We start from the raw sequence: 71,634 nt of genomic DNA on the forward strand, positions 1-71,634 counted from the left end.
CCTTGGGAGGCAGTGGTGGTAGCTGAAGCAATTGGGTTCCTGCCACTCATGTGGGAGACCTGGAATGAGTTACTGACTCCTAGCTTTGCCTCACACTCTTGGGCATTTGAGGAGTGAACCAGGAGATAGGAGTGCGCTCGCTCTCTCTTTCCCTCTCTCTCAGATAAATGAATTAGTATTTTTTTTTTAAAAGCCACCGTGGTTCAACAATGGGGACTTCATCCCAACATCCCCATTCAATCCAATTGCTTCTAAAGGCCTCCTTTAGTCACCATAACTGGACTGAGTATTGATGTTATTATTCCATGTACATAAACAAGTTATCAACAAAAATATTTTTGGTTCTCACTATATATGTCGTAAGAGTACAAAAATAGGCCGGCACCGCGGCTCACTAGGCTAATCCTCCACCTGCGGCACTGGTGCACCGGGTTCTAGTCCCGGTTGGGGCACCGGATTCTATCCCGCTTGCCCCTCTTCCAGGCCAGCTCTCTGCTGTGGCCCGGGAGTGCAGTGGAGGATGGCCCAAGTCCTTGGGCCCTGCACTCACATGGGAGACCAGGAGAAGCACCTGGCTCCTGCCATCGGATCAGCGCGGTGTGCTGGCCGCAGCGCGCTGGCCGCGGCGGCCATTGGAGGGTGAACCAACGGCACAAGGAAGACCTTTCTCTCTGTCTCTCTCTCACTATCCACTCTGCCTGTCCAAAAAAAAAAAAAAAGTACAAAAATAACTAAAAGTGCCACAAAACAATAGAAGAATAGTGTTTATTTCTGGGGGAAGAAAGAAGCAAGTGGGGATGACCTTGATTGTATCTGTAATGTTTGTTTTCTCTTCAGGGAAAAATGTAAAAAAAAAAATCTGAAGCAAATATTTCAAAAGAGTGACATTTGGATATCTGAGAGGTAGGTACAGGGTGTTTATTGCATTGTTGTTCTCTGTACTATTCTGAATGCTTGAAATATTTTGTACTTTCTAAAAATGTCCTTAAGTGATGTCCTAAAGGTCCTTCTTTCCGAGTCTCATCTTTTTCCATGACTTCAGAACCCCTGGACTCAACTTTCTCTGCTATAAAAATTATTCCCAAATCTGATTTTCTATGCTTTCTCTCTGCAGAATTATTCCTTTTTTTTTTTTTAATTTTTTGACAGGCAGAGTGGACAGTGAGAGAGAGAGAGACGGCAGAGTGGACAGTGAGAGAGAGAGAGACAGAGAGAAAGGTCTTCCTTTGCCGTTGGTTCACCCTCCAATGACCGCCGCGGCTGGCGCGCTGCGGCCGGTGCAGTGCACCGATCCAATGGCAGGAGCCAGGTGCTTCTCCTGGTCTCCCATGGGGTGCAGGGCCCAAGCACTTGGGCCATCCTCCACTGCACTCCCGGGCCACAGCAGAGAGCTGGCCTGGAAGAGGGGCAACCGGGACAGAATCCAGCGCCCCGACCGGGACTAGAACCCGGTGTGCCAGCGCCGTGAGGCGGAGGATTAGCCTAGTGAGCCGCGGCGCCGGCCTAGAATTATTCCTTTTAAATGTATTTATTTATTCATTTATTTGTGTTCATCTACTTGAAAGGTAGAAAGAGTGACACTCTCTCTTTGGGTTCACTCCCCAAGTACCTGCAATAGCTGGGACTGGGCCAGGTGGAAGCCAGGAGTCTGGAACTCAATCTGGGTCTCCCCTGTGGGTGGCAGGGTCTCAAGAAATGGAGCTCTCTTCTGCTGCCTCCTGGACGCATCAGCAGGAAGCTGCCACAGAAGCAGGGTAGCTAGAACTTGAGACGGCACTCCAGTATGGATGTGGGCATCCTAGACTGTGACTTAAACTGCTGTGCCACACTGCATGCCCCACACAGAAGCTTTTCTGTGTCTCTGCCTACATAATGACGATTTCTTCTAATGTGTCAAATTTACCACCTAAGTCGGTCATCTCTACCACCACTGTCTCAAAACAGCTTTCTTTTCATTGCTATTTCTGTCAATAACATGTTCAATAAATACTACTTTGTATTTCCATTAGTCCTGTCAACTTTCATCTCTTCCATTGAGGTCATCATATATGAAACTTCTAATTTATCTTCCAGAAATTCTGAGTCTTGTTTTTTCCTGAAATGTTGGCATATTTTCTCCCCTGGAACTCAGGGTTTTATTTTTAAAGATTTATTTAATTTTTTGTAAGAGTTACACAGAGAGAGGAATAGACACAGAGAAAGAGAGAGATCTTCTATCTGCTGGTTCACTCCCCAGATGGCCTTATGGCCAGGGGTGGGCCAGGCTGAAGCCAGGAGCCAGGAGCTTCTTACAAGTCTCCCACATGGGTGCAGGGCCCCAAGTACTTGGGCCATCTTTCACTGCTTTGCTAGGCCATTAGCAGGGAGTTGGGTCGGAAGTGGAGCATCTTGGACTCAAACTGGTGTCTATATGGGATGCTTTTGTTGCGGGCAGCAGCTTAACCTGTGATGCCATGACGCCACCCCTGAAATTCAATTTTACAATTATTCTCAAGCTAAAAGACATGATGGTGGCTCACTGCCAGCATAAAAAATGGTCCAGAATCCTTAACCATTTGCTTACTGCCTGCAAGCCTGGCAATGACCTCTTCTCCAGCCGTACTGCCTGCCATCTACTGCCACTGAAGAGGCAGTCAGCTGCATGTCCTGAGATGTTTTTGCAAGATCACCCTTCAAGTTCAGGTACAAAGCCTTCTGAATGAAGCCTTTGCCCAGACTACTGTGGAAATCATTTCTGCAGCACAGCCCATATGCTGCCTCAGGTATGGGTACTGCTCTTTTTGTAAAAACGACAACAACAAAACTAGAAGACACATCCCCCTTCGCATCTCCAGCTGTTAATGATGAGCTCAATCCTTTGGCAGACCCAGGAAGCGGAGGTGGGGTGAGCAGATGTGGTTATTCATAAAGTATCTCTCTCACACACACTGCCTCCAGCTTGCCCTCTTGCTTTTCATTCCCCTGATTTCTCTGCAGGGACATCCATTGTAACAGAGGCTGGCCTCCAAAACCTGAGGGGTGTAGGGTGCTATTCTTTGACTTAAAGTGAGGACCTAAGGAAAACTAGATTCCTTTAAGCATCGTATATTATCAATGCTGACATGCATATTTTTTCTACACTTTTATATCTTTGAAATAAAGATGTAATCAATGAAGGTTTTATTTTTTTCTTGGTGGTATGCAAAAGTAAATATACATCTTATATTGGTGGTATATATATGTGTGTGTATATATATATATATGTTATGATTTATTTTAATTTATTTGAAAGGCAGAGTTACACAGAAAGACAGAGATCTTCCATCCACTGGTTTACTCCCCAAATGGCCTCAGTGGCCAGGGCTGGGCCAGGCCAAAGCCAGGAGCCTGGAACTCCATCCTGATCTCCCACATGGGTAGTAGGGGCCCCAGTACTTGGGCCATCTTCTGCTGCCTTTCCAGGTGCATTATCAAGAAGCTGGATCAGAAGTGGAACAGCCAGGATTCAAACCAGCACTCTGATACGGGCTGCCAGTGTCACATGTGGTAGCTGAACCTGCTGTCCACGACACTGGCATCCTCTCATCCTATCTGCCTTTTAGGGTGTGTTTGTTTATTTATTTGAAAGGTAGAATGATACAGAGAGAGAGAGAGAGAGAGAGAGAGAGAGAGAGATCTTCCATCTACTGGCTTACCCCTCAACAACCAGGGCTGGACTGGGCTGAATCCAGGAACCACAAACTCCATCTAGGCCTCTCACATGGGTAGCAGGAACCCAAGTACTTGAGCCACCATCTGCTGCCTCCCAGTAGCATTAGCAAGAAGCTGGATCAGAAGCAGAAGCGGGACTCCATCCAATATGTGATGCAGGTGCCCCAAGCAGGGGTTCCACCCACTTGCAGCACAACACCCACCCCATCACTGTTACTTTATACTTTCTTTCTACGAGTGGACTTCAAAAAGTTCGTGGAAAATGCATATTAGGAATAAGCTATGCATGGATTGCAATTAGTTTTTTTTTTTTTTTTTTTTGCACCAGAAGAAATGTATCTTCTAGTTCTATATTCCATGATCTTTTGGAGAAAACTCATATGCTTCCCACCTGCTTCCCTTTCACTAGCACCGGGGACCTAGGCAGACCAGACACTTCAATTGTTCTCTGTCGTCTCCTATACCACTTGTCCCAACCCATGGGGAAGCCAGGAGCCCCAACATAGCTCACTTTCCCTTAGAGACCACGCTCTGCCTCTCTCGCCCACCCTGTCCAGATGACTTAGGCAAGAAATCCCCTGGGGCTGTAACAGTCTGTGGGATCCCCTGAGGCTCTGAGTGCAGTATGGTTCTCCATAAATAATTCACGGTTATAGCTGTAAAAGCCAGGAGCTCTGCGTAACTGGAGAGGGAGGGCAGAGAGGGGATCAAAACACACGTGTGTGCACGCACCAGGACGCGCTTTCTCTGCGGCATTGTGACGCGGTTTTTAGTGGTGCTTTGTTCTGCACTTGACCGCTTTTGCAGCCGTAAAACAGAGCTGTCACCAAGTTGAGCCCTAGGTGTTGGGGAACGGCTGCAGAGACCTTTGTTCTGCTACGGAGGTGGCAGGGAAGTTGTGGGTTCTGTCCAAGGCCCAGCTGAGGAGCTGGTGGCGACTGCAGGACGGGGCTGGGGGCTGTGGGGGCAGGATGTGTGGCTGCTGACGCGTCCGTGCGAAAGGCTCTCTGGCATCACAAACGCCTCTGCCTTCCCTCTGCAGCCGAAGGGAGGTCGGGGAACCCTATTTGGAGGTGCTGAGCGAGGGACAAGCGGCTGCTTGTGGGAGGATGAAGGAAAAAAGGCGTCACCGAGGCCAACGTGTGACCCAAGTGCTGTTGGGTGACCTTCACTCCAGTGGCCGCCTCGCTCCTGGGTGTTTCATCTTTGCCAAAACCACACAGGGAGGAAGCTGCTGAGACAGAGGGGTGACCATGGAGCCAATTTCTATTCCTAGTCTGTGGTTGACCCTGGCAAGCGACCTTGATCAGGTCATTAACCCCTCGTTAGGATGATTGTATTGGACTCCAACCTTATGTCCAGGAACTCCTGCGGAAACTGTTGGGGGACATAAACGATACTGTGGTGTTTTGGGCCAGTGTTACGTCCTGACCTGGAAATCTGGTACTCTGTGTGCTGGCTGTGCTCTGTCCTTTTCCTTGGCGACCAGGTGTAGAATGCGTTTGGGGCTAGTGATAAAAATGGCACATATCTATGAATGTTGAAGATGTGCTGGGCAGGGTAGTGCTCACTGGAACATTCTGCACTGCAGTGTGGGAAACAGGTGCAGAGAGGTTAAGTCACTTTCCCGAAGTCTACCAGCCAGAGCCACTATTTGAACCTAGCCTCCTGGGTCCTGAGTTTGCCCTTAGCCGCCACAATGAAGCCTCTTGAACAACCAGGTGCTTTGTCACTCAGGCACAATTCCATGTTTTTCACAGACATGGAACTGCAGGAACAGACAGGAGACAGGCGAGGGTTGGGTGCTAATGTGTTGGCACCAAAAGGCTATTGAAAATCTGGAGAAAGAGAGGTCGGCGTGGGGCTGGACTTGGGCAGAAATTTCGTGGAGCGAGTGAGGCTTGAGCACTCTTGGTTTTTGCTTTCTAAGCAGCATTGGACTTCGTGGGATCATTCATAGGATCTAGAAAGATGCTGATTTCGATTGGTTGTGGAAAAGGGCTTAGAGGAGGGACTATTCGCTCATGGTAAAATCTGGAACTTGCTATGTGCGCTGGTTTGTGCTGATTCACAGAGTGCTTGAGCTTTTGAAGCTCTGTGAAATTCTGCAGTGAAGAGACCCGCCGGGAGGCTGCCTGGCCCAGCAGCAGGACTCCTGCAGCCCGTGTTGGAGTCTCTGAGTTCCATACCTCGCTCTAGTTTCTTGCTAATGCAGACTCTGAGAGGCAGTGGTGATGGTGCTCATGGTTGGGTTCCTGCCCCTCATGTGGGAGGCCTGGGCTGGTTCCAGGCCATTGCAGACATCTGGGAAGTGGACCAGAGGATGAGAACTCTGTCTCTCAGATAAATCAATGAATATTTTAAAATGATCAAAACATAGAAACTTGCATGTTTCTTGAACATTTTTGGCCATGGAACACATTTTTAATAGAACTTGTATCAGTATTTCCTAGATTTCCAGGGTTGGGAACCACTGATGCGGTGGACTAAAAGTCATTTATAAGCAATTTAAAATCAAACTCCATGCACACCCACTTTAACTATCAGCTTTATGGAGTCAGCATTCATTGCCAGTTGTTCTTTTGACAATTGCTCATTTTTTCCTGTGTGTGCCACATTAGTGCTACCCCAAGCAGACCACGACTATCTCAAATGCAAGCATGCCGGTGGCTGGTGTATCTTTTTATCCCCCAGGACCATTGGGCCACACCTGTCTAAAAGAATGTCAACTAATATTTGTTGATTTAATAATAGAGAACAGAGGGAAGACAAAGAAGGAAAGCTCCCTCCTCTGCTTGAATTAATAACCATTATTGGTAATTTTCAACTGGTTACTTAGTTGTTTATTGCTACTCATCAGACAGTCCTCTTTGAAAGACATTGTCTAAAATGCAAGAGTGTTAATTTTTGTCTTGACACTGGACAGGGCTAGATCTATGGAGGGAGGTAGCTGGCTTGGGGCACGGCCTCTGGAGTACACCTGTCTTTATCACCTTAGGCTGCTTCTTGCTGAACTGGGCGTGCTTAGGGTGGGTCTGGTTGTCCTGGACCCAGGACTGCAGATGTCAATGCAATGACTGCTCAGGATCCCACTGCTTGGTGGAAATAATAAGCCAAGGCTCACAGAGAGCTTGTAATCAAAAGCGAAATTGACACTGCAGCTTTGGTGTCAGAGGGTGGTCTCAGGTGCTGTTCTGCTTCCAAACAAGCCCTCCTCCCCTGCACATCATACCCAGTGGCCAGGCTTGGGGAGGGCACTGTGCGAAAGATTTGAGACTTTGAGGCATGTCTGTCTTAAAGCTTCTTCCCTTGAGTAGTTTTGGAACTAACCACTACCCACTCCTGCCCCAGGAGAAGCACTCCCTAAACCGTTGTGGCTGACAATGCAGGGGGTTTCCAGTGAGAACGGGGAAGGACTTCACACCTGCCTTTTTGATGGAGGAGAGGAAAGGACATGGTTTCTGGGGAGGTGGGGGGTAGAGTCGTCCTTGCCTAGGATAAAGAAGTCTCTGAACCTTCTTGTCTTTAGCTTAGGAAAATTCTGGCTCCCCCAGGAGTGCGGGGGAATTGATCTTGTTTGTTCTTTTATTTCTTCTTGGTTGAGTTCCCAGTGCAGATCTTGCAGGCATTTTGTCCTTGATGTCAGAATCACTCAGGCTTGGTCCTCCCTGGGCCTGGAGACTCCTAACAGATGCCACTGCTTCCTGCCACAGAGGAAACCCACCCATGGGAGCCCCTCCCAGGCAGTAGATCCCCCCGCTGGGTGTCTGTCCGGGTGAAGTCCCGGTGGGGGGACTTCAGCTATTAAGAAAATACTGGGAGGAGGGTGTGGTGGGATTCAAAGCCTTGAAATCAGATCTGCACTTGTTTTTCTCTAAATCCAAATGGAGCCTCACCCACTAGCTGGCTGCTGGTGCCCTGGCGCTCCAGGCTCCAGCCTCTGTCTTAGAAGCAGTGCTCAAGGCCTGGTGCTTTGGATCAACTTGACCCCTCCGTGGTTGTGTTGAGTCCGGTCTTCAAGTTCTGTAACTACCTCCCTTCGTTCACACAGGCTGTGTCCTCAGTCAGCCCTGACTGAATGGCAGATGTGGAAGAGTTGGGGTGATGAGTCTCCACAGCAGCTCTGGTGTTGTGGGGTGTGTGGCATAATCCTCATTTCTATACTTAATTTCTCTTGTGCCTGCCAGGGTGGGCCCAGCTGCCAATCTCGGTTCCCATGGTGCCGACTGGCACACCCTCTGCGGCAAAGGAGAGCCTTCCTCAGCAGGAGTGTGTGGACAGCAGGTGCCTCAAGTCTTTGGGGCCACCTCAGGCTCTCTTCCTGTGGCTCCCTGTCACCTGCCCCTTGTGACCACCTCGTCACTTTATGTTTTCTTGCCTGAGGAGAAATGCTGCCTGGGGATGGCAGCTCTCCCCGCCATCACAAGCTCCAGGCCGAGGGCAGAGGAAGCAGTGGGCCAGATCAGCAGTGTTCCCACTGTGGAGCTAAGAGCAGTTAGCTCAGGGGGTCTGGCTGCTGACCTGGGGGCCTCTGGGTGAGGGACTCGTGCAGCACCTGCAATAGCTTTTGCAGCCTACATGCTCCAAGAGGCTTTTCAGGCCGAGCAAACATACTTGAACTTCATCTCTGGCAGTCCCAACAGCTTCACCTTTGAATTCCTTGAGTTCCTGACACATACAGTGGCTAAGCTTTACTGGGATCCTCACTGCCCAACACTCTGCTGAGCACTTTCCATGTACCATCTCGTTTAATCCTCACAAGAACTGTAAGAAAGCTGCCGTTACCGCCCAGGTTTACTGACCGACTAACTGACGGCTAGAGCGATCAAGTATGACTAAGAGCGTGCAGCTGGTACCTGGCAGAGCTAGAAGTCTCACTGAGGCACCAGACTGCTGTCTCATGTACCTGGTGACTGTGCTGTGTCCTGGATTCACGTGCTTCTGATTTACCACACCTGGGTCTTCTGTGTATTCATTTAGCACAGGGTTTGGCATACTATGTCCCTGGGTCAAATCTACAGAGAGAGAAAGAGAGAGAGCACTCCCATCTACTGGTTCACTCCCCAAGTGCCTACAGTGGCTGAGAGCCTAGGCCAGGAGCTGGGAACTCAATCCAGGTCTTCCATGTGAGTGCCAGGGGCCCAACTACTTGAGCCATCACTGCTACCTCCCAGGGTCTGCATTAGTAGGAAGCAGAAGGAGCTAGGGATCAAACCCTGGTACTCTGAGTGTTCCAACCAACAGTGAACTGCTCCAAAGAGTTATTTAAAAATAACACACTGGGGGCCAGCGCCGTGGCTTAACAGGCTAATCCTCCGCCTTGTGGCACTGGCACACCGGGTTCTAGTCCCGGTTGGGGCGCCAGATTCTATCCCGGTTGCCCCTCTTCCAGGCCAGCTCTTTGCTATGGCCCGGGAAGGCAGTGGAGGATGGCCCAAGTGCTTGGGCTCTGCACCCCATGGGAGACCAGGAGAAGCACCTGGCTCCTGGCTTTGGATCAGCGAGATGCGCCGACCGCAGCAGCCATTGGAGGGTGAACCAATGGCAAAGGAAGACCTTTCTCTCTGTCTCTCTCTCTCACTATCCACTCTGCCTGTCAAAAAACAAAACAAAACAAAACAAAAACACACTGGGGGGCCTAGCAGGCTAAGCTGCTGCCTGGGATGCCACTGTCATCCTATACGGGGGCTGGTTCAAACCCTAACTGCTCCTCTTCTCATCCAGCTCCCTGCTAACATGCTTGGGAAAGCAGCTGAGGATGGCCCAAGAGGGCCATTCAAATCATGAGGATGGCCCCTGCACCCACATGGGAGACCTGAAGAAACTCCTGGTTTCAATCTGGCCTGGGCCATCTGAAGAGTGAACCGGCAGATGGAAGGTCTCTCCCTGTCTCTCCCCTACTCTCTCTTTCAAATTTTTTTTTTCCTGACAGGCAGAGTTAGACAGTGAGAAAGAGAGACAGAGGGAAAGGTCTTCCTTCTGTTGGTTCATCCCCCAAATGGCCGCTACGGCCGGAGCTATGCCGACCCGAAGCCAGGAGCCAGGTGCTTCTTCCTGCTCTCCCATGCGGGTGCAGGGGCCTGGGTGCAGGGGCCCAAGCACTTGGGCCATCCTCCACTGCCCTCCCAGGCCACAGCAGAGAGCTGGACCGGAAGAGGAGCAACCAGGACCAGAACCCGGCATCCATATGGGATGCTGGCGCCACAGGCGGAGGATCAACCAAGTGAGCCACGGCACCGGCCCCTCTTTGAACTCTTTAAATAAAGGTAACACACTAGGATTGTGTTTGGCCTAGAGGTAAGGCACAGGTTAAGACACCTGTGTGCCATTTCAGATTACCTGGGTTTCAGTCCCAGTTCTGCTGTCAGTTCCAGCTTCCTGCTAATACAGACCCTGAGAGGTGACAGGTGACCAGCCGGGGCCATTGTACACACTGGGGAGTGGGCCAGCAGATGGGAACTTGCTCATTCTCTGTCCATATCTCTGTCTCTCTGCCTTTCAAATAATAAAAATAATACCCTAAACTGTACACTTAATGATTTGAATGGCCACTTTTGTTTTATGTATGTCTTACTGCAGTTTTTAGAAAATTAACAACAGATAAAACAAAAAATAGCAACAAATAAGAATATTTGAAAGTTACAGTATTTGGTCCTTAAAGCCTAATTGACTATTTTCTCTCTCCCTTTACAGGACAAGTTTGCCCTCTGCTGAGTCAGCATGTCACAGTGTGCCCCTGCACCAGCGACATCTGTCTTAGAGAATCCTCGCACCGAGTCTGCCACTCCCTGATTATCTTCGGTCTCTGCAGTCATTCTGTGCATGAGGCGGAGGTCCCAGGGGGGTTTCACATCCTGGGCTGCCGCTCTGAGTCTGTGCACACCCCGTGCTGTTATCTAGCAGGCTCGCCTGTGACCTGTGTCATGACCTTGCTGCATGCGAAATGAGGATGAGAAGTTTTGACTTTGGAACAGAGAGCAATGAAAGAGGAGGAATTCAACCGCAGCTCCAGAGCCATAGCCAGGGGGCCCTGCAGGCTTCTTAGAAGAGAGACCCGCTATGAAGAAATCCCAGGTACGCTGTGGTCGCTTTGCATGCCTGATTTAAACAAGCCAGGTGATTGGCCTGGGCTCAAGGGACCAGCTCTCATGCCAGGTGTCCCAACGCGTCCGTCAGATTACCCAGGTGGCATGGGGCCCCTCTTCTAGTTGCGTCTTCTTTGAGTCCTGGACACCACACTGCTTCACCGTCTGCCTTACACGCCTCTCCAGGAGGTGTGTCTACAAAAGTCAGCATCCCCCTCATCCCCCCCAGAACCGTCTTGTGGTCCAGAGAGCAGGTGTGAGCGAGCCGAGGTGGCGCAGGCCTGGCTGCCCGCATCGTCCGTCCCCGTCAGCAGCAGGGCCTGCTTCCGCACTCTCTGTGTCTTCAGCACTCAGCCCTTTGGGCCTCCAGGAAACATTATGAGAGTTAATTATTTCTCAGGGCTGACTCAGACAGTGTTGTTGTTGTTTTTTTTTCTTCCAGAGAATTCTGTCAGCCAAGCACTGCCCTGCTGTTATCCCTGGTGAGGGAGCCTTTGTCAGCCGCTCTGCACTGGGAGGCCCAAGCCCTGTAGCTGGGGATGGGGTCCAGGCCTGGGCCCTCCGGGGATGGGGTCGATTGCTGGGAGGGAGCCCTCCCCCAGCGTGAGAAGCCAGCTCTCAAGACTCTCCCCACCAGGCTGCCTTTCAGCCAGTCCCCGTGGGGCCAATGCTCCTCTTTCATTTTGTTGATTGGAGATTGTGTTCCTGAATAGAGCTTAATGTCTTTTGAAATTATCTGTGCTTTTAAAAATGCCTCCTCCTCTCTCCATGTGGTTTAGGTTGTCACTGTGTCCCTCACTGCTGAGGGTGGACAGTTGTCACATGGATGTGGGGGAGAGGGATGATCCTCAGACACAAGCCACTGTCCTCTGAGGCCAACCTGGGAGGGAGTGCCTGGGGGCAGGAGGCCTAGAGACAGACCTTGACCTGTCAGTATGGGGGATGGGAGGGGTGGAGTGGAGTCCTGTAATTGCCACTTCTCACACAGGAGCCCTGCTTTCACTGGCCTCCTTGCATGGATAAAGTGCCCTCTTTGTAGGAGTACAAATCTTCCGCACCATGGGCAGGAATCTGTGCACACAGCGTGGGTCATTTTGGGAGGACAATTGCATGAGCCCTGAACCACGATCTCTTCCTATTCATGTGGGGCGCCCGGGATGCGGGTATCACCATGGTCTCATGGCGGGCAGAAGCTAATGCTTACCTCGGCGGGAGTTTGCAAGGTTACCTTGGCCTCATTAACTCTACCTCCGTCCTCCCCAGCTTCTGCCTCCTTCTCAAGCACAGCTCAGTCTCTCATGAGTTGTTGCCCAGAGCCACCCGACCCTTCAGATGTGTTTGGGGGTCACCCTTCCCAGGTCCCTTGCCTGCATACCTTACCACTTCTGCTGTGGCAGAGACAGCCCACTCCTGGGCACCCTACGTGGAAGTGATTGAGGTGCAGGGCACACACAGTTGTCCCCCGGAGATGACCCAGGTTGTATCTATGCCTTCCTGGTGACAGCCCAGAAGCTTTGCACTGCTACAGAAGGAAGATTACATCATACAAAAGGGGCCAGGTGAAGGCAGGGTGCTGGTGTGAGGAATAATTACAGGAATGCATTCCATCTCCTCCATGAACGCAAGGTTATAATTACATAGTGATAATCCCCTCCTCAAACACAATGACAGAAAACCCAACAACCATGTTTTGTAAGCGTCAACAAATATTTAGAGGACAGTTACTACATACGAGGAGGTGTTCTGTGTATTACCTGGCTGAGTCTACTCAGTAACCCCACAATCTGCTCCACTAGTGCCGAACAGAGACTCAGAGTGGCTACAGGCGAGCCAAGGATCAGAGAATCAGAAGGAGTGAAAACTGGCTTGTTGATGCCTGGAAGGCAGTAGGCCGTGGCGCTAGCAGGTGCTCCACAGATCCTTGTTCACTGAATGGGTCTGCTGGGCTCCAAGGTCAAGGCTTGCCTACTCCCCCCATAAGCCATAATTCGAGGGCTGAGGATCAGGTTAGTCAAGGCCAACAAATGTCCCTCAGGAGAGCTAAAGATCCTATTTTCATTATCTCTCCTGTGCACTCCCCTTCTGTTCCAAGAAGGCATAGAAAAGAAGAGAGGAGTTAATTTGATTATTTGATGTACCAAGTGTTGGGAGTGCCTGCTTTGGAGCCAAGCATTGTTGTAGATGCTGGGCTTACAGGAGGAACGAAGCAGGTTACAATCACTGCACAGAGCTCACATTCTAGCCAGAGTAGACATCTGTCTGACAGGTCAGTAATGGCTGAAGCTAGGCAGCTCATATGTGGATCAGGGTGTGTTTAGGGGAGAAAGGTGAACATTCTGGGCCTCCTTGGCTGTGGGCTGCCCTGTGCAGACTGGAGCAGGTATCCTGTGGTACCCTGTCTGCCAACCCTCTGTCACCAGTATTGCCCACTCCCATTCCCATGGTTGAAGATGTGGCTTAGTAGCTCTCTGTCTGCTGTGGCCTCTTATGTGGCCTTGGTGTTCATTCCAGGAGGGGTTCCTGGAAGTATCTTTGCCAAAAGACCTGGAATTGAGACTGAGAGATTCAGCCTGGGTTGCCTCTCAGACATATAAAAAACCAGGTGCATGGCCTTATAAATTTATTTGTCTATTTATCTTTTACCATGTGTTTTGGGGACTCCTGATACTTTCTGATTTTCGATGTTTCTCAGACATGGCTGCCTTCCTTCCCATCCATCCGTGCACTCAGGCTTAAGCTGGCTTGAGCTGGTTTCTGTCACTTATCACCAAAAACAGCTTCCTCTTGAATGGAAGCAAGACCTTCAGTGAAGGGAGAAGCAGCAGATGGGATCAGTTCTGGGAGTGACAAAGTCAAACTGGCTCCCAGGAGACCATGGACCACAGTGTGCTTCCCACCCTGCTGCACCTCTCCACTGAGGCCACGGCCTAGGCCCACATTCTGAATGTGCAAATCCATGTGGGTACAACCAGAGTCTGACCTTTCTCCAAATCAACTCTTGGTGTGGGATCCGTACACATGTCCCGTCTCATTCTAGAACCTGGAAGGGAGTAAAGATTGGAGGGGCAAGCCACAGCCCACACTGGGGTGCCTGGCTTCTACTCCCAGCTCCAGCTCCTGACTCCAGGAGCTGCTAAAGCAGGCGCTGGGAGGCGGCAGTGATGGCTCAGATAGTTGAGTCCCTGCCACTCATGTGGGAGACCTGGATTGTAGTCCCGATTCCTGTTTAGGCCTCAGCCCAGGCCTGGTCATTGCAGGCATTTGAGGAGTAAACTAGCAATTGGGAGGTCTGTATGTTGGTCTGTTCTCTCCACCTCTCCCATAAATAAATCAATAGAACAGAAGACAGACATCACTTTTGTCCAAGGAGATGCCTCTTTGTTAAAAGTAACTTTTTTTTTTTAATTAAAAAAAGAAAAGAAAAAGATGAGCTGCTCAGCTGTGGTGGGGACAGTGATGGAGTGGCTGTCAGCATTGATCATGGCAAGATCATTGCAAGTTTAGTAAGAATCAGCTGCTGGGTTGCAGCCTGATTGGAAAGACTACTGTATCCTATTAAAAGAGATTGCATCTACAGAAAATCCTCATCTGGCTTTCTACACAGCTGACTCCTTCTTGCCCTACAGGTCTCGGTCCGGTTCCCCCTGTCCCACTGGCAGCCTTCCCCAAAGCCAGGTTAGGGGACTGCTTTCTGTTAGAGCACTTATGCACACATCTCTGTCTATTTGAATTGCTGGTAGGTGTCCTGAGAGAAGAGACCACATGTCTAGCACAGTACCTGGCACATGGTAAGTACTCAATATACACTGCTCACTGAAAGCCCGCATGCCAGCATTCATTTAGTATTAGCTTAAAGGCCCTTACACCTAGACTTCTACAGATCCTGCACAACCTGAATTCCCAACAAATTCAGTTCTGGGCAGGAGTGATGACTCCATGAACTTAGCAGGAATCCCAAAGTGCTTCTGGCTTCCCCCAGCATCACCATAGCCCTGAATTCTATCCCCAAGGCCACCTCATAGTCCAAGGGGGCTGTAGCAGGTCAGCCATCACATCTGCATTCCAGGCAGCAGGCTGGTGGGAGAAGGGCAAGGAGACAACCAAAGGGTGGCCTTCCCATCTGAGTCAGTTCTTTGTAGGTAGAGGTCTTAAAAATTCCTCATATAGGCCGGCACCGTGGCTCACTTGGTTAATCCTCTGCCTGCGGCACTGGCATCCCATATGGGCGCCGGTTCTAGTCCCAGCTGTTCCTCTTCCAGTCCAGCTCTCTGCTGTGGCCTGGGAGTGCAGTGGAGGATGGCCCAAGTGCTTGGGCCCTGCACCCGCATGGGAGACCAGGAGGAAGCACCTGGCTCCTGGCTTCGGATCGGCACAGCGCCAGCCATAACGACCATTTAGGGAGTGAACCAATGGAAGGAAGACCTTTCTCTCTGTCTCTCTCACTGTCTATAACTCTACCTGTCAAATAAAAAAAGAAAAGAAAAGAAAATTCCACATATAATAAGCCTTTAGATCTCAGGGTCCGGAAAATCTTGAAACTGTTGACTAGCTAGGCTCATTGTGCCAGATAAACTTGGAATTTTATCATTAGGAGGGAAGAGGGGAACCGATCTTATGTAGAAACCCACAGTCTCTATCTTGCTCTCCAAGCAAAATGGTCAGAGACCTCCCCCCTTATCTCCCAGTTTTTTTAAGTTAAAAAATCAATGGATCTGTAGGCAGCTCCACTTAGTTGCTGATTTGTGGGCTAGTAATCAATACTTTCATTTCTCTATGGAGAACTCCAAGGAGCGTGGAAGGATCTCCTCCCTCGTTCTCTTTCTCCCTTGGCTTGCTCGCATCTCTTGTGCTTGTTACAGTCTGGGACCACGTGAAGCATTGAACGTAAATGAGCTGTAAGCATGAAGAAGCCTCTTTAGCAGGTGGGCATCCCTCACAGCCTGGATGATTTGGCAGACGTGGGTATGTTGAGCAATGCACTTGGGGCCCAGGGTGGAACTGACAGCTTTGATCCTCTGTATTTCAGATCAGCCATTGCAGCTTGCAGGCAATGCTGTGACAACACACAGGCCTGGTAGAGGGCTCTCAGACTAGGTGAAGGCGGAGGGACCTCATTTCTCATACCCTCTCCCCCCAGGCAGACAGTCCGCAGTGGCCATGCCTATAGAATCTTAGCCAGAAGACCCCACTGGCTTGGATGCTCTAGGTACTGCTTTCTCAAATGGCAGCCTGGTTTTCTGTCCCACTGGAAGCATCTGAATGTAGGGCAGCTGTGATAAGGAAACGTGGGAGAGGAATGAGCGCTGGATTGGAATCCTCGCCCTGCCCCTCATTCTCAGTGTTACCTTGCTAACTCTTTTAGCTCCCCTAGGTGTCTATTTCCTCAGGTAAAATAGCTGTGGTAATGACACTTCCCTCGCAGAGCTGCTCTGAGGATTAAACAAGATAATGTAGGTGAATGCATTTAGCACAGTGCCTGGAGTACAATAGGTACTCCATGAAAGATAGTTAAGTTCACGTCTGAGAAAACAGAATGGTGAGAGTGGCAGAGGGCATTGTGAAGACTCAACCCCTAAACAAAGCTTCCTCTGAAGGGAGACAAATGCACAGCCCTGGCATCTTGGCTGGGATCCCAGGAAGGGATGGGCAGTTACTGAGGCAAAGCCAACCCTAGCCTAAGACACCAGCCCCAGGGGGCAGGGGCCACTTCTCCTCCAAGGGCAGGCCTGGCTCAGCAACTGCTTCACATTCTGTCCTGGGGACACTGCACTTAGAAAAACATTATTGATTCTCTGGTTCAGGTTGCAAAGGGAGGAAGAAAGACTGAATCTCATTACATAAAGCATTGGTGCCTACTGTACCTTCTATTTAGAGAGGCACTTGGCAATCATTTTCATTAGTGTAGCTTCTTAAAATGGTCTCGGAGATAGCTTAATCTCGGTTTTATAAAGACAGAATATAGAAGAAGTGATTGGATGAAGAACATGTGGCCAAATAGGAAGCTTTAGAGTTGGTGACCCTCAAATTTCTACCTTCTTGCTTACCTAAGCAAGCTTCAGCAGTCTGCTCCGTGAACGCCGTGCAGGGGCCTCTCCGGTGCTCACTGCTCAGTCACCCACGGTCACCAGAGAAAGGCAGACACGTAAAGCTGGGCTGAGTTGACTGTTTTCCTTAGCAGCTTAGGGCGGGAGGTGAAAAGTCGCTTTTTCAACCAAATCACAAGTGAGTCTGCTGCCAGCAAGTCCTGGAGTAAGGAGGCTGGAACTCTTCCAGCACGTGCGTCACACTGGAGAGCTCTGGATGCCTAGAAGAATGGAAGGGGGAGGGCAGTGGAAGAGCCGGATGCATCCCCTGCTTCCAGCACCGGGAAGAAATCTTGGCAGAGTGGGGCTGCGTGGGGCAGAGGGGGAGGTTGAGGCCCAGACCAGAGGCAAATCCAGGGTCAAGATGCAAGCAGCGCCCGCTTACACTGCACACTCTGTGCCAGCGCTTGTTGCTCTAAGACTTTACACATCTGAGTATTAGCCCTGGGAGCTGGGGATGGTCACTGTCTCCTGTTACAGAGGCAAGGACTTGAACTTAGGCTGGCTCCCACATTTGCCGTCTTCACCACTGTCTCCTGTGCTGCTTCTCAGGAGAGCATGGAGCACTTCGAGTCCCTTGAGATCCATGTAGGGCCCAAGCCCCTGGGACCTGAGCCCTGGCCAGATCCCAGACTGATCACAGCCTTCTGTGCTGGGACCATGGCCAGGCTGCTCTCTCACTGGGGAACTCAAGCCTGTGATCATGAAGCATCCCCATCTGTCCCTGACACCCGGAGGAGAAATGCTCTTGGCAGGTGCCCTCCCCGAGGGGTCAGCCTTCAGAGAACAGGACATTTAGTGAGTTTGTCTCCAACTGCCCGGGAACATGGTGAGCCTCCTGGGCCTGATGGCTGAGGACAATGCTGAAGACCGGGCTGAGGGCCGTTCCTTCATTGCAGAAGCCAGCAGGCACCTGGAATGAGCCACACCGCTCGGGGCTGACTCCATGCCTTCCTTGCTCTAGGAAGAGAGATTATCAGATTCCAAAGAGCACGTGGGATTACTCAGTTGACCCAGCATGGAAACTGCTTGTGCGACCCAGCTCCATAGGGGCGTCAGGCAGGCAGACCCGGGTAGGAGCCTTGGGATGATTTCGAGGGATTGCCCGTGTGTGTCTGCTGCTTGTTCATTACCTGCTGGGGGGGAACTCTGAGTAATCAGCTTTCCAGACAGGCCCCAGCAAGCAGCTAGGTGGGCGGCACACTTAGTCAGCTCGGAAAGTCAAACTGACATGCCCTGGACGAACGGAAGCTTGTGCTTTCTGTTCTCAGGGATTCTCTGGTTTTTCCTAAGACCTTTTCCAGCCAGGAGCTTGTGTGACGTGAGCAGCATCAGCCCCTCAGGGCAGAGTTGGGGGTGGCCCCTTAAACTCACTTCTACCATACCTACTAGCTTCCAAGCCCATTGGAACTCCACCAAATCTTCCATAGCAGTTTAAGACATCCGTTGAAATGCTAGAGGAGAAAATTTCCTTTGGAGATTGAGGAATTAGGATTTTGTTGGTGGTAGATTTCTGGAATTTGTGACAGATTGGCTTCCCAGGGTGTCAGGAGAGGGAGGTCAAGGCTGAGAGCCCCTATCCTGGTAGAACTACAAGATTTCTACTCCTTTTGGTGTACATTCTGAGGTTGGGGGGATTAAGCCTTAGCCTGCAATGGCAGCATCCCATATGAGCACCAGTTCAAATCCCAGCTGCTCCTCTTCTGATCCAGCTCACTGGTAATGTGCATAGGAAAACAACAGAAGATGACCCAAGTGCCTGGGTCACTGCCACCCGTGAGGAAGACCTGGATGGGTTCCAGGCACCTGGCCACAGCCTGGCCCAGTCCCAGCTATTGCAGCTATTTGGGGAGTGAAGCAGTGGGTAGAAGACCTCTCTCTCTCTCTCTTCTTCTCTCCTTCTCTCTGTAATTCTACCTTTTGCATTAATTAACTAATTAATTTAAAATGAAGAAAACAATGTTAAAGATTTTATTTATTTGAGAGGTCGAGCTACAGACAGAGAGAGAGAGAGAGAGAGACAGAGAGAGAGGTTTTCTATCTGCTGGTTCACTCTCCACATGGCCACGATGGCCAGAGCTGGGCCAATCTGAAGCCAGGAGCCAGAAGCTTCCTCCAGGGCTCCCACATGGGTGCAGGGGCCCAAGCGCTTGGGCCATCCTCCACTGCTTTCCCAGGCCATAGTTGAGAGCTGGATTGGAAGTGGAGCAGCCAGGACTCGAACTGGCGACCATATGGGATGCTGGCGCTACAGGCAGAGGCTTAGCCTACTATGCCACAGCACTGGCCCTAAAGCAAAAATATCTTAAGAGCCCTGCCCTGCATCACCTTGATTCCTTCCACTAGTAGCTGTACTGAGTTTTAAAGAGGAAAAAATCAGAGAAGTGAATGCAATTATTATTCTCTGGCTATAAGGAAAAGCTGCAAAAGTCCTTTGTGCCACATAGGACATCTGTGAAGGTGTCTGCACATCAGCAACACCATCTGCTTTGTTGTCTCTGAAAGGAAGAAGAATCCTGGCCCAATGGATTCCAAGAGCTCTCTTCTTTGGAAAATAGGAAGGTCACAAGATAGACATCCAAAGGAATAACTGCATATAGGGATCCACGTGCTCCATAGCTAAAACATATGGAATAGGGGCAGACATGTGGCACAGCGATTAGGACACTGCTTGGGACACCTGCATCCCATGGGCTCTGCTTCTGATTCCAGCTTCCTATTAAGATAACCTGGAAAACAGCAGGTGATGACTCAGGGGCTGGGTCGCTGCCGCTCACTTGGGAGACCTAGATGGAGTTCCAGTCTCCTAGGCGTGGCCTGGCCTAGTTCTGGTTGTTGTGGGCATTGGGGCAGTGAACCAGCAGAGGAGGATTTATCCCTATCTGTCCTTGTATCTCCGCTTTTCAAATAAATACATGAAAAAATTAAATATGAAATATAGTTATGAACCGTAGAAGTATTCTTGCTTCTTCCAACCAAGAAGGGTACGACCAAATGCTACCTCAGGGTCAAGCCCCTGCGGTAAACTACTGCTAAAAGCAAGCTCGGCCCTTTCCTCTCTTCTGCTGGCAGTGTGAACCTTTGACTACCGAGAGCCAGAAAGGAGCATCTCAACCCATTTAGGTGGTGGCCTCTTTTAAAGTGAAATGTGAACCCAAGGCTCCAAACTGTCACTGTCCTGAGAGTTCCCAGGGAGGCTTTTGTGTGGTAACCTGGATGCCCGTGCAAATGGCCTTGGCTGGTCCCACCACCCAGCTCTACCTCCCTGAGAAACCTGCTGCTATCAGTAGGCTGTGAGCACTTCCTTTCACTGCCCTTTTCAAACTGCTGGGTGGGTGCCAAGTAGCAGCTTCCCAGGGTTCATTCACCCCAGGGCTGGGAGATTTTCAGCAGTGTGGGAAGGTTGTGTGTTCACAGATCAGCACAGTAGGGCAGAGTGATTTGGAAGCCATTTCATTTTTCAGTTCATCAAACTCCCACTCACTGGGAAACTCTACACCAGAGATGTGAAACCTTTCTGGAGTTGTGACATGCTAATGTCATTCATTTTATTTCATCAAACACCCACCCCTCTTAAAAATGCCACGAGCCATGTATTTATATTTCAGATTAAGGTGAATTAAAATTGGAAAATTACCCGAGAATTCTCTGGCACTCTAGCAAAAAGGAGATTTATCAGATATGTTTAGAAATCAAACCTAGCGCTCATTACTCTACACAGGGAAGGCATTTGCCCAAATTGTGAGGTGGGAAGGACTTGTCTGCTGCCTCCATGCTCCCACCATCCAGCTCTGTCCCCTTGTTGAGACTCCTGTGCCACCCTGTACTTCCCTCCATGGTACCTGGTGCAGAACTGGCTCTGGAACTGTCTCCTCTCAGTGATCCTATAACACTTAGCCATTGCCAATTCCTGTTGCAGGTGGCTGTTTTATTTACAATTTGTGTGTGTGTGTGTGTGTGTGTATATATATATTTGAGGAACAGAGAGCTTTCTTCTGGCTTATAATCCAGATGCCCGCAGTGAATCAGGCTGGGCTGGGATCAAAGCTGGGAGCTGGGAACTCAGTCCACATCTCCCACATGAATGGCGGGAGCCCAGCTGCTTGAACTGTCACCACTGCCTCCTGGGGTTTTCATTAGCAGGAACTGGAATCAGGAACCAGAGCCAGGAATGAAACCCAGGCTCTGATGTGGGATATGGGTTTCTTAGCCACTAGGCTGAATGCCTGCGCCATATATTTGTAATTTAGCTAGAGATAGCATCATACCCCAAAGAATTAATTTCCAGTGGAATTTCAACAGGTGCTAGAAATGCCTGGGGAGTGAGAAATTTGCCCATTCTGCCTTGTAGTAATGCTTCCCTTGGCTAAGCAAGTCTTCACTTTGGGATGGTATAAAAGACACTGAATAAGAAGGAGCTACCATTAATCTATTTCTGACTTAATTTATTATCTAGTATGTGCCTGGTATTTGGCTAGGGCCTAGGAATCTAAAGATAAATGAGACATTTTCTACATTCTTTGTGAACCCCCAGTCTGTTGGGGGTGGGGGAAGTGGATCTAATACCATGATAAATGCTTCGCTGGCTGTAGAGGCAAATTATTATGGGAGCATAGGAGAGAGGATGATTAATTCTGCTTGGAGAAATCTACACAGACTTAATACTTGCATTGGCCTTTAAGGACGAGAAAGCATCCAGCAAGCTGAGAAAGGGAGGAGAAATAGAGTGAGAATGATGGAGGGAAAACCCTGGAACAATTGCAGAGGCAGTTGCTGGGGACATCCAAGTATCTGGAGCATTAGGAAGGGGAGCAGCAGAGATGCAGGTGCATAGTAAGGCCAGGGTCAGATTTCGGAAGGGCTTTTGATGTCTTGCAGCGGAGTGGGAGTGCTACACTGCAGACTGTGGAGCCAGCAGAAGTTTTTCAAACTAACTTTGAGAGATACATGCAAGAGACCACGTCTCTCGGGTAAAAGACAATGCAGGCTGCCTCCAGGGATATGAGGAGATGGATGGAAAACATACTCTGAGGACAGAAGAGGTGCAAATAGCCGGCTGCTTCAATGCTGGAGTTAAAGGAGAGGTCATGAGTGATATGTCTTGTTTAGGCCGCTAAGTAATGATGGTGCCATTAGTTATAGATGAAGACAGTAAGAGCAAGGGCCCATGGGAAAAAGTATCAAGCTCGCTGTCTGACCTGCTGGCTTGGGCGTCCAGGGTGTGGGATGAGGTACTTGTTGATGCTCCTATGTTCTGTTGTTTATGTGTTTGGTCTTTTTTTTTTTTTTTTTTTCTTTTTCCCACAGGCAGAGTGGACAGTGAGAGAGAGAGAGAGAGAAAGGTCTTCCTTTTGCCGTTGGTTCACCCTCCAATGGCCGCCGCGGTAGCGCGCTGCGGCCGGCGCACCGCGCTGTTCCGATGGCAGGAGCCAGGTGCTTCTCCTGGTCTCCCATGGGGTGCAGGACCCAAGGACTTGGGCCATCCTCCACTGCACTCCCTAGCCACAGCAGAGAGCTGGCCTGGAAGAGGGGCAACCGGGACAGGATCGGTGCCCCGACCGGGACTAGAACCCGGTGTGCCGGCGCCGCAAGGCGGAGGATTAGCCTGTTGAGCCGCGGCGCCGGCGTGTTTGGTCTTCTTAAGAGGACACCAGGTGCTTGTGTGTGCCAGCCACAGCTCCACCACTGATCGGCCGTTCTTCCAGTACCATCAGACAGCCACGTGTGAACGTGGTGAGGGCGTCAGCAGGAGCGCTGGGGCTGCTGCTGCTCGAGCCCGAAGCGCAGCCAAGTGTCTGCCCTCACAGACAGACCTGCTTCTCTGCTTTCTTCACCTGAAGCTCTTCTCCCTGCATTTGTTGGCTGTTTTCACTTTGTTCTTCTCAAGCAATGCCCTTGCTTGGGGAAATAATTCATCCGAAGAGAATTTGTGACTTCTTGCTCATTTCAGCATGAACATTGTTGGGTGAAGGTGAGCGTTCGTTGGTTGAGTGAAAACCAATGAACTAGAACTCTGTCATGGCGCTGAAGTAGTTTGGGAAATGTTTGGATAATTAGGAATTCATCTGAAAAAACTTTAAAATTTGCATGCTCTCTGACCCAGTAATCCCAATTCTTTAAAATTTATTCTAGAGAAATAGTGGGTGAGTGCACACATATGTTTACACAATTTTATTGATCTTGCTGGTTACAGCAAAAAAACTGACAAATAACCTAAAAGTCCAAAATAGTGGATTAAGTTAATTTAAATGATGCATATAAAAATAAAAATTAATTATTTTTATTCATTTAGTTATTATTAATTATTTAAAATTATGATTAATTTAAACGATCCACAATAAAGTGGAGATTAATTCTGTTAAAGTGACAATGTAGATCAACATTTACTGACCAATGGAAAGCTAGGAAGACATTCAATATTTAGTAATTAAAAATAATAATTATGTAAATTTATTATGTAAAATTATTTAAGCCATTGGATAATTTATTTACTTATTTATTTAGATTTTATTTATTTATTTGAAAGGCAGAGTCTGTGGGTTCGCTCCCTAAATGGGCACAATGACCGGGGAGCTAAGCTGGTCCAAAGTCAGGAGTCAGGGGCTTCTTCCAGGTCTCCCATGTGGGAACAGGGGCCCCAAGCACTTGGGCCATCTTCTACTGCTTTTCTAGGCACATTAGCAGGGATCTGGATCAGAAGAGGAGCAGCCAGGGCATCACAGGAGGCAGCTTTACCTGCTATGTCACAATGCTGGCCCCATTTATTTATTTTTAAGGATGTGTTTGTTTATTTGAAGGCAGAATTACAGAGAGAAGGAGAGAGAGAGAAAGAGAGAGAGGGAGGGAGAGATTAAGATCTTCCACCTGCTGATCCACTCATCAAATGGCTGCCATGGCTGAAGCCAGGAGCCTGGAACATCAGCTGACTTTCTCATGTGGGTGGCAGGAACCCAAGCACTTGGACCATTCTCTGATGCTTTCTTAGATGTGTTCACAGGGAGCTGGGTAGGTAGTGGATCCATTGGGAATCAAACCAGCACTCATTTGGGATGCTGGCGTTGCAGGCAGTGGCCCAACCTGTTGAGCCACAATGCCAGCCCACCCTCAAATTATTGCTTTGAAACTTCTATATGTTCCGTGCAGTTTACTATCTAAAGCTGACATGTTGCAGCAAGAAGAGATAAGCAGTAATTGTGATGAGAGGGGTCAGGTGAGGGCAATTGGATCTAAGAGTGATAAACAGTAGCGGAAGCTGAAGAGGTTGCTGGGCAACAGATTTGAATAATATGGTCAGATTTAACTGGCAATTGTACATACGCTGACTACAATGCTATCATTCTCACTTATGCAATCGAGGAAGGAGAAAGACATGACCCAGTGTTGGCAGTGAGGTAGAGAACAGACTTTGTACGTAGCTGGCAGAAGTGTAAAGGGCTACACTCTTTCTGCAGAGCTTGGCAATGTGGATCCAAAGCTAGCCACATGATCTTGCCTTTAAAAACATTGTTTAAAAGAGTTCTGTATTTCTTTAGTTGAAAAGCAGAGTGACAGAGGTCTTCCATCTGTTTGTTCACTCCCCAAATGCCCGCAACAGCTGAGACTGGGCCAAGATGAAGCCAGGAGCTTGGAACTCCATCCGGGTCTCCCACATAGGTGGCAGGAACCCAAGTACTTGAGCATCGTCTGTTGCCTTCCCAGGTGCATTAGCAAGAAGCCGGGAACTGCAGTATGGGATTCAGTGGTCCCAAGCAGTCGCTTCGCCTGCTTAACCACAACACCAGACCCTGTGCATGTCTTTTGCCGCAGGATATCTTCCTCCAGAAATTCATCTTAAGTAAAGAATCCCTATGCTCGTCTATAAGGATTTTCATCAGTTTGAAGAGGAAATTTTTGGGAAAAGTACGTTTCCATCAGTAAGGATTTATTTTTCTTGGTTTTTCTAAGCTCAGCTTTCAGACACAGGCAGACTGTGCTCAAATCACAACCGAATAGCCGAGTAAACCTGGGAAAGTTCTTCAACTTCCTTAAGCCTCATTTTCCTGCTTTGTAAAATGGGTCACAAGAACAGTGCCTTCTGCTAAGCGCTTGCCCTGGCAGTATGCGCTATTCTCTCCTCTGCAACAAAGCTCCTCGGAAGGGCAGACAAAGTGTGCTCGCTGAGATCTGCTCAGCCAGGCTGTTGCCCTCACACTTCAGTGAAACTAACATTGCCAAGGTTGCCAACACTGCCTGAATTCAATCAGCAGCCCTCAGCCTTCGTCAGACTTGGCCTCTGGGCATAAATCAACACAGTGGGCCCTCCTTGCTCTTTCACATGCTTCATTCACACACACACACGTTCTCTTGACTTCTGGAATCCTGTTCTTTTTTTTTTTTTTTTTTAAAGATTTATTTATTTATTTATTTGAAAGTCAGAGTTACAGAGAGAGAGGGAGGAGCGAGCGAGAGAGAGATCTTCCATCTGCTGGTTCACTCCCCAAAGGGCTGCACTGGTCAGGGCTGGGCCAGCCCGACAGGAGTGGCAGGGGCCCAGGTATTTGGGCCATCACTTGCCGTTTTCCCCAGTGCATTAGCAGGAAGCTGGCTAGGAAGCAGAAGAGGTGGCCTTGAACCTCAGCACTCTGATGCGGGACGCTGGCGTCACTGCTGCGTCACAACGCCAGCCCCTGTCTGCTGTCTCCTCACCGCACTGGCACGCCTGCCTGAGGGCCTTTGGACAAGATGCCCATTTGTCTGAGATGACCTTCCTTCCTACTTCCTGCAAGTCTTTGCTCAACTACCACTGGCACAGGTGGCGTCCCTGGGAGGCCGTCTCTGACATGCAGGAAGTTGCTTAAGGAATGCTCTTGGAGTCAGCCCCCGCAGAGAAGAGAAAGCAGAACTGGAATGTGAACAGTTTTCCACAGTCGTAAGCCAGCCCCACGGGGGGCTCTGAGCTGAGAGGCCCTTCAGTGAGGTCATGCATGGGGTGAGGGGTCGCTGATTCCACAGTGGCTGGGGGACAGAAGCCCTGAGAAGGGACTGGGAAGCTCTTTGGTTCTCGAGGAGGACTCTGCTGGCAGCATTCCCACGAAGCTGGGGGAATGAGCTCATCCAGCCTGGTGGGGATCGGGTAGTTCATCACACGTCCATTAGGATCCACGCCTTTGTGTCCTTGGGCTCTGCCACTTCTGTGGGAGCTCAGGGAGCAGCTTCTCCAGAGTTCCAGGGGGTATCTTTCCTAGGAGGTATTTGCAGGAGAAAGTGGGGAGATGAACCACAGCAGGTCGTCTTAAGGCTGCAACTGATACTCATCTTCCGGTCCCCGTTGTCATCAATTCTAGATTCCCATACCCCACAAAAGGCACCTTTACTAGTCTCTAGGTGGCTTTCCTGTTGGGGTGACCCAAATCACCTTCCCTGAGGAGTCTGTTCCCTGGTCAGCGTGCCCGTCTCTGGCCATAGCCGCTGCCTTCGTCCATTAGCTGTCAGAGTCGAATAAGGCAGTACCAAGAATCACCCAGGTGGGCCAATGAGGGGCAGCATGTTCTCCGTTGCCCAAAAGGTAACAGTAGTGGCACCTTCTCTTGCTGCTCTGAGTCAATCAGCCCTGCCTAGGTGTTGATTCCTCTCTCCTATCTGCTGTTCTTACTTGGCACAAATAGCTCTGATGGGCTTGAGTGGCAGCCATAGGTCACTGTTCAGTGACACTGTTTTCTGTGTCCTCTGGTGAAAGCATTTCCACTTTCAAAGCCAAGACCTCCCACCCCGCAGCACCCAAAGTTGCAGAGGCAAGGAGCACAAATTCCCCACGTGGGTGATTGTGTGATGACAAGTGGAGTCGTTCTTCCAGCTCTTGATTCCCGGATTGAAAATATTTGTTCCCATCTTTGTCATGCCTCTGTGCTGGAGCTTCAGCAGGTGATTTCATCATTCTCTCGGCCATCAATTCCATCATTCTCTTCACGGAGTATGATAAGTGACATCATAGTCATGGACCTACTCTGGCACCTCCTTTTGCTGTTAATTGGGTCTGCTGGGCTAATGCAAAATTAGGTGGCATCTCTGCTGTGGATCAGGCACTCTGTATGCCTTTAGGTAGTGGTGCTGGTTGAGTTGCTGTGTGGAAGAAAGGCAAAACCATTCCCAAAATGTCTGTCTATTTCTGTCAAAATTAATTGCAGCTCCTTGGAGGTGGTGGTAGGTCTTCTCAAGAAATACCAAAAAACTAACCAGTTTCTATCTCCTGCTGTAGCTTGGACATGCAGCAGCAGTAGCTGTATCCACATTGGTGAGTGGGAGCCTGTGTGTTGGGCCCTTGTATAGACTCCGTCCTGCTGCTGTGGCTGTTCCGCTCACATGCCCATTATGTCAGCACTAGAGCAGCCAATGACAAAGGCAGGCTAACTTTGTTTGTGTCATTTTGCTCACTGGAGTGTTTAGCACTTCTTCTGTAGTAGAGGCTACCTCATTGGCATTATCTTGCTAATCAGTGATCTTTACAGTGCATGCCCTCTCCCACATGCCCAGCTAAGTGCCTCTACCAAACACTTCTTTGTCCCATTCTTCAAATCCTTCCCTTCCAAGGCCATAGACAAATCTGTTCACCAGTACTCGTGAATCCTTGTTTGTTGTAAATGCAAGCTACTTCTTTTCTCACAGAAATTGCGTGATAAGCTCACTGCCTGAAGGTCTGCCAGTGAGAGGATTTCTACTTACCTTGTCTTTTGGGGTCACCCCTGAATGACATGATAGTGCACTACCATCCATTTTCAACTTGTACCCCCATATCAAGTCAACTCATCCATGAACCGCACTCAGGTTTCTCCATCCTCTGTCATAACCTACTATGTGTGTGTGTGTTTATCACTATAACAAAGTACCCAACACAGGCTGCTTACAGAGAAAAAGAGATTTGTTTAGCTCAGTTTCAGAGGTTCTAGGGCAGGATATCTGCATTGGCTCAGTTCTGGTGAGAGTCCTGTGGCCAACGGCGGATGGCAAATAGCAGATGGCGATGGCAGGAGGGTCCTTTGTGTCAGAGCAAGCAGTCACATCTTGAACCAGGAAGCTGGGAGAGCTGGGTGGGGCTGGCTTGATTTATTTATTTATTTATTTGACAGGCAGAGTGGATAGTGAGAGAGAGAGAGACAGTGAGAAAGGTCTTCCTTTTTGCCATTGGTTCACCCTCCAATGGCCGCTGCGGCCGGCTCATCTCGCTGATCCGAAGCCAGGAGCCAGGTGCTTCTCCTGGTCTCCCATGGGGTGCAGGGCCCAAGGACTTGGGCCATCCTCCATTGCCTTCCCGGGCCATAGCAGAGAGCTGGCCTGGAAGGGGGGCAACCGGGATAGAATCCGGCGCCCCAACCGGGACTAGAACCTGGTGTGCCGGCGCCGCAAGGTGGAGGATTAGCCTGTTAAGCCACGGCGCCGGCCAAGGCTGGCTTGATTTATAACAAACCTCTTAAGAGACCCATCATGGACTTGAATGAAAATTATCTCATGCCCTCACTGATCTAAGGGCCATCCACTAGGCCCTACCTCTGAAAGATTCCACAGTACCTCCTAATACTGCCACCCTGGGAACCAAGCCTCCAATCACAGGAACCTTTAGGGGGATCCATTCAAGCCTTAACTAAGCCTTAGCACCAGTTATCCAGGAATCTCCATGAAACTACAAGTGTGAGCTGAAGGCTAGGTGCTGGGGCTACAGTGAGGATGGGTGGCACGTGTGAACAGGCCACCAACTCATCAAAATCACATGCCCTGCAGCCCTGCTCCTGTTAGATCCTGGATGTACCATTTCTTTTCTAAAGATTTATTTATGTACTAGAAAGAGTTACAGAGAGAGGAAGAGAGAGAGAAATCTTTCATCTGGTTCATTACCCAAATGGCTGCAACTGGGCTAGGCTGAAGCCAGGAGCCAGAAGCTTCTTCTGGGTCTCCCACATGCTTGCAGGGGCACAAGCACTTGGGCCATCTTCTGCTGCTTTCTTAGGCATATTAGCAGGTAGCTGAATGGGAAGTGGAGCAACTGGGTCTCGATCCAGTGGCCATATGGGATGCTGGTGTCAGTTTTACTCCCTACACCACAACGCTTGTCCCTAGATGTATTATTTCCACGCTGCTGGGGCTGGCTCACTTTATGACCCCACAGCCCTGACAGAACCCAGCCAGCAATTCTGGCTGCCTACTTGTTTAATGGTCAGATGCTCTCTCTCTATTAGGGCCTAACAGCATGCCAGGAGCTTTCTAGAAAGGCATTTAATTGTCTGCTGCAGATAGCATGGCCTTGCTCCAGAAGCCTGTGGATCTACGTTGCACTTCTCCCTTTGGGACTTGTCATAAATTCCAGATGATGTTTTTCCCAACACTGATACCTGTAGTAACGTAGGGTCTGCCAGATCATGTGGCCCAAGCAGCAGAGCATTTGCACTGTGGCCTGGACAGGCTGTAGCCTCCTTTTTTTTTTTTTGGCTCTTGGTCTCATGTAAAATTGATGACAGGCTCTCGTGTTGCTAGGTTGAAATGATATTCCCAGATTTGGAATATGCTGCCTCTAGAACTTCAAGAGGCCTACTAGGTGTTAGGCTTCCTTCTTAATAATGGGAACTACAAGATCAGGTAATGTGTCCCTTACTTGAGGGATATGTCTCAGCAAGTCTCAGACCACTCGACCCCTAAAAGTGTCCCAGACATAGAGGGCTCTGCTCCACTCTCTGGAGTGCATGTGTCACAGAGACCTCTGAGGCAAAGTCACTTCTTGCGCAGCCGGTCCAATTAGCATGAAGTCGTCAATATCCGGCCAGTCCAGGTCTCCTGAGACCCTATTATGCCAAGAGCAGGAACATTCACATAGCCCTGAGGCAAGACTGTGGACTGTGCTGACTATTCCAGGTCAATCAACTGCTTTTGATTTTTTGATATGAATGGGAAAGAATGCACTCACTGGCCACCTATCTGAGGATATGTGAATTTTCTCTAGCAAAGATGTGTCTGGCTCAGCAGCTGCTGATGGGGCTACTCACCACTTGGTTGCCTGTAGTCATCTATTGTCACTCTCCAGGATCGGTCTAACAGTGACAGAGTTCAGACTGGCAATTAAACAGTGACATGCTAGGGACCACCAACCTTGCAGCCCTTCGGTCTTTGGGAGTTACTTTTGTAGAAAAGTTACTGTCCTCCCTCTGGGATGTGTGCTATCATTTTTGATTTACTATCTTGGCTCAAGGAGGGCAGAGTGGAGCTGGAAAGACATTTTCAAGGGGTTCCACTTAGCCTTTCCAGTATAATAGCTCTTATTCTATTGGCTAAAAACCAGTGTATATTGGTTGCCAGTTACCTCCTCTAGGACAGGGGAAATGACCACCTGGTGAGTCCATGTGGACCAGACCTGGGCCAGCCTCCTGCTCGTTGCTAACTGACTTTCTCTGACCTGATGTTTTAGATCTCAGGATCTTAACTAGGGCCTCATTCCCAACAGTCCTTGACAGAATATTCCGTTTTTCCAGCGCAGGGCTACCCAAATCAACGGCCATTACTCCTTTTGAGGAAGTGGTAGGGAAATGAGTGTTCTGAGTCTGGAAAGTGATCCCTATCTGAAAATTGTGCAAGAGCATGTGACTTTTGACGGAGACAGCTGTCCCTGACCTCCTGATTGTTCATCCTTGATTTCTTGTTGTTGTATCGATGGTGCAGAATCCTTTTGCATAGTTATTTTTTGTCGTGTCCCGTCAACTCTCTCAACTCTGCAAGAGTCAGGGTCCCCTGGCTGCCACTCTGACCTTGCTGATCATTATGGTAACACATCCACCCGATTTCTGAAGGTCAGGTGCCACAAATGGATCCTGTTGTTTCAGGGCCCTATGATCCCCGTTGTCACATGTGAGCCTCGCTCTGCAGTGAGTTCTCTTACCATTAGCCATGGCCTATAGACCCTTGGTGATACTGGTGTTCTTTCAATCTCTCACTGCCACTGGTACAGCTAGTTCTTCCTGCTTTGGGGTATTCTGTGGGTCTCTGGTGGAAATGAGTCATTTGGTAGGCTTTCCTTCCAGTGGTGTTGGTAGGCGTTCCTGCTGCAGGTACTGGATCAGTTATAGCAGGCCCACTTCTCTGAGCCCCTTATTCCCTTCTCCCATCCTAGCAGCCATCCTAGCAGTGTGTCATCTTCCCAGGGCATTGCACCCTGAGACACTGCTCTCCAAGGACGGTCTTTCCCTTTTCCAAATTGACACTTTGTCCTTGTTGATTTCACACTTTCAGAATATAATCCCAGACATACTCTCCCAGCAGTTCCTGGCACCTGTTGGTAGATTCTGTAACTTCTATTGGTAGGCTCTAGAAGCCCTTTCTTCTCTTGATAGGCCCTGCTTGTCTCTGGCCAGGTTCTGCTGTGACTTTGCCCTGTGTATTGGTCAAGTGGGCTGGGGGTGGCAGGTTCTACGGGAGATGCCTGTTTCCTGCAGGAGATGCCTCTGCATTGCTTTAAAGCAAGGTGTGAGGACAAGTGCTTACTTGGGAGAGGTGGGTTGCTTCTGCAGTCTCAGAGCAACCTTGGAACTCAAGCTCTTTGGGTACACCTCGGTTATTCATATCCCGTGTTTCAGGGTCCCATTCTGTCCTAAGCAGGGCCTCATTGCAAGAGCTGTGTAGACTGTAAGGTTACCCTTCCCTGGCATGGTGTCACTCAGCTCTCCCTTTCCTCCAGGTGCAGGAGAAGAGGCTCTCCTCATCTGTTCCAGAGACTCAAGGAGATCTTCTGGCTTTCACACCCATTTTTAAGTTGCTGACCAATCTTTTTTAATATTCCATTATTTTTTTTCAAAGTGTTGATTATCCTTTATAAAGCGACTGCACTGTGTGGTTATTTCTCCCATACTTTTTAAACACTTGACGAGTCATACTCTCTACAGCATTTCATACCACTGGAAAACCATTTCAGTTCACCATCAGTGAACATTTTAACAATTTCACTGTTACCTTGTGCTACAGATGCTCTGTACGCCACCTGTTACCTTTGATGGAGTCCTCACTGCCGGCTGCACGATAAGTGATTGGATTCCCAAAACCATCTTAGCATCCACTTTCTTGGACCACTGCTGGTGTGAGCAGTCTTGTGCTGAGTTCCCAGGGCAGAGACTTGGAGGTAGATATTAGCACAGAAGCCTGCAAGGATGCGCTCTCAGTGTCAGTACCTGTGGGCAGGCAGGACTGCATACCAGAGGAGCTTGGTTGGCCTGCAGCGCAGTGATCAACAAGGCCTTGGCTCTGTGAGAAACCCTGAAGCTGCGGGGACCCTTTAGAGTAGTCTTGAGGTGGAGCAGGGGGCTAGGCTTTGAACTTCACGTTGATCAATCATTGATTATAGGCTCTCCCAGGAACTGGAATGATCTTTGAGTAAGGTGACTTTCCTCATCCAAGGGGACTAAGCGCTGAGGGTTGTTAATATTCCCAGAGGCTGGGGAAATAGTCTTTAGTGAGTCAGAATCAGAGCATGCATTGTAATCATGATAAACAGATAAACAGGGTTGACAATTTTACCTAGTACTCAGTGAGGAAGCCAGACCACCTTTATCCTACCCTCTCCATTCCATAACACTTAACATCTTCTCTCACTTACATAATAAACCTATTGATCATATTTATTGTTTCATATTAATTTTTTGTGCTAGAATATAACTCAAAGAGAACAGACTTTTTTTTATTTCTTTTACTAATGAGTCCTAAACCTCTAGAAAAGGACTTGACAAATAATAGAGGTGAAAAAACTATTTGTTGAATAAATGAACAAATAAATAAATATCTAATCTACTGGGCTATTGTGAGGATTAAATTGGGTGGATGAAGGTGAAGAATTTAAACAGGCTAGACACTCTGTAACCATCATATTTTCTATTAATATTATACTCACAGAGTTGAGAGACTTGGACCAATATGCTAATAGTAATTTTCTGTATACCATGGAGTTTTGGTTAATTTTTATTTTGTGTTTTGGAATTGCTAGATTTCCTAAACTTTTAATGATGAGTACATTCAGCATTGTAATCAGGAAAAGAAAAATAGTAAATTATTCGTCTAAAAGAAAGCTTGGGGTCTGGCTTTGCAACACAGTGGGTTAAGCCACGGGTGTAATGCTGGAATCCAATATTGATATGTGTTCAAATCCCAGCTGCTCCTGACTGCTCCACTTCCTATCTAACTCCTTGTAAATGCACCTGGGAAGGCAGTGGATGGTAGCCCAAGTGCTCAGCCCCTTGCAACCCACATGCGAGACCCAGAAGAAGCTCCTGTCTCCTGGCTTCGGCCTGGCCCAGCCATTTGGGGAGTGAACCAGCTGATGGAAGATCTCTCTCTCTCTCTCTCTTTGTATCTATCCCTTCAAATAAATCTTAAAAAAAACCCCACACACTTGATTGGTATTTGCTGAACAGTAGAATGAAAATTCCCGACAGATACCACCTATCTGAGAAAGCACTTGATTAACAATAAGTTTCCAGTATTTCTTTCCCAAATTTGATCTCTAAATGATAGAGTAATCATTCCTAGCATAGAGCAAGCATTTGGTAAATATTTGTTTGAAATAAGGAGGTATCTGTTCTGTTGAAAATAGTATTGGGACAGGTAGTGTAGCTCAGCAGGTTAAGCTGCCACTTGGGGTGCCTGCATCCCTCATCAGAGTGCCTGGGATGGATTTCCCCCTCCACTTCCAATCCAGCTTCCTACTAATACACCTAGGAGGTAGCAGATGATGGCCCAGTGCTTGGATTCCTGCCATCCAGGTGGGGGACCTGGATGAAGTTCTGAGCTCCTGGCTTCAGCCCAGCTCCGGGCCAGCCAGCCATTGTAGGCATTTCGGGAATGGATCTGGATGCACAATCAATATCTTTCTCTCTGTGTCTCTCTCTGTCTCTATCACTCTGTCTTTCAAATAAATAAAACATTAAAAAAAAAAAAGTAGAACTGTTTGACTGGAAGAATTTTAAAATGAGTCCCAAATAGACAGTAAATAGCTGTTCCCTAGTCTGAACTGTTAGTGACCCCGGGAAACTACTCCAAGAATAAATGACTTCATCGCTATAAACGATAGCTCTCCCTCTCAAAATATCAGCTGCCTTTTTTGAGGAATTGACAAGATGATCCTAAAATTTACTTGAATGCATGAAGGAACATCAAAAAATTTGTTTTGAAATGGAATTGAAAAGTAAGCTTGGCCGGCGCCGCGGCTCAATAGGCTAATCCTCCGCCTAGCGGCGCCGGCACACCGGGTTCTAGTCCCGGTCGGGGCACCAATCCTGTCCCGGTTGCCCCTCTTCTAGGCCAGCTCTCTGCTGTGGCCAGGGAGTGCAGTGGAGGATGGCCCAAGTGCTTGGGCCCTGCACCCCATGGGAGACCAGGAGAAGCACCTGGCTCCTGCCATTGGATCAGCGTGGTGCGCCGGCTGCAGCATGCCTACCGCGGCGGCCATGGGAGGGTGAACCAACAGCAAAAGGAAGACCTTTCTCTCTGTCTCTCTCTCTACTGTCCACTCTGCCTGTCAAAAATAAAAAGAAAAGAAAAGAAAAGAAAAGTAAGCTTATTTTGGTGCAAAAATTTTTGAAATCCATGCATTTTTTTTCATAATACACATTTTCCATGAAAGTTGTGAAGACTCTTTGTACTAAGGACACAGAATTACTAAAGCAATCTTGGAAAAGAAGAGCAAAGTTGGAGGACTCATGCTTCCCAATTTCAAGACTACCTTGAAGCTACAATAGCTAAGACATTGTAGTGCTAGAATAAGAGCAGACATACAGATCAATGGAGTAGAATTGAAAAACATAAATACACCCTCTCATGGCTGATTTTCAAAAAGTAAGTCAACACGATTAAATGGGGAAAATAGTTTTTCAAGAAATGATGTGGTGACAACTGGACATCCTTATGCAAAGGAATGAAGCTGGATCCCTATGTCATGCCATGTAAAAATTAATTAAAATAGATTGTAGACCTAAATATAAGAGTAAACTATTAAACTCCTAGAAGAAAACACAGCAATAAATCTCCATGACCTTGGATTAGGCAATGGTTTCTTAAATATGATACCACAAGCACAAATGACAAAGGAAAAAATAGATTGGGTGTCATCAAAGTGAACATTTTAGATGTAGTGGTTTGGTGCAGTGGTTAAATTGTCACATAGGCATCCCATATATGAGTGCATGGGTTTGAATCCCATTTATTCCGCTTTTGATCCAGCTTCTTGATAATATGTACCCAGGGAGGCAGAAGATCATGGCTCAAGTACTTGGATCCCTGGCACCTACACGGGGGCCTGGATGGAGCACCAGGCTTTTGGCTTTGTCTTGGCTCAACCCTGGCTATTGCAGGAATTTGGGGAGTAAACCAATGGATGGAAGCTCTCTATCTCTATGTCTCTCTTTCTCTCTGCCTTTCACATAATGAAAACAAATTAAAAACTTTTAAAAGTGAAAAGGTACATTAAAAAAAAAAGTTTCACTTGGGGGCTGCCTCGGTAGGCTCTGTGTTTGAGCTGCCTCTGGCTGTGGTCCTTGTCCAGGCCTCTGGCTGGAATGGTGCCACCAGACTGAGAGGAAGCCAGGCCTGATGGGGGCAGGGATGCAGAAACTGGACTCTGTCCTGGGAGCCCCTGGGAGGTAGTTGGGGTGTTGCATGGAAAGTGATCGTGGACTTGCTGTGGACATGTTGTGGGACTTGGCTGGTCTTAGGATCTTGTGCCTGGAAATAGCCTGAGGTGGCTCAGGAAGCAGAGAAAGGTGCCAGACCATTCTTTGGCAGGGCCCAGGGCCCAAGGCCCCATGCCTGGCAGGAGACCACGCGGGCAGCTGCTTTGGAGGGGCACCAGTGCTGCTGCTGCTTTAACCTCAACTCTTCCCCTCACACTCTTCTGTTTTCCCACTAACTTCTGTTGCTCCAGCCATTGATAACTGCTTCTCCCATAGAAGTCAAGGTAGTTTCTATTTTATGCTTAAAAAAAATACAGCATTTTTATGCTTCTAAGGACATCATCAAGAAAGTGAAGACTTACAGGAGAAAATATTTTCAGTCATAGACTACTGTCTAAAATATAGTTCCTTTTAAAAATTTATTTGAAAGGCAGAGTTACAGAGATGGAGAGAGCGAGAGAGCGAGAGAGTGAGCGAGAGCTTCCATCTGCTGGTTCATTCCCCAAACCAGTTCCCTGAAAAGTTTAATAGAGTTACCATATGACCCAGAAATTCCACTATGTTTATATCCAAGAGAATTGAAAACCTATGTTGACACAACACTTGTACACAAATGTTCATGGCAGCATTATTCCTAACAGCCAAAAGGAAGGAACAACCTAAATGTCCATCAGCTGATGAATGGATAAACATAAGCCACATAATGGAATACTGTTCAGCCATCCAAAGGAACAAAGTACTGCTCTATATTACAGCATAAATAAGCCTTGAAAATATGCTATGGGGCACTTGTTTGATGCTGTGATTAAGCCATCACTTGAGACACCTGCACCCCATATCGGAACGTGGGGATTCGAGTTCTGGCTGTGATCCTGACTCCAGCTTCCTGCTGATGTGCACTTTGGGAGGCAGCAGGTCACAGCTCAAGGAGTTGGGTTCCTTCCATTTACATGGGAGACCCAGACTGAGATTCTGACTCGTGGTTTCAGCCTGGCCCATCCCTGGCTGTTGCGGGCGTTTGGGAAGTGAACCAGTAGATGGGAGCTCTTTTCTCTTGTCTGTCTCCAAGCCTTTCAAATAAAAAAGTAGATAAAATAAAAACATGCAAGCAAAAGAAGACAGTCACAAAAGACCACATACTGTGTTATTCCATTTATATGACATATTCAGGATAGATAAATTTACAGAGATAGAAAGTAGATGGGTGGTTGCTAGGAGATGGGGGTGGGGGTGGAGAATTGGGAAGTGACTCCTGATGGGTGCAGAATTCTTTTTGGAGAGATGAAAATGTTCTAAAACATAATGGTGATGGTTGTCCAAATCCACGAATATACTAAAAAAAAAAAAAAAATCCCTGAATTGTACACTTTGCAAGGTCAAATTTTATGGTTTGTAAAGTACAGCTAAATAAAACTGTTATTAGAAAAGGTAAGTGGCACAAAGAGGTCAGGGCAGTGGAGGTTGGACTAGTGCAGACCCTCAGGGAGCCCGAAGTCCCCGCAGAGTCACAGGGCAGCCCGAGTCTCCTCCTTGCTGCTCCACAATGCAGGCCCATACCCCCTTCCCCTATGTGACACGGCTGGCCCTGTGCCTGCCACCAGGCTGCTAAATGGCTTTCGGAGGCTGAGTGTGCCAGCAGCCCTGGGAGCCGCCAGCGATGCTGAGTGATTGCTCTGAAAGGGCCCAGGCTCCTTCAAGGAGCCTCCTCCCTCTCATACCTTCTCCTCTGTAGGGCCATCCCAGGCCTTGTGGGCCCCTTTCTAGCTCCCTACACAATCACAAAGGTCATCTGCTTTACCCAACCTCATGCATCAAAAACGCCACCAAAAAGACAGATTGCTGATTCTGAGTCAGTAGGTCGGGGGTGGGGCTGGGAGTCACGAAGCTCCCCAGGTGATTCTGATGATCAGCCAGCTCTGGGAACCTTTGATCCAGTTCACCCTCCCACTCAGGGCTTCAGCTTCGCTGCCAAGGGGTTGACTCAGCTTTTCCAAGAAGCATTCCCTGACTCGCCCAGCTGAGGTAGGCGCTCCACCCAAGTGCTCCCAAGTGCTTGCTCATCACCACCCTCAATGTCAGCGCGAGCCAGGGATTGCCAGTGTCTCGCTCCCCCAGTAGATGAAAAGCTCTTTGAAGAAAGGGGCCATTTCTCACCGAGTGTTTCGTCCCCAAGGTCTGACTAGTTGGAAGGACTCAATACATTGTGGAATGAATGAAAGAATGACAACCACCAGAAATCAGCCAATGTAATGCAGATGTCACCAAGGCAATGACTGCGCTTGTACAGCAATGGGAAGTGAGAGCATTTGTTTGGATATTCTACAGAGGATGCTGGAATTTGATAGATTAGGTCTGAAAGCCCACCTGGAAGCTAGCTGCCCTTCGTAAAGGTCTGTCCAGCTATTTTCATGAGACTCATTTAGAGAAATGTTCCATTTCCTGCAGGGGTTCAGTGTGTTTCCTAGGACCAACCATGAGCTTCAAGCTAGACTCTGTGTGTATGAGTGCGAGAGAAAAGTCGAGTGTGAGCCAGTTTGTCGTCAGCCCCTGAGGACTTGGAGACACCCAGGCATGAGCCAAGGGCATATGTGTGTTTGGGGGAGCCTGCAGCTGCAATGATTCTTGGAGGCCTCTCCCAGGAGCCTAGGACATGCTCCTGTTAGGACCACATCTGCCCCTGTGCCGGGGAGTCTTCACAGTAGGTGTCAGTTTTCCTGGAAGTCATTCCTATATTGGGATAACAGATGATAACTACGCCATGAAAATATGTCCTCCACATCCCCTACTAAATATATTTCCAATGCAACTTCCTTTTAGCTGGATCCCAAAACTGCCTGTGGCAAATGTATCATCATTTCACCTAGGGGTAGAGACAGAGGTCTCAGTTCTTCAAATATCTTACTTTTGAATTTTTATTTGAAAGCATAGAAGCATCAGAACACACAGTAGGACTCTTACAGAGCCATGGAAGGCAACAGTGCAAGTGAAGGGGCCCTGAAGCCTGAACTCTTTCAGCCTCTCCATAAATGCACCTCTGCATCCAACAGAGGTTTACTGAGTGTCTGTCACAAGCCAGGTGCTGTTTCAGGCGTAGGAATACAGCAGTGAACACAACAATCAAAGTCCATGACCTCGTGGCACTTCAATGTAGTCCAGTTAAAAATAGGCGTGTCCCCCAATTTTGGAAGGCAGGGACAATGGATGCATTGACTGCCACTTCTAACTCTCGATAAATATTTGTGGAAGGAATAAAGGAACAGTAGAACAAATACAACATTTTAAAACTGAGAACTGCTGTGTCACTGAGTGTTGGTATTAGAAATGAAGTCCAATACAGATTACACAGTTATTGCAAAAGCCCATGAAAACTTACAAGGCCGGTCATGACGTGGGTGTCGCACCACAATTTTGCAGGACTGTGGTTCTGACATGTACTGACATTGGCAGGCAGTCAGAGACTCCTCCTCTCTGGAACTCTGGGCACCACAGCTCGTCCTCCTCCAAGGTAGGCCCTTGCTCTGATTTGAAGGAAAAACAAGGGCAGACAAGTAAAGACCAGGCCCAGCCCTGTATTACTGCCTCCTCCTCCTGCTCCCTGGCTTCCTGGAGCTTCTGGAGACACATCCCCTCTGGTGCCCCGCTGCCATGCCATTCACCCCGGCAGGTGGCCTCTTATACCCAGCAGCCTCTCCGCCGCCACCCCTCTGGCTTCACACAGGGATAGAACCCATCAGATGACGAAATCCACAGCTCCCTGCCGCCCAGCCTGGAGAGTTACCTGCATCCAGTTCCACCTTGCCTCCTTTCCTGGCATGATGGTGCGCAGGCGCAGCTCTGCCTTGTGCCAGCTCTGCGATGTGGAGCAGCTGTGGGAATTGTGTGGGCCTCAGTTAAACACAGGCCTGTGTTATTTATTTTTTCACATTTGTATTATCTTTTAATTTCATTTTTCTTGTACTTTCTTTTGAAATCCCCTTGTATGCTGACATATAATTTTTTTTATATATTTATTTATTTGAGAGTAGAGTTACAGTGAGAGGGAGAGACAGAGGGAAAGGTGGTTCACTCCCCAGTGGCCACAACAGCTGGAGCTACGCTGATCCGAAGCCAGGAGCCAGGAGCTTCTTCTGGGTCTCACACTTAGGTGCAGGGGCCCAAGGACTTGGGCCATCTTCTACTGCTTTCTCAGGCCACAGCAGAGAGCTGGATTGGAAGAAGAGCAGATGGGACTAGAACCGGCGTACATATGGGATGCTGGCGCTGCAGGTGGAGGATTAACTTACTGTGCCATGGCGCCGACCCCACTGACATGTAATTTTTAAACTTTTTTTAAAATTTACTTTTGTTCTTTTGCAAGTCAGAGGAAGACTCCCATCTCACATCTGCTGGTTCACTCACTGGATTCCCTCAGTAGCCAGGTCTGGGCCAGGCCAAAGCCAGAAGCTAAGAACTCAGTCTGGGACTGAGCTGTGGTTGGCAGGGAGCCATCCTCTGTTTCCCAGGGTGCACGTTAGCAGGCAGCTAGAGTCAGGAACACAGCCAGGTCTCAAACCCAGACACCCCGATGTGGGATGTGGATACCCCAAGCAGTGTCTTAACTGCTGTGCTAAATGCCTGCCCTTTGGCCCCCATTTAAAAATAGGGGTGAATAATAATAATACCTAGTTAGTAGGGTGGTTGTGGGCATTAAATGAGGTAATAACAAAAGCTCAGGGCTGCACCTGGCACCAGACACATCCTCTAGTCGTGAGTGTCTTTATCGTCTTTCTGTCCGACATCTTTTCTGGGTTCCGGATCTCACCCCTCTTTGCCTTCTGGGGACGACCTCCCGCGCTCGTTTCTTCCGACATTCTCCTGCCCATAGCCACTTAAACTCGCTCAACTGACTGCGGTTTTATAAAATGACAACAAAATGAGAACACGACTTGACCCAAACCTGCCCCTGTGCCTGCCCTGTTCTCTTCTGGAGAGCGTGGTCCACTCTCACCATCCCGCTTTCCTCTTCCTCCTGTTCCCACCTGCCACTCCTCCACAGCCCGCCATGGCCAGATCCAAGGACAGTCTCGAGTCTTTTTTTCCTTGGCTTCTGACCTTGTTGCTTGTCCCTTCCTCGAAAAGCTTTTCTTCTTCGACGTCACAACATTGCACTCTTGTCTTTACCTCCTACTTTCCCAGCTGCTTCCCCATCTGCGTGTGGGTTCATCTTCCCCTGAGAGCCCTTCGGCCTCTGCCCATCGCTGAGGCCTTCTTTTTTCTCCTGGGCTAGCCTCAGCCTGGATCCTCTCATTCTTTTTTTCTCCCCTGGTTTGGGCCCAGGACTCCAAGCTGCCCATGTATCCAGTGCTGAGGGTCAGTAGTTCAGGCCTCAGGTGCAGATCTCCCTCTTGCATTGCAGACACACAAATCCATCTGTCTACTGCCTTTCTCCATTTCTGAGCCCTGCCGGCCCCTGGAAGGCCATGTGTTCAAATCAGCTCAGCATCTGCCCCCGTCAACTTGCTCTTCCTCTGTTTCCTGTGTTGGTGACTGGCACCACTCAGCAGCCCAAGCCGGAAGCTCGAGTCTTCCTTTACTTCTTCCCTACCCAACCAATAAACAGCCCTTCTGATGGCTCCTCCTGCCCTTCTCTCAAATCCATTTGCTTCTCTTCCCTTCTGCCATCACTGCTCTCTCCTGCCGGCCTCCTTGATTCCATTCTCGCTCCTGGCTTCCCCACAAAATGAACTCCAGGCTCTTGAGCACGTGGAGCCGGGCCTGGAAGGACAGATGGGGCTCCTGTGATCCGGGCCCTGCTGACCCCTCCAACCTCCGGCCTCATCTGCTTTTTACTGGCTGCCCTGTGTTCCAGCGACACTGCTCCTCTTTCAGTTTCCAAAGTCGTCAGGCTCTTTCTTCGCTTGGTGTCTCTGCTCCTGCCACTCACTCTGATGGCGTAATCCTTGCTGGCTCCCCACAGCCCTCTGCATTCCCAGCAGTCATGACAAGCCCTGCACTGTGTCCTACCCGCTTGTCTGTGCTCTCCTCTGGGGTGCAAGCTCCTTGAGGAAGGACGCGGTCCCTCTGTTCACCACTGTACGCTGAGGGCTGCAGGGGGTGGCAGGCACAGGTGGGGCGCTGGGTCTGTGGTTGCTGGGTGAGTTCACTGCACCGCCAGGGGAAGCAGGGCCCCCCGAGTCGCTGAGAATCCATTCTGAGCACCTCTTTCCCGACATCTCAACAGCACCTGCAAGATTCTTTCTACTATCATCAACCTTCAAACTCAGAGCGAAGGGTGCCAGTGAAAAGACAGGTGTGGCCTGTTCTTGGAAAATATAAACTCTTGCTTTCTTTCTTAGATTTATTTATTTATTTATTTGAAAGGCAGTGTTACAGAGAGGCAGAGGCAGAGAGAAGTCTTCTACCTGCTGGTTCACTCCCCAAATGGCAGCAGTGGTCGTAACTGGGCCGATCTGAAGCCAGGAGACAGGAGCTTCTTCCAGGTGTTCCATGCGGTTGCAGGGGCCCAAGGACTTGGGCCACCTTCCACTGCTTTCCCAGGCCACAGCAGAGAGCTGGATCGGAAGTGGAGCAGCCAGGTCTCGAACTGGCGCCCATATGGGATGCCGGCACTGCAGTTGGCAGCTTTACCCGCTACACCACAGAACTGCACCGCTTCTGACTCAGTTTGTGATCCAGTCATTCCTGTTAATGTTCCTGACAGCCCAATGTGGGAGAGCCAGGTGGAGTTCCTGTCTCCTTGCTTCTGGCTTCAGCCTGGCCCAGCCTCAGCTGTTGCAGCCATTTGGAGAGTGAACCAGCAGGCGGAAGATCTCTTTGTCTCTCCCATCTCTCTCTCTATCACTCTGTCCTTCAAATAAATAAATCTTGGGGGAAAAAAAAGGACTTCCATTATGTCTTCACCCCCTTGCCGCCCCCTGCCCCTGCTGACTCTGTGGAAAATGCCCTTTAAGATAACAAATGACTTAACCCAGCCCCACATCCAAGGTTACCCCAACCCTGTACTGACACCAGCACCCCAGCTCTTCTGCCTCACCTTCCCCATCATCCAACAAGCGTTTATGGAGGACCTGGTCTTTGTGCAGCCCTCTGCGACACAGGGAGGGGTTACCAAAAAAGGGCCCCTGAACTCAGAGATGCAAGTCCAATAAGCAAACTCAACACAGGGGGTTGGCTGAAGAGAAGTATGAAGCTATTTGGCGTGGACCACACTTCCTTCCGGGGAAGAAGGGAAGAGCGAGGCTGGAACGGTCACAGATACCAGCAAGCAGAAGGTGCAAACTCAGTGAAACTCTGTGGTGGGCAGGATTGGTGCAGCTGCCAGTGGGTGAGGGAGCAAGTCCCAGCCAGGCTAGAGGAAGGCAGCATAAAGGGCCATACCCTCCTGCTTTCTTCAGATGTCGTTACACTGCGGTGTAGATGACTGAGGAAGGCTTTAAAATGTGACCCATTTAAGATGTACTTGCAGTTTTTTTTTTTTTTTAATTACTTTTTTTTTTTTTTTGCAGGCAGAGAGGACAGTGAGAGAGAGAGAGAGAAAGGTCTTCCTTTGCCATTGGTTCACCCTCCAATGGCCGCCAAGGCTGGCGCACTGCGGCTGGCGCACCGCGCTGATCTGAAGGCAGGGGCCAGGTGCTTCTCCTGGTCTCCCATGGGGTGCAGGGCCCAAGCACTTGGGCCATCCTCCACTGCACTCCCTAGCCACAGCAGAGAGCTGGCCTGGAAGAGGGGCAACCGGGACAGGATCGGTGCCCCGACTGGGACTAGAACCCGGTGTGCCGGCGCCTCTAGGCGGAGGATTAGCCTGTTGAGCCATGGCGCCGGCCTTAAATTACTTATTTGAAAGTCAGAGTTACAGAGAGAAAGGGAAAGACAGAGAGAGAGAGAGAGAATCTTACATCTGCTGGTTCACTCCCCAAATGGCCACAATAGTTGAGGCTGGACCAGGCTGAAGCCAGAAGCTGGAAACCAGGAGCTTCTTCTGGGTCTCCCATGTGGGTGCAGGGGCCCAAGGACTTTGGTCATCACCTGGGAGATATTAGCAGGGAACTGGATCGAAAGTGGAACACATACGGGATGCCTGCATCACAGGCGGCAGGTTTACCCACAGGCGGCAGGTTTATGCCACAGCGCTAGCCCCTGTACTTCCATGTTCTATTAAGGCCTTCATGATAAAATATCAGGCCTCTGGGCATCAGATCAGATCAGACATTGTTAGGGGTATCTTACTTGGGTCCGAGTCCTGGCTCTGCTTCCAGTTCCAGCTTTCTGCTAATGCACACCCTGGGAGGCAGCAGGGATGGCTCACGTGTGTGGGTCCCACCACTCACTGGGGGGACCCGGATTGAGTTCCAGTCTCCTGGCTTTGGCAAGCTTCATCTCTGCTATGTGGGCATTAGGAAAATGAACCAGTGGATGGGCAATCTGTCTTCCTCTCCCTGTCTCTTTCTCCCCTCCCCTGCTGTCTCTCTGCCTTCCAAATAAATAAAAGTAAATTTAAAAAGATTTTAAAAAGAATTTCAGGCACGTTTCCAGAGTTAGAAAAGAATATTATACTAAAACCAAAAAGGCTCATCTCTGTATGAGTTGTAAGTTTTCCCATGTAAGAACCATGCACAAATATACCAGCGCTGCTGTGCAAATATTTTCCTTGCTATGGGGTCAGAGTCAGGTCTCAGTCCGCCTCAGGCACACACAACCTCACATCCTCCCAGCAGGCTGTTTGTTCTCAGGGTAGCCTTGATATCTATCTCTGTTCCTTGTGCTTTTATATCCCATGTGTTATTTTAATCAAAACCATGTTGTATTTTTTAAATCCTCTCTGATTTTGTACAAAATGACTCCCCTATGCATTGCAAACAGTCATAATAGCAGATACTTAGCTCATGTTTGCTGGAGCCTGGCTTCACACTAAAGGCTTCGCATATAATTGTCCCCCATCCCCAGTTAATTCAAACACATTCTCATAATTCATAATGAGGAATTAAAAATCCATTGCAGCAGTGTTCGCATATGCGCAGAACCGTTTGGAACTGCCCTCACATAGCAAGGTTATCTGCGATTCCTGTGTCTCAGCACTGACATCTCCCAAGAGGCCACGAGGCTTCTCCTTCTATCTCCTCCCCGCAGTCCCCACCGTTCTCTAAGTGGTGTCTTCAGGAGAGCAGCTGTGCGAGGTGTGTGACTAAGCTGCAACTCATCCTCTTCAGAACTAGCAGCAGTACAGTCTTTCCAAGCTTATTCCAAGGGATCACGTGGCACGATCATGACCAGTGGAAGACACCAATCTGCTGACGGTGCAGCCAACCTTTTGCTTTCCAAGTGGATGCAGACCATTTGGCTCGTAGGGCCCTTTCCCCTCCTTCCTGCTTCAGAAATGAGTCATGAGCCCCAGAGGTGCACGGTGAGGCAGCAGGCCCAAGGGACGGCGTCCAGTATGGCGTGAGGTTGGAGGGACTGGAAGAGCCGGAGCCGCTGAGGGTTCAGGTCAGCCTGCCCGCTGGCGTTTCTCTTGTTAGGTGGGAAGAAAGCCCTGTAGGGTGAAACCATAATCAGTCTGCTTTTCTGATTCTTGGGGTTGAAAGTGATTGAGGCTGCCTCTTGGAAAGAACGGTGCACGAAGTCAAAGGAATGGGCATTCTGCTGTGGGCGGCTGTGCCCGTCTTTGGACGCTCAGATCTTTCAAAGGAGAAAGGCTTGGCTTTCATTCCTGACATCGCCTCACCCTTCTCACCAGGTGCTGTAACGGGATCAGTAGGCTCTGCCTGGTGTCCTTTGTTTCCTGAAAGGGGACGGCACTTCTGGAAATGCTGATACACGACACCGCATCAGAATGTGCTGTTCTCATTTATTTTTTAATACAAACCCATTTTTGCATGCGGGCACTGGCAAGTTACGAAATATTGGGCGACAGCAGTAATATGGGAGGTGACACACAAAGCACAGGGATCTTGTCTTCAAATTACACAGAGTGCAAAACCATTGTGGTTCATGACATCGCTCCCACGTTCTTTCCATATTTATCCATCGGGCTCCAGAAATGCGTTACGCGTTCCACTGGTTAAGTGAGTGTGTAAAACTCCTGGACAGGGCCGTGTCGGGGAGAGTGGACAAGCCATGGGAAGGGGCCGGCGGCCGGCCTGCTCCTGCTGCCCAACGTGCACCTCCTTCAGCACCCTGAAGCTCTGTGCAGCTCGCAGGGATGGAGTTCAGGAAATAGTTGTCAGAAGTGACGCATGCCACAGTTACTATATTGGGCGCCCAAGTGACTCGTTTATCTTTATGGGCTCACACACACAGAAAGGGTGAATGAGAAGGTGGTCTTCCAGACAGAGAAATATTGCAATTCTGAACACATACTGCCAAGAAGCCTACATATCTATAAGGTACAGGGCTTTTTAAGATTATAAACTGGCTTTCAAGCAAATCAGAACGGAATAGAATCTCACACTCCTCCAAGGGACGCATGGAGAGCTGGCAGCCGAACACACGCACCACAGGGGCAGCAAAAGGAAAACGCAGGACACTGAAACATCAGCATAAGAAGCCTCCTTGGTTCCTAACGAGGTGAACTTTGCCAACGGGAGCTGACTGAAGCTCTGGATTAAGAGAACGAGGCTGAAAACTCCCCACGACCCTGAGACAGCAGCTGAAGATGTAAACACGTGCGCATTTTCAGTCATTGAATTTTTGCAACATCTGGAGCATGATTAATATCTGAAGAGGGTTAAGAACTTCTGATGATGCTCATAGCCTTCAGTTGCCACTGCAAAGCGGCCCCGCTGCCAGGAAAAAAAAAGTGGCCAAGTCCGTAAAGCTCCTATCAGGGTGGAAAAGGCATTGTGCCAGGTTTAGTCCCCTCTTGGAAGCTGTGGTCAGTGTTCTGAGCTATATTTGAATTTCACAAGTTCATACTTGCTTCACTGGCATTTCAAGGAAATTGGAAAATTTTTTAGGAAAGTCTTTGGCAAGTCTAAAAAGTTTCACGATTGTTACTTGGGAGAAAAAAGAAATATTATAAATATATGCACAGAAAAATAGGAAAAAACTTAAAAGTTAACAGCAGTTACATACAGGGTGGTAGAATTACTACTTTGTACATTTCATATTTTCTATAATAAACATACTTTTTTCTGTTTTTTATAAATATGTTATGCTTTTCTCCTTTTTTAAAATTTTATTTAAGTTATACAGGTTTCATGTAATTCATATAACATATTTGGGAACATAGTGACACTTTCCCTCCCACCCTCCCTCCCACCCATGCTCCAACCCTTCTTCCTTCTCCCTCTCACATTCCCACTATTAATTTTTCCAAAGATCTATTTTCAGTTTACTTAATGATTATACACTACACTAAGTAAAAGAGTTAGAGTTCTGGGGCCGGCACTGTGGCTCACTTGGCTAATCCTGCGCCTGCAGTGCCGGCATCCCATATGGGCGCTGGGTTCTAGTCCCAGTTGCTCCTCTTCCAATCCAGCTCTGCTGTGGCCTGGGAAGGCAGTGGAGGATGGCCCAGGTCCTTGGGCCCTGCACCCGCATGGGAGACCAGGAGGAAGCACCGGGCTCCTGGCTTCGGATCAGCACAGCGCACCCGCCGTAGTGGCCATTAGGGGAGTGAACCAACAGAAGGAAGACCTTTCTCTCTGTCTCTCTCTCTCTCTCACTAACTCTACCTGTGAAATAAGTTAAAAAAAAAAAAAAAAGGAGTTCAACAAATAGTATGAAGAGGAAAAAAAAAAACTGTTCCTCAACATAAGAGACAAGGATTGTAAACTATCATCGAATCTCAAAATGTCTATTTCACCCCAATACATTGCACTTCAGGTATTCTATTAATTACCTCAGATCAGGGAAAATATATAGTATCTGTCTTTTTGGGACTGGATTATTTCACTAATTATAATGGTTTCTAGTTACATCCATCTTGTTGCAAAAGACAGGATTTCATTTTTTTTTACAGCTGAGTAGTACTCCATAGTGTACATATACCATAATTTCTTTATCCAATCAACAGTTGATGGACATCTGGGTTGATTCCATATCTTAGCTATTGTGAATTTTGCTGCAGTGAACATGGGGCTACAGATAATTCTTTTATATACTTATTTCTTTTGGTTTGTGTAAATTCGCAGGAGTGGGATGGCTGGATAGTATGGTAGGTCTGTATTCAGATTTCTGAGGTATCTCCATACTGTCTTCCACAGTGGCTGCACCAGTTTACATTCCCACCAACAATGGATCACTGCGTCCTCTATCAGAGTACTGATTTGAGTTTTAGCTCCTCTGCTTCCGGTTCCGGCTTTCTGATAATGCACCATGGGAGGCAGGAGATGATGGCTCAAGTAACAAAGGTGGAGTTCCAGATGCCTGGTTTTGGCCTGGCCCAGCTCTGACTGTTGCAGGCATTTGGGTATGAACCAGGGGATGAAAGATTCTCTCTCTCTCTCTCTCTCTCTCTCTCTGTCTTTCTCTTTCTGTCACTCTAACTTTCAAATAAATAGAATAATAACTGAACATGAACAAAAGAAAATGGTCTTGAAAACAAGGTAACCAAATAGTTTTCTCATAGTTCCAAAGGATAAGAATTCTTTTCTCTCAAACTCCATGGGTTCCATGGTAAGAAGAGGAGCAACAGGATGAGAAATCAACCGGAACTGACATTCTCTTGTCTGGCACCAGAATCTGGCTTTCCTTTCCCCTTCCAGTGGCATCCAGACAGATAAAAAATGTGAGGCACTCATGACCACTTGTCAGGGATTCCCGTGCCTGGGGTCAGGTGCAGTGACGTTGGGTCCCAGCAGCTGCCGTTGCTACAGCTGTTGGCCATCAGCCCTGGCAGAGGCTATTTCAGGTTCTATGGAGTGTTCCTTGCTCTGCTTGCAAAGCTTCAAGAAATGCTTTGAACTATTTAAGGACCAAAAGGCCCTAGAGCCACCGTTCCTGGGGGTCAGCCTTCTGTTAGTCTCAGCGAGGGAGGGGCTTCCTCTCTTGGGGAGACTGTCCCTGACTCTGTGCCATGGCTTTGGGGAAAACAGAGCCAGAAACATCCCTTCTCCCAGTTGAAACTCTTGGGGAAGATTTTCTGCCTGATTTTCTAGTCTTTTCAGCTAAGCGTGTCTAGCACTCTTTCCTTGCAATGTGGGTAGGGAGGCAGTGTCTCAGTAGTTGAGGAATAATAATACAAGTTGTGTATCTAGAATCCAAAGTGCTTGGGATAAGAAGTGTTTTGGAATTTGGATGTTTTTGGATTTTGAAGCATTTGCATTTATATACAATGAAATATCTTGGGGGAGGAGACCCAAGTCTAAACATGAAAATTATTTATGTTTCATACACACAGTTTGAAAGTAATTTCATAAAATATTTTTGATAATTTTGTGCTCGAGACAAAGTTCGTGGTGTAGAATTTGTCCACTGTGTTCATGTGAGTGCTGGAGAAGTTTTGGATTTTGGAGCATCTTGGCTTCTTCAGAGTTTTGGATTGGAGATACTCGGTGTGTAGTAGCTAACGTTGATGACCGCTCACTTTGTGCCTGGCATTGCGCTAAGTCACTTCAATATTGCTGTCTTTATGCCCACAATAGCCCTGCATGGTCAGTACAGCTATTTCAACTGTGGTGTAGTGTACTGCCCTCAGGCCTCTTTGAGCCCCTGGCCACCTTCTCATCCACACAGGCCTGGGCACATCCTCTGCTTTCTCTCTGGCAAAATTTCTCAGATGATTCCCATTTTAATATGCGCACGTGTGGGTGTTTACAGAGTCAAAGGAACAGCCTTGTTGAATTCTCCTTTTTCCCACTCCTGCTGCAGATTTGAGGTACTGTTCTAGGTGATCCTGCATCCAGATTTCAGATCTGATCTTCATGTCACGTGCCTGCGGACTGAGGCTCTCGGAGTTGTTGGCCTCAACTCTCTCCTAGAAGGTGTACCATTCTCTTTTATGGCCTAAAGAACAAATGTACTTCCAGGGTGACCAAAAGATAGGCTGAGCTGGAGAACTGGCCAGAACCATATGCACTGAATTGTTTAGTGTAAGAAGAGCCTTGCAGAGTCCATTATTCATTTATCTCGCAGGCGTCCCCGGGCAACAGCTGACAAACGCAAAACGATGCTCAGCACCTTAGCAGCCGGCGGGTCCAGGACCCTGGTGCAATCTGGCAGTCCCCTCCTCTGTTCTCCCTTCTACTCTGCCCACCCCCAAGCCTGCTCTCAGCAAACATATGGGAGCCATTTGGGCTTAGTCCTTTCTTCTCGATGTCCAAGTCATGTTGACAATGGGGGATTTACAACTGCCCCAAATGGAGTGTTTTGTTTTCTTATGGATTATTCCAAGTTTGGGGTCTGTTAAAAGTTTTGTAACTACATAAATATTTATCCAGCGTTTTTGGTTACTATATAAACATAACAAACATGACATTGGACCCAAATGCCGTAAGTCACATAAAAGCCCTCCAATTTGGAGAGGGGTAAACTAATAGAGGGCTTAGGACTGATTATTTTTATCATGAAATATTTTTACTGCTATTTTTATGCTGGGTTTTAAAAATACCAAACTATGTTCTCTCTATATAACTATTCAGACCTCACTCGCTGTCCATTGGCCAGCTTGCCCAGGCACGCCCCCAGGGCGCGGACGTGGCCGGGAATGAGTGCAGGGCAGCACAAGGCTTCCCTTTTATGAACACACACAGGCTAACAGCTGCAAGTCTAGGTGGAAAGCGCTCCTCTGGGCTTTGTCACCTTTGAAGGCAAGAGGTATTACTTTCTGTTCAAATGACGTGTTTGCCTTTGCTACTAGGCTCTGGTTGACACTTCCAGATGCTAGAGAGAGTGCCCCAGATATTAATTATCAAGGACAGGCATGAAAGTACTGGGACCTGGGAAAGCATGCATTGTTGATGAAAAACAAAAGATGATATATTATTGTGCATTCTTTTCCAAACTCCTGTTTGCTGTGCAAATAACTCACCCTACCAATGTGTGTGTGTGTGTGTGTGTGTTTGAAGTTTGTGTTCTTCAGAGCTATTGGGTCATCCTCTTTCTACTTAAGGAGACACACACATAACCTTGGTCTTGGGAAGTGGTTGCTTGCAGAACTCCCCACTCCTCTGTGGAAAGCAGTTGTCCGGCGGGAGAGAAGCTGCGTGGATTCGGCCCTGCTTCCTCAGCTCTGGCGAGAATCCATCTCCCACATCTTTCCCCAGCTCCCTGTCACCACTGCTGGATGTAGTATAGCAGGCCCCTCTTTACTGCTCTGCAAAAGATTAGAGTAGAATCAGGAAACAGATTGCTTTTCTGTATTTGATGGGAAGTCATAAAGGGAAGCAAACCCTGTAGCGTCAACTCAGGTGCAACGGGGCAAGAATTAGCATAGTGGGCCCAGTGCTGTGGCTTAGAAGGTTAAACTTCCACCTGCAGTGCCGGCATCCCATATGGGCACTGGTTCTAGTCCCAGATGCTCTTCTTCTGATCCAGCTCTCTGCTATGGCCTGGGAAAGCAGTGAAGATGGCCCAAGTGCTTGGGCCCCTACACCCACGTGGGGGACCTGAAGGAAGCTGCTGGCTCCTGGCTTTGGCTCAGCCCAGCTGCAGCTATCGTGGCCATTTGGGAAGTGCACCAGCAGAGGGAAGATCTATCTGTCTCTTCTTAACTCTCTCTCTCTCTCTCTCTCTGTAACTCTGCCTTGTAAATAAATAAATAAATCTTTAAAAAAAAAAAAGCATCTTCTTGATAATAAAATTGAATTAAAAAAAAAAGAGTTGCCGTAGTGTGTTCCGCATCACCCTAAGTGTCACCCCAAGGAGGTGACCCAGGCAAGCCCTGGAAGTCCTGGCGAGCACTGCTCTGGTGAGCTGGCTACAGCTCTGCCTGGCCTGACGCAACAAACCCCGGGGGCTTTATTTTTTTCAAGGATTTAGCTAGTGGGCAATTACTGTTGTTAGAATGTTATTATTCCCATTCTCTATACAGGAAATGTTGACAGCAAATGGTTTAATGACTTGCCCCAAATTTCATAGCATACCAAGATTATACTTAGAGAAAAAAATAGCTGGAATTTCTTAATTTCAAACCATGCTCTAGCCAGGAGACTCAGCTCTAAATAGACATGCTTTAAATGCACAGTAGGAAAATTGCAGAGAAATCATGTTGCAGAAGCTAGTGTTTTCTAGAACTTTTCCATGGAAGCTATGGAAGCTCACTGCTAATATTTAAACTCCCTTATGTCTGCACAAACTGTCTAGGAGGTGATATGCCATTATTTTCTGAGGTGCAGAGAGGTCAATAGCTCAGCCAAGACAATTCTAGAGGCAGAACTATGACTGGAAGTCTGAGGTCTTCTGATTCTAGATAAGGCTTTTCCCATGATGTTGAAAACCACCTGGGGCCAGCGCCATGGCTCACTTGGTTAATCCTCTGCCTGAGGCGCCGGCATCCCACATGGGCGCTGGTTCTGGTCCCAGCTGCTCCTCTTCCAGTCCAGCTCTCTGCTGTGGCCCAGGAGGGCAATGGAGGATGGCCCAGGTGCTTGGGTGCTTGCACCCACGTGGGAGACCAGGAGGAAGCACCTGGTTCCTGGCTTCGGATCGGCATAGCTCCGGCTGTAGTGGCCATTTGGGGAGTGAACCAACAGAAGGAAGACCTTTCTCTCTGTCTCTCTCTCTCTCACTAACTCTATCTGAAAAAAAAAAAAAAAAAAAAAAAAAACCACCCGGGGTGAGTTATGAGCCACCATCACATACCTGTACTGATTTTGTACCATGCTGTATGGATTTGCTTACTTGGAACTATTTCCCAGAAGCCCCTTCTCTGCACACTTCTGGGTTAAAGTTGGCCAAAAGAGAAATATGCATAGGATTTGGAAGATGGAAGTAAACAATAGGCACTTCTCTCTGAAGACCACTTTGGTTTGATGTGGTGGTAGGCAGATGCAGGGTGCTGGTGGGTTCCAATCTGTCCTTGTTCCTTTTCTTAACATATTTATTTGGAAGTTGAGAAGGTGCTTTTTTTTTTTTTTAAAGATTTATTTATTTATTTCCAAGGCAGAGTTAGAGAGAGAGAGAGAGAGAGATCAGCCACGGCTGATCCAGGCTGAAGTCAGGAGCCTGGAACTCAATCTAGTTCTCCCACCTAGTTGGCAGAGACTCAAGTGCTTGAGCTAGGGTATGCATTAGCAGGTAGCTGGATTCAGAAGCAGAGCTTGGACTTGAAGCATGCACTCCAATATGGGAGGTGGGTATCCCAAGTGGCTTCTTAACCATTGCATCAGTGACCTGACCCATGCCCCTGCTCTTTCCCATTCCATGCATAACAATTCTTCCCATGACCAACAGTTGCCCCAGGCCCACCACCATTTGCAAAGGCAATAGTTTCCTGTAGAATTTCAGCATCTCTAATGCCACAGCCCCAGTCCAGGAACTGAATGGGCCTGGCTGCCTGTATCTCTCAGCACACTTTGGTCCTCACACCAGTGCTTCAGGAGACAACACAGTAACTGATTCTCTAATTCTCCATCATGTACCCTTCCCTCCCTAGCTTCTCCCATGAGCATCTAATCCAACTGTAACGTGTAATTTTTACACATGGTTCTGCTTCCCCAGCTGATCTCCTACTGATAGAATAACCAACACATTGCACCATGGGAGCTGCAGAAGAAATAAGTCTGTACTCTCAAGGGGCTTCCAACTCACAGGGGAGAAGGAGCATTTTAACCCAGCCAGCTGGGGACTCACGGCAGCTTGTGGTAAAGTGATAAATGTAAAGTGCGATCTTTTTTTTTTTTTTAAAGATTTATTTCTTTATTTGAAAGGCAGAGAGGCAGAGACAGAGATAAGTCTCCCATCCCGCTGCTTCACTCCCCAAATGGCCTCAACAGCTGGAGCTGTGCCAATCCAAAGCTGGGAGCCAGGAGCCTCCTCTGGATCTCCCAGAGGGTGCAGGGGCCCAAGCTCTTGGGCCATCCTCTACTGCCCTTGCAGATACCTAGATCAGAAGTGAAGCAGCCAGGCCCTCAACTGGCACCCGTCTGGAATTCCAGTACTGCAGGCAATGGCTTTACTCGCTGTGCCACAGCGCTGGCCCCTGCAGTGCAATCTTGCAGCCTGAAGTGTCCCCTGTCTTTTGGTGTCAGGGGTAGGAACTGATGGGCATGGACACAGTTGGTGTTCTGCATGACTGGTGGCTCCACTGAGAGCCGAGTGGATACAGACTTCTTCCTCTGTGCCAGGTCTCGGGCCCCTTATCAATAGGAGAATGGAAAGAAAGTTTCTTACATATTGGATGAAAATGTGGAGTGCAGATGGAAACAAATGCTGACATTGAAGATTTCCCCTCCAGCCAACAGAAATTTCCCCTGCCCGCCACACTTGGGTAACTTGAGTTCTGGAATTCCAACCTTGGTTAACCCAAATCCACAAATTTGCAGGAGTTACGCAGTGTAGTGAGAGCACTGTTTTTCTATTATGCCTTCCCAATGTGTTCTGTCCTGAGTCGACACCACAGAATTTATTTCCCCCACAAGTTTAACCCTCTGCATGTTGGTCACCTTTTGATGGATACAGAAAAGCAGATAAATGTGTGCTTCCCGGTTTTTCTCACAACTTGGCTGGAAACGTCGCCACTCAGTCTTGTTGCCTCCTTTCGTTAACCCTCACTTTCTTTCTATTAGAAACAGTTAGGAATACTCACCTGTGCAGGGAACTGTTAGCATCCTGTGCTTGCCACCACATCCCAGTGACTTCTTTGAATGGAAGGTGATACAGAAGGACAACAGCAATCTGGCTGTACATCCCCAGGAAAAGGTCAGGCTGCGGGCCTGGCCAGCGCAACTTCCAGGGGCTGCTTGTGAGTTGGGGTTTTATTCTGCATGTACGAGTCTGCAGGCCTGGAGTGTTGACTCTGGAGCTCTGAGCATACGATATTGACATCATAGGTAGCTCAGAATGAGGATTTATTTTTATCTGTGACCCTTATCTGCTAAATGATCTGAATTTTAAAAGAAAGAGGAAGGGGAAAAGGAATAGAACGTGAGAAGGCAGTGGAAGAATGGGAGATTCCTGCTTATTTTTTTTTAAAGAATTATTTTATTTATTTGAAGGGACAGAGTTACAGAGGTAGAGCCAGAGAGAGAAGTCTTCTATTTCGCTGGTTCACTCCCCAAATTACTACAACGGCCAGAGATGAGCTGATCCGAAGCCAGGAGCCAGGAGCTTCCTCCGGGTCTCCACATGAGCGCAGGGGCCCAAGGAGTTGGGCCACCTTCTACTCCTTTCCTAGGCCATAGCAGAGAGCTGGATCAGAAGAGGAGCAGCTGGGACTCGAACTGGCTCCCATATGGGATGCCAGCGCGGCAGGCTGGGGCTGCCCCACAGCACAGGCACCCCTGCTTGTTCTCAAACAGCACCCAAGTGCAACTCCATGATAGATTTCTTGTTTCTTTTCAACCAGAGAGGTGTGGATGGAGAAATGCATGGACTGTGGCGGTTTGCTTTCTAAGGAGAATTCTGCCCTTCCCTGCAGTCATTTGTTTTGACAATGTGGCTCTAACAGTCTATGGTAGAGGTAGTGATCTTTTTCAGATATTGAGCCATAGGCTTGTATCTCATTTGTCCTGGACTTCACAAGATGGTGCTTCCAAGCCATCTGTCCAATCTGTCATGGCATTTTATGGGCTGACATTCAAGGGGTTCCTGCCCACTCTGTTTCCACGTTGTGTCCAGACAAGGCAAAGAGTAGGTTCAGCTGGAGAGCTGAGTCTGCTGCGGGCAGAGTGTGCTGGAAGGTGCACAAAGTGGCCACTCAGAGAAGGACAGTGACCCAGCAGGAATCTGAACTGTGGCATGAGGACAGACAAGGGACCAAGATCCAAAGACTCTGCTATTCCCTGTTCTGCAAGTGTGGCTGACATGCTGAATTGTAAAATGTGATCAACCATTTTGTTGTGGTTCAGAGACACAGCTTCTACTCCAGCTCAGGGGTCCAGAAACCTCATCCCACTGGGGACCATCTGGGGCAAATCAGGACAAACATGAGAATATCAGGCAGGATGTCTGGGTTCTAGGCCCAGCATTGCCACTAAATCACAATGAGACCTTCCGCACATCATCCTGCCCTGCAAACAGAGATTGAGCCAGATTAGGAGGCTCCAAAGAAGAGACCCCGAAGCTTGCCAGGGGTCTGAAAGTCAGGTTGGCCTGGGCTTCTGCCCCTGCCCTTCCTCCACCCAGGTGGTCTCTGCAAATCCCAGTGTGGGAGAAATTACCCTCAGCAGGAGGCTGCTGTCCCAGTCTCTGTATCAACATGTGCCCACCCCAAACCCCAGCATCCAGTGATTGCAAGACCTCAAAAGTCCAAAAGTAGCATGTTTACCTCCTACCCAAACATGCAAACCCTAAAACTCATCTCAGTGACTCTGAGACTTTGCTCAGTCATTGGACCTGCTGATTCTATGAGAGAATGGGTTTACAGACTATCTATGTGGCAATCGGTCACAAGCCTTATAACCATGCGGAGGTGAGCTGCCTCAACTGCTGAGACACCTGTGCTACACACCATCAGAGACCCAGCCCTTTGCTGTCTTGCTGCTCTACCACATTCCAGACTCATCTTTGTCTGCTCTGGGGAGGGGAGGTACAGGGTCATCCCTGTGCCAGTGTGTGTCCTGTGGGAAGGGACAGGAGGGAAGGAGCTCTTGACAAACAACTTGTTTTTAAGCAAATGATGTGGGAATTTCAGGTTTCACTTGTGCTCCCAGTCTGTTGGTTAGAACATAGTCCTAGCCACACTGAATCCTAAGAAAGGCTGCGCAAGGAAGTCTCTGGTTGGGAGCGATGTGTGGGCTAAAACTCCATTACTGTGAAGGAGGGGAGCAATGATGGGGAGAGAGCCCATTGTCTGCTACCACAAGCAACTAGAGGACTATGCCGACTGGTGGGGGTTCCTGGACCTCTGACCATGCATCAAAAATGAGAGAAGGGGAAAAGAAGAAGGTGTCATTGTTGGGAGCTATGCGTTTACTTTCTTTTTTTGAGAGACACATGGAGAGAGCTCTTTTCCACTTGGTTGACTTACCAAATGCCTACAAGGGTCAAAACCAGGAGCAAGGAACTCAAGTCTTCCATGTGGAGGGCCGGAACCCAACTCCTGGAGCCCTCACTGCTGCCTCCCAGGGTGTGCACTAGCAGGAAGCAAGGGCTGGGAACGGAGCGCAGTCACCCCGGTGTGGGATGTGGGGTGCGGGCCGCCTCACTGCCAGGCTAAACGCCTGCCCCGGGAGCTCCATGTTCATCTGAGGAAAAGGAAACCATCGGCAGATGCCCGCTTGCCTTTTCTCTCTAGCTTCAGCCCCATCTGTTTTAAGGACTTTTGCCTTGAGATGAGATGCTCCAGTGACTCTCACACTTTTAAAAAGGAAGTTGCATGCATATAAAAGAGGAATCTTACATGTGATTGTGTTTATAAGCAAAGAAAACAGAAGACTGCTCTAGTTGAAACAGAGAGCACCCAGAGCTCTGGCCACCGGCTCAGGGTCCTTGCTCTCATTGTTTTGGCGTCTTAGGGGCTGACACTGACAGCCTTCATGTCAGCTTGAAAGTTCTACCCCCCCTCCCCCCAGAACAGCAGGGCTCCAAGGAACCCAACCTGAGAAGCAGGAGCTCTGGGAGGCAGGGCCCAAGGCCACTACTAAGGACAATGTTATCAAAGCAACACTGAGGCTGCTGTGAGCCTTGCAGTGATGAGATCATGCTCCAGATCAGACACGTGGCAAACATGACCTGACCTCAGGTTCTGGGTTGTAACTTTATTATTACAGGAGCCTGTTTGTCCTTTAATTTTTATAATATTGAGTAGCTATATATTATGATTGATTTAGTTAACATCACAAACTCCAACTAGAACATGGCTACTATGGGAAAATCTTATTTGCTTTAGGAGGTGCTTTCGTGGAGAGACAGGGTCCACCCTGGCTCAGAGACAGCCACAGGACAGCACTGCATAGACCTGGGCCTAGGGCATGATAGGTGCTCACTGGTGGGTGTTCATTATTATCAGCATCCAATGACCAGGGTTTTTTTTCCTCCTAGGGTTAAATACCAAAGAAAAATAAGATTTGAGAAAGAAAAGATCCAGAATTGCAGCTCAAGATTAAATCATGAATAACATCAAAGGAAGCTTCTCGATGCTGTGATGTAGTGGGTAAAGCTGCTGCCTGCAGTGCTGGCATCCCATATGGGTGCCACTTTGAGTTCCCACCTGTGCCACTTCCAACCCAGCTCCCTGCTAATGTGCCTGGAAAAATAGTGGAAGATGGGCCAAGTCCTTGAGCCCAGAAGGTTCTGGCTCTTGGCTTTGGATGGGCCCAGCTCCAGCCATTGTGGCCATTTGGAGAGTGAACTAAGGGATGAAAGATCTCTCTCTCTCTCTCTCTCTCTCTCTCTCTCTCTCTCTCTCTCTCTGTAAACTCTGCCTTTCAAATAAATAAATCTTTTAAAAAAGAAGCCTCTAGCATATATAGGAGTCTATAATACCAGAGCAGAAGAGTGAGACAGTCAGTTGAGGGGGAGGTGTTTGGCCTACCAGTTAAGATGCTGGTTAAGATGTCAGTATATCATTTCAGAGTTCCTTGGTTTGATTCCTGGCTCTGGCTCCTGATTCCAGCTTCCTATAATGCAGACCTGGGGAAGCAGCAATGAGGCTCAAGTGATTGGGTACCTGACACTCACCTGGGAGACTTGGATTTTGATTTTGACTTCCAAGTTCAGCCCAGTAATGTCCATCAGGGGCATCTGGGGAGTAGAACAATGAATTGGAATGCTTTCTCTCTCTCTCCCTCTCTCTAAGAAAAAACAAAAGATACTGAATAGAGGTAAAAAAGAAATGAGCTAGGGAATAGGGAGGGAGGCTTCTGTTCCTTAGGCAGTGTCAACGAGAAAGCTTGACCATCCCCGTCCCCACCTCCAACCTCAGACTGTCTTCAGCAGCTAATACGCCTTCATGAAAGACAGAAAAGGGTGGCAGGCCTTGCTGAGAGAGGGAAGAATCCCTGGCGCAGGTCTCTTCTTGACTAGGGGAAACAGAAGGCTTCCACAGCAAAACAGGAGGATAAGGCCACAGTGTCCCCCCCACACCCTCTCAGATCAGATCAATTTCCTTGACTCCTAGCCCATTCCCAAAGGAATGATCTTCTCATTTCAGCCCTGAGTGGAATGTGCAATCCTACTGAATGTGATGCGAATTCTTCCTCCCTTGTAAAAACACTCAAAAGAAAAATGGGCAAAAGACAGGAAAAGGCATTTCACAAAGGGGGCAAGTAAATAATCCAAAAGCTATCTAAGCTAATTAGGCCTCAGGGAACTGCTAGTGCAAACACCAGTGAGCTGTTCTTTTAAGAATGCTGACTCTCTGCTATGGCCTGGGAAAGCAGTGGAAGATGGCTAAGTCCTTGGGCCCCTGCACCCACGTGGGAGATCCGGAAGAAGCTCCAGGCTCCTGGCTTCAGATTGGTGCAGCCATCTGGGGAGTGAACCAGCAGATGGAAGACCTCTTCCCCTTAGCCCCCCCCCCCCCCGCCTCTGCCTCTTTGTAACTCTGCCTTTCAATAAAATAAAACAAAAATCTTAAAAAAAAAAAAAGAAAGAAAGAACACTGACAACACCAAATACAGGAGAGGATGTGATACAGGGCCTCGCACATTCCTGGTGGGGGTGTAAATTGGTATAACCACTTTTGGTATAAAGCTCACCATGCATATATTAGGACTTAGCAGTTTCACTCCTGAGCACTAGGTCAGGCTTTTTTTCCAACTTGTATTTGTCCGTGGCTTGTAAAACCTATTTGCTGGTGCACAACTAACCTTTTAAACAAATGAAACAGAATACTTGGAGGGCATTGTTGGTAGTAAGGGTAAATAGTTTTAGTGCACAAATTGTTGGTTTCATATATGTGTGCACAATGTGTATACAGGTAATGTGAAATTTTTATTGTACATGGAAAATATATGTATTAGTCTGTCTGCTTTCTATTGCTATACAAAAAGACCTGAAGCTAGATACTAATAAAGAGAAGAGGTTTGTTTAGCTCCCCGTGTTGGAGGCTGAAAGTCCAGACAACATGGTGCAGGTTCTTGAAAGCGTGCCCCTGGCTGTGCCATATCATGCTGGGTGGCTTTGTGCTGGGAGCTCATGGGAGAAGGAGAAGGCACACATGAGACAGGAAGCCAGAGATGGAGAAGGAACAGTCTTGCTCTTTTAGGACAAGCCATCCTCATGAGAACTAACTGAGGTCCCAGGAGAATTGGATTAATTCTTTCCAAGAGCAGCGCCTCCAATGATGCAATCACCTTCCACCAGGCTCCACCCACTTCAGGCTCCACCACCTCCCAACATCACCACCCTGGGGGCCAAGCTTCTTCTTCTTCTTCTTCTTCTTCTTCTTTTTTTTTTTTTTTTTGACAGGCTGCACCGATCCGAAGCCAGGAGCCAGGTGCTTCCTCCTGGTCTCCCATGCAGTGCAGGGCCCAAAGACCTGGGTCATCTTCCACTGCACTCCCGGGCCACAGCAGAGAGCTGGACTGGAAGAGGGGCAACCGGGACAGAATCCGGCACCCCAACTGGGACTAGAACCCGGGATACCGGCACTGCAGGTGGAGGATTAGCCCAGTGAACTATGGCGCGAGCTGGGGCCAAGCTTCTAACACATGAACTCTTGAGAAACAGACCACGTCCAAAATGTAGCTTCCTATCCCCACCCCAGAGGTTCATGTCCATTTCACAAGGTAAAATACATTCAATTCGGGCCAGTGCTGTGGCGCAGTGGGCTAAAGCCCTGGCCTGTAGGGCTGGCATCCCATATGGGCACCAGTTCAACTCCCAGCTGCTCCACTTTAGATCCAGCTCTCTGCTATGGGAAAGCATTAGAGGATGGCCCAAGTGCTTGGACCCCTGCACCCACGTGGAAGACCCGGGAGAAGCTCCTGGCTTCAGATCAGCTCAACTCTGGCTTTTACAGTCATTGGAGGAGTTACCAGAGTATGAGCATCAATTACGAACTATGGAACTTGCAGTGTTGGAAAAAGTTTTTGTATCACAGTATTACAGGTTGAACTATATCCTCCTCAAATTCTTATGTTCAGAATTCTAACTCCAGGGGCTGGTGTTGCAGAGCATATTAAGCCACTGCCTGAGGCACAGGCTGTTCCATTCCTGATCCAGCTCCCTGCTAAGGTGCCTGAGAAAGCATCAGAAGATGGCCCGAGTGCTGGGGCCCCTGCCACCCACGTGGAAGATCTGGAAGAAGCTCCTGACTTCAGCTTGGCACAGACTTGGTTTTGTAGCCATCTGGGGAGTGAATCAGCAGATGGAAGATTTCTCCCTCTGTCTCTGTCTCTCCCTGTCTCCTTCTAGTTCTGACTTTCAAATAAATAAAATAAGTCTTAAAAAAAAAAAAAAAAAAGCCCTAACCCAGTACTTCAGAATTTCTTATTTGGAAATTGTAATTATTTTGAAATTGGCATTGTAGATGTACTTAGTTAAGGTAAAATGAGGTCACTCCAGGTAGGGTGGGCCCATCCAACAGAACCAGTGTCCTAATGAGAAGGGGAAATATCGGTGCAGATACACCCACAGGGGAATACTATGTGAAGAAGAAGGCAGAAATAAGGTTAACGTAGCAGAAGGCAAGGAACAGCAAAAGCTTCTAACCAAACCCAGAAGCTAGGGGAGAGACTAGGGGTGGATTCTCCCTCACAGCCTCAAAAGGAACCAACCAGCCAACACCGTGATCATGAACTTCCAGTCTGCAGAACTGGGAGACAACCCCTTTCTGTTGTTCTGAGCCATCCAGTGTATGGCATTTCGTTACAGCAGCCCTAGCAAGGTCATATGTCTTGGTTCTTTACAATTTAGGAAAACGCTTAATCTCCTGGTTAAGTACTAAATATTGCACTTATGAAATCTACTGGGTTGCCATCAACATTTGAAATCATGAGACCTGCCAAAGATTCTACTGTGATTTTTCATTGGCTGTTCAATGTCAAATGAATCACTCACCCCTTTGGGTTGTGTTCTCAATACGAGAAGTGGTCATGATCCTAGTATTTACCCATTTATGTCTCACAGTGCTCAGTGAGCCTAGTGGAAGAATACAAGAAGTCTTCAGAAAGTTCATGGAAAAAGGCATGCTTTGAAAAAACTATACATGTACTTAATTTTTTTCTCACCAAAAGAAACATATCTCTTAATTCCATTTTCTACAGACTTTTTGAAGTACTTGTATATGTGGGAAAATGTTTTGTAAATTGTAAAGCACCACATTACTTTGTAAAATATTCCATTTTCATCCATTAAAGTAGTGATTATTGCTCCTGGTTCTAATGTCCCATGGGTATCAGCATGTCAAATGCTGGATTCTCAAATATCACCAGCATACCTGTTGACTCAACAAAGCCAAGTTCAAGGGGAGAACTATCTTCTTTGATAAGGACTTGGAGGGGAAAAGGTAAGGTTGAAATTTATTAAGAACTTGAAACTTTGGCTTAAGGCAGGTCTTTCAGACCGGGGCTGCCATATGATTGGGTATGGATTGTGATATAATGTTTTAGTATTGATGGAGACAGCAAGGTGAGAATTTTCAAACAGTTTTAAAGAGTCTTAGGACATGAACTAATGGTGCTGTTGGTGGAGTTAGATGTTCTTATAGAAACAATAATGCTATTTGCCTGGGAAAACCTCTGGGAATAGCAAAGCAATTCTCATAAGCACAATATGATAATAAAAGCAGGTTTGTGTAGACAGAATGCAGTTCTTGTTCTGTGTCCAGACAGTATGGGAATGTGCACAAAGTGGGGAACATGCTGTAGTGAGTGGCTGGGGTCTTTCCGCTCACTGGTGGGCAGGCTCAGCTTGCTTTTCTCCACCTGGGTTCTTCCTCCCAAGAACAAGTTGCCTCTTTTGGTCAGAACTCTGTCATCTTCATCCAAAAATCCATTTCTTCCCAACTGTACACTTCTGGCCAACTTTGTTTAAGAAGGCTACATAACATCACAGGTTCCTCACTATTGTAAGAGTTGTTTTAGGTTAAGGAGACTTCAATGCAGGTGAACAACGTTTAGTAGATAATTCTGGAGGAAAAGGTCTTCTGAGGAGGGCCAGCAGGTGCTGTTCTCCTCCCATTACCTCCACACCTGTCTCTACTGTGGCGTCAAGAATGAGAAGGTAGGAGACCACTTGGCCCATGCAGCTTCTGCTCCTTTTGTTGAGCAAACCAAGAAAAGTCTTAACTCGTGTCAGCTGTGTTAGTTGTGTTAAGGATTTCTTTACATTAAAAACGGGGAGAGCCACCGGGTTAGGACTCAGATAAAAGACTTCCATTTGGAACTGGCTGCCAAGTCCTAGGTGGCCAGGGTCCAATTAATCTAGACCAAATGCCTATGCCCTGCCTGTTTACAGTCCTTCTCACCCCTAAAAGGATAATTTTCTTGGTTTAGAAAGTTATTTGGAAGAGCTGGTAATTCTCTCCTTCTGGTGCAATTGCAAGTGAATGAATGGTTCATTGTGAAAGAAGTCATTCCACTGAACTAGACAATCTCTCCTTCAAACCAGGTTGGGAGTGCTGGGCCCAATGTTATAATTAAGTCAAGAGTGTGTCCGCGTTTCTTGTCAAGCAGGCAAGCATCTGTAGATGTGTCAAACTATGGGTTTTTAGAGGTTCATCAGCATTATTTTCCTTTAATACAAGTGCATTGATATCCAGACGGGCATGTAGTAAAGTTCAATACTACTTTACTTTTCTGAAAGAATTCAGAGACACCTGAGATTTTTGAAAACTGTGACATTTTATGGGGAATAGGAAAAGTAACCAGCAGTTTCCTGAATTGCTGAGTATTTGCTAAAGTTTAGATTACACCTATAATTATACTTTTAGTGCATGTCCAAATCCTACTTATAATTCCTGTTGATTTGTGAGTGAGAAATAAAGATATAATTTACTTGCTAAGTCAGTCGAATAATAAGTGGAACAAAATAGGATATTCTAGAGAAGTAATAAGCACTTGTCTTTGATTTATTTATTTATTTTTTGACAGGCAGAGTGGACAGTGAGAGAGAGACAGAGAGAAAGGTCTTCCTTTTCCGTTGGTTCACCCTCCAATGGCCGCCTCAGCCAAGGTGCAGTGGCCCGCGCACGGCGCTGATCTGAAGCCAGGAGCCAGGTGCTTCTCCTGGTCTCCCACGCGGGTGCATGGCCCAAGGACTTGGGCCATCCTCCACTGCACTCCGGGGCCACAGCAGAGAGCTGGACAGGAAGAGGAGAGACCGGGACTAGAACCCCGGGGACCAGCGCCACAGGTGGAGGATTAGCCTATTGAGCCACAGCACCAGCCACTTGTCTTTGATTTCTAATACTCTAATCAGGCAACTTGAATTGGTCCTGAGTTAGATTTTTTTGAAAAACAAAACAAAAAAATTAGTGTTACTAGGAAGTCCCAAACTTCCATCTGGGAGACACTATTTATTTTAAAAAGATATGGTAGGGGATGGCATGGTGGTGCAGTAGGCTAAGCCACTGCCTGCTGTGCCAGCATCCCATATGGGTGCTGGTTCATGTCGTAGCTGCTCCTCTTCCAATTCAGCTTTCTGCTGTGGCCTGGGAAAGCAGTAGAAAATGGCTCAAGTGCTTGGGCCTCTGCACACACTTGTGAGACCTGGCTCTGGATTGGCCTAGCTCCGGCCGTTGCAGCCACTGGGGCGTGAACCAGCAGATGGAAAACCTCTGTCTCCATCTCTCCCTTTTTCTGTAGCTCTACCTCTTGAATAAATAAGTAAAATCTTTGAAGAAAAAGATACGGTAAAAATCTACCAAATTAACCACTTTTAAAAATTATTGTTTATTTCGTTTATTTGAGAGGCAAAAGAGAGAGTGAGAGATCCCATCTTCTATTTCATTCCTCAAACAACCATAACAGTTGGACTGAAGACTGAAGCCACGAGGCCAGAATTCATTCTGGGTCTCTCATGTGGGTGGCAAGGACCCAGGCACTTCGGCCATCAACCGCTGCCTCCCAGCGTGTGCATTAGCAGGAGGTTGGATTGGAGAGTAGAGGCATATTCGGACACAGGCCCTCTGACATGGAGTGTGGGTGCACAAGCAGCAGCCTTGTGCCCATGCCCACCCTAAACTTGAGCTTTCAATGTAACTGAAATGAGATTGTGTTATAAATTCTTTATGAATTAAAAAAAAAAGAAAAAAACAGGCAGTTCATAACATCTGGCCGTGGGAAAATTACGCTGTAAGATATCCTGTGAGTAAAAATCTTTATTATTTCAGTGCATTAACACTGCAGCATAACTATTTCTAACATCAGTATAAATACAAAAGCTGTGTCACTTCATTTCATTTTCACAATAACCCTATAAGGAGGTTAAGGCTGGTATTAACAAACCTTTTATACATGAGGGAATTAAGCTTCAAAAGAATTAGAAGACATGTCTACGGTTACAAACCAAAGGAAGCGGCAGCAATGGATCTGGGAACCAGGTCTTCCAAACTGAGCGTTTATGCTTTTTTTTTAAGGCAGGTGTTCTTAATTTTGGACAAAGAGATAGCAGTGGAGAGAACTGCAGTGAGGCCTGGGTGAAATATTAACTTGCAAGCTGTGGGCGCTGACTTTGTTGCTAGCAAGTTATCTCTTGAGAGACAAATAACATTATCACAGCATCTCATTAAGGCTCCAGCTGTGATAGCCCTGGGACTAGTGAAAGTAGGGTTTAACCCCAACTGCCCCATCAGAAGAGTTCCCAGCCTTTACCTCCACTCTGGAAGAAGAAACATGTTTTTATTTTTATTTATTTATTTTATTTGAAAGAAAAAGTGACAGAGACAGAGAGAAAGGTTTTTCATCCACTGGTCCACTCCACAAATGGCCACCGTAGTCAGGCTTGGGTCAGGCTGAAGTCAGGAGCCAAAAGCTTCTCCTGGGTCTCCCACGTGGGCGGCAGGGGCCCAAGCACTCCGGCCATCTTCTGCTGCTTTCCCAGGCGCATTAGCAGAGAGCTGGATCTAGCAGGGAGCTGTACTGAAAGCAGGGACCCAACCACTGCTCGGAAATGGGATGCCAGCATTGAAGGCAGCAGCTGAACCCACTGTACCTCAGTGCCAGCCCCCGTGTCTTCATATTTGTTTATGGTTTTCCAAAGGGAAGTATAGTCAGAATTTTTTTTTTTTTTTTTTTTTTGACAGGCAGAGTGGACAGAGAGAGAGAGAGAGACAGAGAGAAAGGTCTTCCTTTGCCGTTGGTTCACCCTCCAATGGCCGCTGCGGATGGCGCGTCGTACTGATCTGAAGCCAGGAGCCAGGTGCTTCTCCTGGTCTCCCAGGCGGGTGCAGGGCCCAAGGACCTGGGCCATCCTCCACTGCACTCCCGGGCCATAGCAAAGAGCTGGCCTGGAAGAGAGGCAACCGGGACAGAATCCGGCGCCCCAACCGGGACTAGAACCCGGTGTGCTGGCGCCACAAGGCAGAGGATTAGCCTATTGAGCCACGACGCCGGCTATATTCAGAATTTAAAATGAACGAAGGCAAAGCTGCTCTGATTTGAAGGGCGTGAGAACACCAGAGGTCCCTGCTGTGAGAGAGCTGCAGAGGGAGTGCTGTCCACACTTGACCTGAGAAATCCCAAAAGGAATCCACCTGCTGTCAGTTTAACTGGAATGTTCCAAGCCATCAAAAGCACCGATGAGGCTCACCTTGACCTTCTCTTTCCTTTTTCCAGTCTCTGGCTTTGCAGCCAGAAAGGCAGCATTGACATTTCCTAAGGTCAAGCTGATCATCCCCATGCCCTGGTCCCACTACTTCCTCATCCAGCTCCAAATGGCTTGGTGCTTGTTGTGGAACCAGCCAAAACAAGTGATCCCTGAGTTCTTTTTTTTTTTTTTTTTTTTTAAGATTTATTTGAAAGAGTTACACACAGAGAGAAGGAGAAAGAGAGAGAGAGATCTTCCATCCGCTGGTTTACTCCCCAATTGGCTGCAATGGCTGGAGCTGCGCTGATCCAAAGCCAGGGCCAGGAGCTCTTTCCAGGTCTCCCATGAGGGTTCAGAGGCCCAAGCACTTGGGCCATCTTCTACGGCTTTCCCAGGCCATAGCAGAAAGCTGGATCGGAAGTGGAGCAGCCAGGACTAGAACTGGCGGCCATATGGGATCCCGGCAGTGCAGGCAGCGGCCTCACCTGCTAGGTTACAGCGCCGGCCCTGATCCCTGAGTTCTTAAAATACTATGAGCTGCACATATTGAAAGATCTGTGGTCCCAGAAGGAGAGAGAAGATAGGATTCCCTTTCTACCAGGGGAATCACTACAGTTGGTGATCTCCACGTGTCTTTAACTTCCCTCTTCCAGCCTGGGCTGGCAGCGGCTCCCGAGATGCTCCTGAGGTACCAGGAGCCCCTGGTTCAGGGACGCCTGATTGAGGAGGCAGCCCTGTGTGGTGATGGGTGCATGGTTGATGCTTTGCTGAAGGTGTAATGCGAGACGTGAGGCTTACGGAAGGGTGAGGTCCCACAGCCAGCTGGAAGCAGGTGCAAAGTACAGGACCACTGTGTGGTGCTGGCGAAGAGAAGGGGCTTCTCTGTACTGGTGAATCTTTGGGTAACAACTATGTCTTTTTAAGAACCCAACCTGCATTTTTTTTTTCTGCAATTTTTTTTTAAGGGAAAGGTTTTGTTGGGGGAAACCCAACAGACTGGAGGGAAGGGGCAAAGAAGGAAAAAGAGGGAGAAGGAGAGTATGAGAGAGAGATCCAGAGGGAGAGATCAAGAGACAGAGAGATAGAGATCAGGAGATGGAGAGAAAGAGAGAGCCATGTGTTCAGGAACAAGTCCTTTTAAAACTTTGCCAAGGGGCGGGCAAGGAAGTAGGAGCAGTGAATCCCATTAGGATGGGGGTGGGGCTGACACTGGTGGTTGGGCCATGTGGCTGCCTGGCTTCCAGCAATGGCGGTGGAGGCTAGAGCCTAGAATGGTGTGGGGACTTTGCCATTTTACTAACGTTCCCCCCTTTTGTTTTTTATAAAGCAGGAGTTGTATGGGATTATATTAGCCCCCAAAAGTCCAGGAGGGGTAGAGGGACGATGATCTGTCCTTAGAGCTACTTCCTGCTGACATGGGGCAGTGCCAAGGTACTATTTGCTGGCATGGGGCGACGTCTCAAGCCACTGTTTCCTGGGTGGGGAGACGAGTATATCCCTGTAGCATCATTTGGTTGGCCACCTGGTTGCTGAAGACCTTGGTTTGTTCCATTATCACCTCCTATAAACACTTAAACAGACACTGTGGTATAAAAGACCGGATGAGAATAGCAACCAATGATCCTAAGAGTGGCATTAACCAAGTAATGAGAGGACTTCACAGAGGAGAGGAAATGGGGGGGGGTGTCTCTGGACCCTTGTGAAGACTGTCTGATGGACGTGGCTTAAAGCTGATCCAACCAAGACTGGGAGAAAGGCCACTCAACTTTTGCAGGTAGAGGGGTTTGTCTGTAGAGAAATTCTGGATAATCATACAATATTAAGTGGGGGAGAGGACTATCAATGCACACAGGTTGGGAGTAGAGTCATTGATGTAAGAGTAGAGGCTGTGATTACAAAAGAATGAGGCCCCAAGTGGGCTAGACAGGGTCTAGAACAAGGACAGAGTCATTACTAGAGGACCTAAGAAAGGTGCTGTCTAAGCTACAATTAAGTTTCTGATTGAGAGGCAAATAGAACCTGACAGAAGGGGCTTGATAATAATCTGTTGGGCTTTAGGCCTTGTAAGTTAAGAGGCCCAGACCTATCTATCTCTTCACATGGGGTACATCCTAAGGGAGGTGTGAACCTCCTTGGGGAAGGCACCCTGTTGACTTCTATAACCTAGCTGGCCTGGGAGGACAGCTGGCCAGGTAAAGGCAGGTGGCATCTCTAACAAGAAATTTACAGTTCTGCCTGCAGCGTTGCTGACTCTACTTGGCCATCCCCTCAGCAGCGGTGGTCACTTTGCAAGCTGGGCCAGATGAAGAGCTTTTCACCTTAGAGCCAGCAAGGCCTGTGGCTCTGACCTGGGCGTCCTTCAACTCCAGGGCAGGTCCATTTCCGGTGATCCAACTCTTGGCTGGCAGAGCTGCCAGGACTCTTCACAAGCTGACTTCTGCTGAAGCCCAGACTTACCACATTGAAAGCCACTGCAGTGGACTGGCCTGTTGGGTCTCCTTGATGGCAGATCTCTGTACAGAGCAGCCTTTAATAGGCCTGCCACCTATCTTTTTGTTTTGTTTTGTTTTGACGGGCAGAGTGGATAGTGAGAGAGAGAGAGACAGAGAGAAAGGTCTTCCTTTGCCGTTGGTTCACCCTCCAATGGCCGCTGCGGCCGGCGCATCTCGCTGATCCAAAGCCAGGAGCCAGGTGCTTCTCCTGGTCTCCCATGGGGTGCAGAGCTCAAGGACTTGGGCCATCCTCCACTGCCTTCCCGGGCCATAGCAAAGAGCTAGCCTGGAAGAGGGGCAACCGGGATAGAATCTGGCGCCCCAACTGGGATTAGAACCCGGTGTGCTGGCGTCGCAAGGTGGAGGATTAGCCTGTTAAGCCACGGCGCCGGCCAGTGCCACCTATCTTTACATTGCTTCTGATGCCTAGCTTTCTTTTCCTCCTGGTTTTTGTTAAAACAGACCAGAGGATGCAAGTCAAGAGGGTGCTCAAGTCCCATCTCTAATCTTCAGTGGCCTAAACTTTGAAACGTTTGCTGACACTTTTGAAACTTTCTAAATATAGTCCCTGAAATGTACCTCTACCACTCCTACCAGCCTGCCGCCTTCACTCCTGTTCGTAGGTCCCAGCACCCCATGTGGTCACACCCACAGAAACCTCTGGAGGCCCTGTGCTCTTCTTCTTTTGCTTACTTTCAGGGGGCCTGTGTCAACCTTCCCAGATTTGGTTAATAAACAGCCTGAGGAGGCCTCATGTTAATTAAGTGCCTGAGCTTTTGTACATTGATTTTAAAGCCACTCATATGCCTTTTTTTTTTTTTTTTTTTTTTTTTGACAGGCAGAGTGGACAGTGAGAGAGAGACAGAGAGAAAGGTCTTCCTTTTGCCGTTGGTTCACCCTCCAATGGCCGGTGCGGCCGGCGTACCACGCTGATCCGAAGGCAGGAGCCAGGTGCTCCTCCTGGTCTCCCATGGGGTGCAGGGCCCAAGCACTTGGGCCATCCTCCACTGCACTCCCGGGCCCACAGCAGAGAGCTGTCCTGGAAGAGGGGCAACCGGACAGAATCTGGCGCCCCGACCGGGACTAGAACCTGGTGTGCCGGCGCCGCTAGGCGGAGGATTAGCCTATTGAGCCATGGCGCCGGCCTTCAAATACCTTTTACAAGTTATTATTTTAAATTGACAGTAAAATGAGGCTGGCGTTGTTGGGCAGTGGGTTCGTGGGCATCCCATATAAGTCCTGGTTGCTCCACTTCAGATCCAGCTCTCTGCTGATGTGCCTGGGAAAGCCGCGGAAGATGGTGCCTGGGCCTCTGCCACCCACGTGGGAGACCTGGACTGAGTTCCAGGCTCCTGTTTAGCCTTGGCCCAGCCCTGACTGTTGCGGTCATTTGGGGTGTGAACCAGTAGGTGGAAGATCTCTATCTTTCTCTCTCTGTAACTCTCTGCCTTTCAAATGAATAAGCCCTGAAAAACCAAACTGTGGTAAAATACTTGACTGCTTTCAAATGCACACTGCAGTGGTATGAAGTACTTTCACACTGTTGTGCAACATCACCACCCTCAGCCTCTGGAACTCTTTTTATCTTCCCAGACCACACTCCACACCCAGTAAGCAACTCCTCTTTTCTTCCAGCTCCTGGCAACCACCATGCTACCATCTGTGTCTATGAACTTGATGACCCTAGGCACCACCTATAAGTGGAATCCTACAGTATTTGACCTGTTACGGCTGCTTATTTCATGTAAGGTTCACCATTCTGTAGCATGTGTCAGAATTTCCTTCCTTGTGTCAGGCTGAGGAATATTCTTCATTCGCTCATCCATCAGTGGATTCCTGGGCTGCTTCCCTCTATGGGCTATTTTGAACTGGGGTATGTAAGTATCTCTTCAGGTCCCTGTATTCAGTTCTTTTAGATGCATACCCAGAGCTGGAATTGCACAGTCATTCTTTATTTAATTTTTTTTGAGGAACTGCTATACTGTTTTCCATAAAAGATGCACCAATTAATATTCCCACCATCAGTGCACAAAGGTTCCAGTTTTTCCACATACTCAGCAACACTTTTCATTTTCTGTCAAATTCCTTTTTTGCTAACTTATTAGTTCTTGGCTCTCTTTTAGACAGAGAAAATTAGCAGCTTTTAGATATCTGGATTACTGGAGATATTTTCAATGTGAAGCAATAAATTAGATAGGTCTCACATTGTATAGACATTGTGATGATAAAAATCATACTTTAAATGTGTAATGGAGGGCCCAGCACTGTGGCATAGCGGGTAAAGGCTCCACCTGCAGTGCTGGCATCCCATATGGGCACTGGTTCAAGTCCCGGCTGCTCCACTTCCAATCCAGCTCTCTGCAATGGCCTGGGAAAGCAGTGGAAGATGGCCCAAGTCCTTGGGCCCCTGCACCCAGGTGGGAGACCCAGAAGAAGCTCCTGGCTTCTGGCTTCGGATTGGCCCAGCTCTGGCTGTTGCAACCATCTGGGGAGTGAACCAGCAGATGGAAGACCTCTCTCTCTCTCTCTCTCTCTTTGTCTCTGCTTCTCTGTAACTCTGACTTTCAAATAAATAAATAAATCTTTGATAAAAAAAAGTGTAGGGGAGCTAACTAAAGACATCTGTAATGATTTTTAAAAGATTTATTTATTTATTTGAAAGGCAGAGTTACAGAGAGAGAGAGAGAGAGGTAGAGACAGAGAGAGAAATCTTCCATCCACTGGTTCACTCCCCAAATAGCCACAACAGCCAGAGCTGGGCTGATCCGAAACCAGGAGCCAGGAGCTTCTTCCAGGTCTCCCATGTGGGTGCAGGGGCCTAAGGACCTGGGCCATCTTCCTCTGCTCTCCCAGGCACAGTAGCAGGAAGCTGGATCAGAAATGGAGC

General features: G+C 48.3%; 1 long non-coding RNA gene across 1 annotated transcript; it reads left to right on the forward strand.

The window, feature by feature from the left end:
• Positions 1-787: 787 nt before the first annotated feature.
• On the forward strand, positions 788-57,951 carry LOC133773753 (uncharacterized). The gene is made up of 3 exons (XR_009867965.1): positions 788-903; positions 10,384-10,764; positions 57,604-57,951. It is a non-coding gene; the product is annotated as an uncharacterized LOC133773753 (long non-coding RNA).
• The last annotated feature ends 13,683 nt before the right edge of the window (positions 57,952-71,634 follow it).

This window comes from Lepus europaeus, chromosome 14 (assembly GCF_033115175.1).
Source record: "Lepus europaeus isolate LE1 chromosome 14, mLepTim1.pri, whole genome shotgun sequence".
Classification (NCBI taxonomy): domain Eukaryota; kingdom Metazoa; phylum Chordata; class Mammalia; order Lagomorpha; family Leporidae; genus Lepus; species Lepus europaeus.